This window comes from Entelurus aequoreus, linkage group LG01, assembly GCF_033978785.1.
Source record: "Entelurus aequoreus isolate RoL-2023_Sb linkage group LG01, RoL_Eaeq_v1.1, whole genome shotgun sequence".
NCBI classification, from domain to species: domain Eukaryota; kingdom Metazoa; phylum Chordata; class Actinopteri; order Syngnathiformes; family Syngnathidae; genus Entelurus; species Entelurus aequoreus.
In genome coordinates this window covers 42,586,598-42,658,686 of record NC_084731.1, presented here as the reverse complement: position 1 = coordinate 42,658,686, position 72,089 = coordinate 42,586,598, and the positions used below count along the sequence as shown (strand labels likewise).

At 40.4% G+C, this 72,089-nt stretch overlaps 1 protein-coding gene across 1 annotated transcript; it reads right to left on the bottom strand.

Annotated features, from left to right (window-relative positions):
* Positions 1-24,445: 24,445 nt before the first annotated feature.
* synprb (synaptoporin b) lies at positions 24,446-58,525 on the bottom strand. Its single transcript, XM_062051073.1, has 5 exons — positions 58,502-58,525; positions 57,830-57,954; positions 31,883-32,081; positions 31,396-31,587; positions 24,446-25,333 (listed from the first exon to the last, which is right to left on the bottom strand). Exons 1-5 carry the CDS (start codon positions 58,523-58,525, stop codon positions 24,983-24,985), a joined length of 891 nt encoding a protein of 296 aa, XP_061907057.1. The 3' UTR covers positions 24,446-24,982.
* Positions 58,526-72,089: the final 13,564 nt, after the last annotated feature.

The following is a 72,089-nucleotide window of genomic DNA, read 5'->3' as shown; positions in this document are numbered from 1 at the left end:
TAATGTTTGTTCTGCTAAAGAAAGTATATTATATAGGCGTGTTGCTAATGTTTTATACATGTGTTTATTTATTTTAAACAACACTTTGTTAAAATATTTCAAGGTATTAGTTATTTTCGAGCACATTTGACGATTGATGATAACCGTGATATTTTGGTCACAATAACTGTGATGTGATTTTATTTTTTAACATTTGTAATTCACATAAACTTGTTGCAATGCCTCCATATTTGTTTTGTGTTTTAACATTAGGGAAAGTCTGTATTGTTTATTATCGTTGTTTGGCACAGTTTATTCCCAACACGGTAAGCGTTTTATTGAAGTACATCACAGATTAACACTCGGACACGTCCCAGAAGGAGTATGAAGAAGCGGAGCTAATTTACTGTTTTTGACCAAATTGCAAGATTTTGTGCCATTCCTTCCAGACAGACCCGTGATGAGCTGACATGGGCTACATTCCATATGTTAATGTGCATGGTGTGGTCCATCATCCTGTGTAGTAATCTGGCCCATAATATTTCGGGGTAGATGTAAAAATGACAGAAAATAATTAAGAACCACCGCACTACAATAGGAAAATTCAATAAGACATATAGGAATGCTGAATAAATTTAAAATGTATTTTAATTCATATATCGAGAGAGTAAAGGGAGTACGGGGGTTGGGGGAAATCCAACAGTTATGTTTATTGTGCAGAAAATATATATATATTTTTTTAAGGAGTAGCTGCAGCCCCATCTGTATTATGTTCTCTGAAGAGGCTTACTGCGCCAACCCCATGATCTATACTCTTTTGAACTCCCCTGGAAGTTGAGACATTTCAGTCCTCGACTCCCTCTAAATTCTTAACTCTGAAGGCCCTGATTCAATGAGTTTAAATACACTAACACCTTGCTCTCCGTCGCTAACACTTAACGGTGGCATATTTTGCTCATGTTTAATTTCTCATTTAAAGCCGCTAAATATGTTTGGACCGTGAACCAACCTAAATCAAGATGACTAATAGCCGCTCCACAGGCAACAGAGGTGCCCCATCCCCAGACCCACACTGTTGTCATGGGACGGACAATGAACTTTTTGTTTAAGTTTTATGGACTTCTGTGACCCATGATGTCTTTAACAGAATCTGTAAACAAATGTAACCCCCTTTTTTTCCCCCAGTAACACACTAATGACATCCTACGGTATTTACACATTAAAACAGGATTTTTAGATAGCAGGTCGGTAGGGGAGTTTTTTTTATCGATCCGTCTATTAATTAATAGAAAAAACACACCGTCTAGCCTACTGTAACTTTTAGGGAAAATTGTTGACGTAAACAAAGATTTTTTTTTTTTTAATGACCGTCATTATGGTCATTCTCCCCTGGGATACTTTCCCCAGGGGAGCTTCACTATATATTACTTATATTAAAAAGAAAAAAGTTTTTAAAAAACCCGGTGGAATCAGATGCACATGAATCAGGTAATAGATACGTTGAAGAAAGAACCAAACCAAACAAAAAGACAAAGTATGACGAGTTGAGTTACATATACACACATTTTAAAAAAGGTATTAATTGGAGGAGTGGTGTTGGATTTTTTTTATTTTTATAAATCAAATGAATCAATTGCAGCCCTTGAGTTTTTAATTATGTTTGTGTTAGAACAATACACAAGACTGCGGCTATGTGGTAACAGCGGTCAATATAATCAACAGTCTGCCTGTTCTACCCGGTAGAAGTAGTAAGTACACAGGAGCTAACATAGGCAAAAAGATGAAGAATGAAAAGAAAAAAAAGGAGTTGTCGTCAGCAGAAAACAAAACAATTGACGGTAACCAGAATGAAAAGACCCGGAAGTACGACAAAGCATACATAGCCTTTTGGATTTACCATAAGTAAGTAGGAAATGAGGAAAGGCGGGTGTGTGTTTTATACCATCTACTACACTTTGTATCATCCTATCTCTTTGAGATGCCTTTTTCTTCCGTTGCTGCAATACAAACAGTACAGATCTAATCTTAATACAGAGGACGATACAACAGCGTTTGGTTCAGGAGAGAACACACAGAAGCTAATACGAAAATTAAGAGAAGAAATACCGTTAGTTTGACAAAAACAGACTATCCTTAATCCTCGGTAAAACTAAAATAATCTTATTTGGTAACAGTATAAGGAAAGTAAAACACAAATACAAATAGACGGAATAGACGTTGAAAGAGGAAATTAAATAAAATTGTAGGCGTAATGATTGATGATAAAATGAACCGGAAATCTCATATACAAATATACAACATAAGGTGGCGAGACATACATCCATTATGAGTAAAGCAAAATATGTATTGGACCAGAAATTACTTTATATTCTTTACTGCTCCCTAGTCTTACCATATCTGAGTTGTTGGGCAGAAATATGGGGAAATAACTATAAAAGTATGCTTTAGTTATTAACCGTGTTACAAAAAAGATTAATTAGAATAACACATAATGTTGGATTTAGAGAAAACTTAAACCCATTATTTACTGAATCAAAAATATTGATATTTTTTGACATATTACATTTGTAAACAGCTAAAAGTATGCACAAAGCAAACTATAATTTGCTACCCAAGATTGTACAACAATTATTCTCAACAAAAAAAGGAGAAATAAAACTTCTAAGAAAAATTTAACTTTAAACCTTTGTATGCACATACAACACTTAAAACTTTTAGCATATCGGTATGTGAAATTTAATTATGGAATGGATTAAGCAAATAATTTAAACAATGTACTAATATGATCCAATTTTTTTAAATAAATTAAAAAAATACAAATAAACATTTAAAACTTTTTAAACTCTGTGTTTACAAAGTACATAGAAGAATAACCATGATAAACATTCTGAATTTATTGATAATCTTATTTATCTCACCATATGAAATGTAACTTATAGAGTATATTGTGAATACATTGAGAACAGGAAGTGAACAAAAATGTTAGCAATTGCTATGTAATGGAAAAGGGGTAGGGTTATATAAGCTCTGCTTCTTTCTACTCCTTTTGGAGCATGTTGTAAAGGGAAACTAAAAATTGTGAAGTGTCATGTTGTAATTGTATGCATGTTCAAAATAAACTCTAACCATAAACATAACAAGAGTTAGGAGTTTCAATATCAAGTTTGAAGCCCAGATTTAAAAGCATGTGCAGTGCAAAAAAAAGGTTTACTGCAGACTGAACTAAATACAAGAAAAATCATTATTTTGATGGCAAATTGCATTCATAATGAATGTGTTTATACAAATAAATATGTTCCTATAAATTAAACACTGTTAAAAAAGTTTGAAATAATGAAATTGTAATTTGGGTTTTATTAAAAAATGCTCAAACTAATGCAGTGTCTGATTGAAATGTTCATGGGTCAAGCTTTTTAAAACTGTATTTTGGAAAAAATAAATGTTCAGGGAAAGTAAATGCAAAGATGCACATTTATTATACAGGCTAAGCTACGATATAGGCTATATTAGTGCAAATTTTGCATTAAACAAAATAAAAAATAAAAATTACAACTCTTCCGATAGTCTGATTGGTCGAGAATTTTTATAGGACTCCTCCCCCTTTAAAAACAACCCGCAATTTTTTGACCAATCCACATTGGTTTTCCTTTTTTTTTTGTTTCCTTTAAAAACAAACCGACCCTGCAATTTTTGACTAAGCCACATCGTTTCCCTTGTTGAACGCACGGATTTCTCAAACAAAAAAATGCCAAACAAGACCATTAGACGCGTAAAGACCTCTTTTATACCGCAGGACGAATTTAAACCATCCGTAAACACGGCTGATAAACTTTCCGTGAACATGACTGATGAAGCAACCTTGAGAGGGATTTTTAACCCTCCTGAGATGACGGAGGATGTAAACGACAAAAAAACGCCTTCAATCCCGCCGTGTCGCTTTAGCAGATGCTTCGGCAGACAACTATACGGAGGAGGAAAAGGAAAATTGTCTCGTCAACAAAACTCCGTCATCGACCTAGCCACCATCCCCGTTACTCTTGGACCCCACATTGTACATCAAAGATGAAACCGATGGGGGTCTGTGGTTGTTTTTTGCCAGCACGGTGAAAACGGCCGTGTTTCATCTCCTCAGCCAGGCCATCTACAAGTTCATGCAGAGCGAATGCTACGGTTGCCGGGTAGACAATCAGAGCCAGAGACAACACCCATGTCTGGAACCCTATGAACAGGACTTTCTGCTGTACAACTACGCCAAAATCATCAAGAGTCTGCGCACGCCTAAATTCATTCAGGCCATTCAACACTTGCTGATGCTTCGTTGCATCAAGGCTGAAGATTCAAAGGTCGAAACCTATGCAGAGTCTTTGTTGTCTCAACTGGAATCTGAAAACGATATCTGGGGGGCCATAGACGACGTGTACAACGAGATGGTAGGAAATGATGAAACGATTTTGGGATATTTGGATATGGTGACAGAGTGTTGGAAGAATTTAAAAAAAAGATGGGTAATTATTGGAGAAAACTTGTAAACTTTGTCGAGAACCACGCTGTTATTTACCCGCTGACGGACGTGATAGAAGCGTTCATTCTAAAACGAGAGTAACCTCAAAAACTACAAATCATTCTTGATTATGTCCGCTCTAAGCCTACCTGGGAAACCATTGTCTCTCATGCTTTTGATTTTGACATTTTTGAAATAATTTTGTCGGAATGGTCTAAAGAAAAGTCTTTTCAACCTTCACCTTATCATGTGTTTATTTTATATGCTCTGTTTGTTGATATTACGATGTATCGCCTGCGATGCGACAAACCCGTAAACGTTTTGTTTGAACTACAAAAACTACACGATGTGATTAGATTCACCTACGGTATACCTGTTTTACATCAAACCTTGATTATAGTTTATAGTTTATAGAAAAATGTGTTTTAGATACATGTGTTGTTTTTTTTATGAATAAAAACAAAATGTTTTAAATACACCGTGTTGTTTTTCATAAATAAAAACAAAATGTTTCAGATACACCGTGTTGTTTTTCATAAATAAAAACAAAATGTTTTAGATACACTGTGTTGTTTTTCATAAATAAAAACAAAATGTTTTAGATATACCGTGTTGTTTTTCATAAATAAAAACAAAAGGTAATGTATAGTATGTAATGCATGATTGTTTAGTTTTACCTAAAAGGGAGCAAAAAATAAATAAAAAAGGTAATTTATTTAAACCCACCCCCAGTTCTCCATTTAGTGATTATTTATATGAGTTTTGCACTTACTTTGTTTAAGGATTATAATACAAATGTTGTATCATAGTGGCATTACCACAGGTGACAATAACTATTACACTCTAACAATAATTTATATCAACAATATGAGAATAATAAATATTTTAACAATGATAATAGACAGCATAGCAACAATGGTAATAGACAACATAGCAATAATGGTAATAGACAACATAGCAGCAATGGTAATAGACAACATAGCAATAATGGTAATAGACAACATAGCAATAATGGTAATAGACAACATAGCAATAATGGTAAGGAAACATGGAGCACATGTTAACATTTTGAGACAGAGTACAACACCGGGTTAAATTAAAGACCCTCATCTCTATATTTAAACCAGACCCCGTGTCTGTGATTTTCAATACACAAAAAAAAAGTGTAAATGATTCAGTAAGTTGTGCACTTCTTTAAACATAACACAGTAGCATTAAAATTGTTTATTTTTTTTAAAAACAGCTATGTTTTTATTTTGTATTTTGTTTAATGCAAAATTTGCACTAATATAGCCTATATCGTAGCTTAGCCTGTATAATAAATGTGCATCTTTGCATTTACTTTCCCTGAACATTTAATTTTTCCAAAAGACAATTTTAAAAAGCTTGACCCATGAACATTTCAATCAGACACTGCATTAGTTTGAGCATTTTTTAATAAAACCCAAATTACAATTTAATTAATTCAAACTTTTTTAACAGTGTTTAATTTATAGGAACATATTTATTTGTATAAACACATTCATTATGAATGCAATTTGCCATCAAAATAATGATTTTGCTTGTATTTAGTTCAGTCTGCAGTGAACCTTTTTGCACTGCACATGCTTTTAAATCTGGGCTTCAAACTTGATATTGAAACTCCTAACTCTTGCTATGTTTATGGTTAGAGTTTATTTTGAACATGCATACAATTACAACATGATACTTCACAATTTTTAGTTTCCCTTTACAACATGCTCCAAAAGGAGTAGAAAGAAGCAGAGCTTATATAACCCTACCCCTTTTCCAATACATAGCAATTGCTAACATTTTTGTTCACTTCCTGTTCTCAATGTATTCACAATATACTCTATAAGTTACATTTCATATGGTGAGATAAATAAGATTATCAATAAATTCAGAATGTTTATCATGGTTATTCTTCTATGTACTTTGTAAACACAGAGTTTAAAAAGTTTTAAATTTGTATCTGTATTTTTTTTATTTATTAAAAACAATTGGATCATATTAGTACATTGTTTAAATTATTTGCTTAATCCATTCCATAATTAAATTTCACATACCGATATGCTAAAAGTTTTAAGTGTTGTATGTGCATACAAAGGTTTAAAGTTACATTTTTCTTAGAAGTTTTATTTCTCCTTTTTTTTTGTTGAGAATAATTGTTGTACGATCTTGGGTAGCAAATTATAGTTTGCTTTGTGCATACTTTTAGCTGTTTACAAATTTAATATGTCAAAAAATATCAATATTTTTGATTCAGTAAATAATGGGTTTGAGTGTTCTCTAAATCCAACATTATGTATTATTCTAATTAATCTTTTTTGTAACACGGTTAATAACTAAAGCATACTTTTATAGTTATTTCCCCATATTTCTGCCCAACAACTCAGATATGGTAAGACTAGGGAGCAGTAAAGAATATAAAGTAATTTCTGGTCCAATACATATTTTGCAATATTCATAACGGATGTATGTCTCGCCACCTTATGTTGTATATTTTTATATGAGATTTTCGGTTCATTTTATCATCAATCATTACGCCTACAATTTTATTTCATTTCCTCTTTCAACGTCAATTCCGTCTATTTGTATTTGTGTTTTACTTTCCTTATACTGTTACCAAATAAGATTATTTTAGTTTTACCGAGGTTTAAGGATAGTCTGTTTTTTGTCAAACTAACGGTATTTCTTCTCTTAATTTTTGTATTAGCTTCTGTGTGTTCTCTCCTGAACCAAACGCTGTTGTATCGTCCTCTGTATTAAGATTAGATCTGTACTGTTTTTATTGCAGCAATGGTAGAAAAAGGCATCTCATAGAGATAGGATGATACAAAGTGTAGTAGATGGTATAAAACACACACCCGCCTTTCCTCACTTCCTACTTACTTATGGTAAATCCAAATCCAATTCCGGGTCTTTTCATTCTGGTTATCGTCAATTGTTTTGTTTTCTGCTGACGACAACTCCTTTTTTTTCTTTTCATTCTTCATCTTTTTGCCTATGTTAGCTCCTGTGTACTTACTACTTCTACCGGGTAGAACAGGCAGACTGTTGATTATATTGACCGTTGTTACCACATAGCCGCAGTCTTGTGTATTGTTCTAACACAAACATAATTAAAAACTCAAGGGCTGCAACGATTCGTCGATTAAATTGATTCATTAGATTTAAAAATAAAATAAAATCCAACACCATTCCTCCAATTAATACCTTTTTTAAAATGTGTGTATGTGTAATTGTTGAATACATTGTAACTCAATTCGTCGTACTTTGTCTTTTTGTTTGGTTTGGTTCTTTCATCAACGTATCTATCACCTGATTCATGTGCATCTGGTTCCACCGAGTTTTTAAACTTTTTTCTTTTTAATGTAAGTAATATATAGTGAAGCTCCCCTGGGGAAAGTATCCCCGGGGAGAATGACCAGAATGACGGTCATTAAAAAAAAAAAATCTTTGTTTATGTCGACAATTTTCCCTAAAAGTTACATTGAGGCTAGACGGTGTGTTTTTTCTATTAACTAATAGACGGATCAATAAAAAAACTCCCCTCCCGACCTGCTATCTAAAAATCCAGTTTTAATGTGTAAAAACCGTAGGATGTCATTAATGTGTTACCGGGGGGAAAAAAAGGGGTTACATTTGTTCACAGATTCTGTTAAAGACATCATGGGTCACAGAAGTCCAAAAAACTTAAACAGAAAGTTCATTGTCCGTTCCATGACAGCGATGTGCTTCTGGGGAGGGGCACCTCTGTTGTCTGTGGAGCAGCTATGGGGGAGCACATTAGCCCATTAGTCGTCCTGATTTAGGTTGGTCCACGGTCCAAACATATTTAGCGGTTTTAAATGAGAAATTAAACATGAGCAAAATATGCCATCGTTAAGTGTTAGCGACGGAGAGCAAGGTGTTAGTGTATTTAAACTCATTGAATCAGGGCCTTCAGAGTTAAGAATTTAGAAGAAGTCGTGGCCTAAAATGTCTCAACTTCCAGGGGAGTTCAAAAGAGTATAGATCAGGGGTTGGCGCAGTAAGCCTCTTCAGAGAACATAATACAGATGGGGCATCAGCTACTCCTTAAAAAAAAATAAAACATTTCTGCACAATAAACATAACTGTTGGGTTCCCCCAACCCCCGTACTCCATTTGCTCTCTCAACATATGAATTAAAATAAATTCTAAATTTATTCAGCATTCCTTTATGTCTTATTGAATTTTCCTATTGTAGTGCGGTGTTATTTTCTGTCATTTTTACATCTACCCCGAAATATTATGGACCAGATTACTACACAGGATGATGGACCACACCATGCACATTAACATATGGAATGTAGCCCATGTCAGCTCATCACGGGTCTGTCTGGAAGGAATGGCACAAAATCTTGCAATTTGGTCAAAAACAGTAAATTAGCTCCGCTTCTTCATACTCCTTCTCGGACGTGCCCGAGTGTTAATCTGTGATGTACTTCAATAAAACGCTTAGCGTGTTGGGAATAAACAATAATAAGCAATACAGACTTTCCCTAATGTTAAAACACAAAACAAACATAGAGGCATTGCAACAAGTTTATGTGAATTAGAAATGTTAAAAAATAAAATCAAATCACATTTATTGTGACCAAAATATCACGGTTAGCATCAATCGTCAAATGTGCTCGAAAATAACTAATACCTTGAAATATTTTAACAAAGTGTTGTTTAAAATAAAAAAACACATGTATAAAACATTAGCAACACACCTATATAATATACTTTCTTTAGCAGAACAAACATTATAAATATTTTTCTACTATTATATGAGTTTTAAAATATGTTTTTCTTTATATGTTTTAATTTGTAAATGTTTTAGAGCGTTTATTGTTAGAGGCAAAACGCCTGTTGTTTGTAAGACGTTAATGTGTTTTGTATTCCTGATGGATTCCTAAAGCTATGTGCATGTACTGTTGAGTCAAAAAACAAAACAAAACAAAAAAACAACAACTTTTAGTCAAAGTCTGCCGGCTAATTTTGTCTACATTTCTTAACACATCAAGAAAGCTTTGGTGTTGTTTGTATTTATTGCCGCTATTTTGACCATCCTCAAAACATTGATTACTAGTTTTTTTTATCAGCCCTTTTAATTGCTATAAAATGGACAAAACTTTAAGAGTAATTAGTATTCATGTAACAACGTAATGAACAGCACATTTACGGTATGAATAAATATTTCTAAACAAAGTTGCCATCTTTTTTGTTAGTTGGCACTAGGGATGTAACAATAAAGGGTATAATTGATAACCATATTAAAACGGTTAGTATTACCTTTTTAAATGAAAATTATTGATAACTGCCCGGAATGACTGGTTCCAGCACGCAAGCTGAAATGCTAACGTAAAAACAAGAGACATTAACATTTTTGCCCATAAAGAAACAACATACCCCAATCTAAATTTATTGGTTCGTGATGGAAGTGGATGGTTCATTAGTCATGTTCATGGATGGTTCGAGTTTGTCTGTCTGTGCTATAAGGCAGGTCTTTACGCGTCTAATTGTTTGGCATTTTCTTTACCGATCCAAAAAAAAAGCGGGAGATCTGTTATGGATTGGTCTCTGTGTTAAAATCAAAGGGGATTGTTCAAAACTGAAGCGGGGGTGTGTCCTCAAAGGACAATTTTCTTTTCAACGTCAGCATGCTTTTCCAATTCCGGCCGCTTCGAAACAAGTTGTCTATCTCGTCCTTCATTTCCCCCATACGCTCGCGCCGTGCCACGATGGGGACGACCACAACCGGTGTAAACACCCCGCATTCAGAGTTGAAAGTCTCCAGGGAAAAGACGTCGGGCTCGGTCGACGTATTTTTAGGAGCACGGAGACTGGCTCGAAAAAAACCAATGACCCGAGGCCGAAGATTTCGTCTCCCAAGTAGCGCTAAACAAAATTCTTCTCTCGCTCAACTCAGCCGTGGTCGGGTAAGTAGACAAGCTTCCTTTTACGCGTTTATCGACCAGAAGGATCACGCCACAGGAAATCGTCCATCGCCAGACTTAACACGTCCCAATCCACGGTAGATAGCGATGTAACGTTCGCAAAAGGGATTCCGTCTCTTTTCTCTTTCAGCTGAAACAAACAGAGATCCCCCGTCTGGTATCTGAAAATGTATCCAAAAGATCCTTCCATCCCGTGAGCTTCCAAATCCCATTTTTCACGCAAAGACTCGGACGGTGGCATCTGAGTACGATTCAGAAAAATCCTGCTTTTCTGCGGGGCGTCGAGGTAAGTTTTCGACTCGCTATTTTTATAGATGGTCACCGGAGTTTCGCTAATCATGTCTATAATAAATTAATTTCTGTAGCGTACTCACAAAGTCTTTACTCGTCAATCGCATCCGTGTGCACCCCTCCTCCTTTGCATCCCCCAACCACATGCTACTCACACGTCAACAATACACCCATTCATGTTCAAAATTCCTGTCTTAACAACATCCGGTTTTAGCTACTTCCTGTTTTAGCTACTTCCTGTTTTAGCTACTTCCGGTTTTAGCTACTTCCTGATTTAGCTACTTCTGGTTCCGGTCGTAGCCGCTTCCGGTTCCGGTTTTAGCTTCCGGTTCCGGTCTTAACCGTTTCCGGGTGAAATGTGACCTTGAACTTGACCCCTAAGGTAATAAATCATTTAACACCGTGAAATTTGACCTTGAACTTGACCTTGAACTTGACCTTTGACCTTCACGGGTCATAAATCAATTAGTCACGGGTCATAAATCAATTAGTCACGGGTCATAAATCACTCAAAACCGTCACGGGTCATAAATCAATTAATTTTGACATAAGCTTAGGAATTAACTCTCTTACGGACTACAGAGATAGAAAACTTCTCGGTTATCAGAAAGGACAGGAATAAACATGGTGGTGGTGTTTGTATGTATATTCACCAGGATATTAAATACATAACTCGCACCGATCTTAACCACAATAACCTTGAATCTGTGTGGGTAGAAATCAAATTCACAAACGCGAAGCCGGTACTAATAGGGACTGTATACAGACCCCTAATCAGAGTGATTTCTATGGTGCTCTCGAGAAGTGCTTAGCTGGTGTAGACAACGTGGAGAAAATTATAACTGGAGATCTGAACACAGATATTCAAAGCAGAGATGCGCCTGTCTTCAAATCTTACAGCAAGCTTTGTAATCTGCACGGCCTCTCCCAGCTAATTGCACTACCCACAAGGGTGTGTGATTCCACCCAATCAACCATAGATCTCATGCTCACATCAGACCGGCATAACATAAAAAATAGTGGGGTCATGATCTGTGGTCTTAGCGACCACTATCTAACCTTCTGCACCCGCAAAATAACTAAACCCAAAGCCAATGGCCACATAACAGCTCAAACCAGATCCCTTAAAACATAATCCAGTGATAATTTCAACCTTAAATTAGGTGAGTGGGACCGGTCCCCTGTGCTCACGAGCAACCTGGTCGAGTATGCCTGGGATCGCTTCATAACAGCATTCCTAGCGATACTAAATGACATGGCACCCGTGAGAACAGTCAGAATCAAAGCCCGCTCTGAACCATGGATGAATCCAGACCTATTAGCTGCGATTAAAACCAGACTCACCAACATCAACATCAAGGAGGGTGACTCCATCATTACAGACAAAATGGAGGTAGCAAAAAGACTCAACACCATTTTCACCAGCATAACCACAACTCTAGTTAACACACTGGTCGTTTTGGTGTAGAACACATTAAAGCCTCCTACAGAAAGCTAGGAGTAATCAACAACAATTTCAAATTAGAAATGGTCTCAGCTGATGAGGTGCTTAATAAATTGAGCGCGCTCCACCTAAACAAGGCCACCGGCCTTGACAATATTCCCTCCAGATTTCTCAGGGACTCTGCCACCACCATTGCCCCAATCATCACACACATAATTAACCTCTCAATTAAACTAGGTCAAGTACCCAAAGATTTCAAGATAGCAAGAGTGAGTCATACCAAAGGCTATAATGAGACCCATTACCTCCCTGCTTGGCACTCAGCATCAAGGGTTGAAATTGGGGGTTAAATCACCAAAAATGATTCCCGGGCGCGGCACCGCTGCTGCCCACTGCTCCCCACTGCTCCCCTCACCTCCCAGGGGGTGAACAAGGGGATGGGTCAAATGCAGAGGACAAATTTCACCACACCTAGGTGTGTGTGACAATCATTGGTACTTTAACTTTAACTTTAACTTAACTCCCCTTTTTAAAAAAGGAAGCAAATTAGAACCTGCGGTAACTACCAACCTGTTTCTATTCTCAGTTCCATTTAGAAAGTAATGGAAAAAATAGTTTATGAACATGTCGATAGATACCTTGCTACTAAAAAGCTAATGTACAAATTCCAATCCGGCTTCAGAACTAACCACTCCACTGACACATGCCTTCTCTATCTGACCGACCACATCAAACATGAGGTGGACGCGGGCAAATACTGCGGCATGGTCATGCTGGACCTTCAGAAGGCCTTTGACACTGTTAACCACGCTATACTGTTAGATAAACTCAGAGCAATCGGATTTGATAAAACCTCATCGAGCTGGATGCAATCTTACTTGGAGGGGAGGAAACAGGTGGTAGAGGTGAAAGGCACCGTGTCCCCCTCTCAGTAAGCTGTGGAGTCCCCCAAGGCAGTATATTAGGGCCTTTACTGTTCCTAATATACATAAACGACATGTCATCAGCATGCGACTGTGAATTGTTCCTGTTTGCGGATGACTCGGCCCTGCTGGTATCCGGCAAGGACAAATCACAGGTGGAGAAAATCCTCAGTGCTGAACTCCTTAGTATTTGCACCTGGCTCGCTGACAACAAGCTATCCATACACTTGGGTAAAACGGAATCCATCCTATTTGGGTCCCAAATCAATCTAAAAAAAAGTCAGTGAATTCACTATAAAAGTGGGTGACATTGTTATCACCAGGAAAGATGAGGTCACCTACCTAGGTTCCATTCTAGAGGCTAATCTTTCCTGTGATAAAATGGCAACCAAGGTAATCAAAAAGGTCAACCAACGAACGAGATTTCTCTACAGAATCTCCTCTCTGGTCAATAAAAGCACCTTAAGGATTTTAGCGGGAACTCTCGTTCAACCCTTTTTCGATTACGCATGCACCTCCTGGTACCCTAGTACCTCCAAAACCCTCAAATCTAAACTCCAAACATCCCAGAACAAGCTAGTCAGATTACTTCTAGACCTCCACCCCAGATCACACCTCACTCCAACCCACTTCTCCAAAGTGGGCTGGCTCAGGGTGCAGGACAGAGTAAAACAACTTGCACTGAGCCTAGTCTATAAAATCCGCTACACCTCCCTGATACCGAAGTACATGTCAAACTACTTCCTTAACCGCCATAACCACAACACCAGGGGGAGCTCCACTAACCACGTTAAACCCAGATTCCGATCTAACAAAGATCTTAACTCATTCTCCTTCTATGCCACATCAATATGGAATGCATTCCTAACAGGTGTAAAAGAAAGGGCATCTCTATCCTCCTTCAAAACCGCACTAAAACAACAACTCCAGTCAACCTCAACCCTTGACTAACACCCTCCCCCTTCCACATCCCACCTCCTCGGATTGTAAATAACCAAATGTAAATAATCAAATGTATATACTTGTTCTTATGCTTTCTGAACTTACTATGTTCTCTGCTCGCTGTACATATCCTACCAAGTCAGACCTACACTGTTTCAATGTCCATTTCTCTGATGATGCAATTGTTGATGACTGAAGTGCTGATATCAACTAAACCCTCCTCATCCCACCCCCCGGATTGTAAATATTGTACGTAATGTAAATAATTCAATGTATATACTCTGATGATTATCTTGTGTGATGACTGTATTATGATGATAGTATATATCTGATAGTATATATCTGTATCATGACTTAAACAAGTTGAAAAACTTATTTGGGTGTTATCATTTAGTGGTCAATTGTACGGAATATGTACTTCACTGTACAATCTACTAATAAAAGTTTAAATCAATCAATCAAAAAAGGCAGGCCAGTCTAGTACCCGCACTCTTTTACTATGAAGCCACGCTGTTGTAACATGTGGCTTGGCATTGTCTTGCTGAATTAAGCAGGGGCGTCCATGATAACATATGTTGCTCCAAAACCTGTATGTAACTTTCAGCATTAATGGTGCCTTTACAGATGTATAAGTTACCCAGTAGGCCATGTGGTGATATCCTTTACACACAGATGTCGCTTTTTGATGCAGTACTGCCTGAGGGATCGAAGGTCCGTAATATCATTGCTTATGTGCAGTGATTTCTCCAGATTCTCTGAACCTTTTGATGATATCACGGACCGTAGATGGTGAAATCTCAAAATTCCTTGCAAAAGCTCATTGAGAAATGTTGTTCTTAAAGTGTTGGACAATTTGCTCACGCATTTGTTCACAAAGTGGTGACCCTCGCCCCGTCCTTGTTTGTGAATGACTGAGCATTTCATGGAAACTGCTTTTATACCCAATCATGGCACCCACCTGTTCCCAATTAGACTGTTCACCTGTGGGATGTTCCAAGTAAGTGTTTGATGAGCAGCCCTCAACTTTCTCAGTCTTTTTTGCCAATTGTGCCAGCTTTTTTTAACCATGTTGCAGGCATCAAATTCCAAATGAGCTAACATTTGCAAAAAATAACAACGTTTTCCAGTTCGAACATTAAGTAGCTTGTCTTTGCAGTCTATTCAAAAGGATTAGCAAATCATTGTATTCTGTTTTTTATTTAAGATTTACACAACTTGTCAACTTCACTGGTTTTGGGGTTTGTAATATTGCTAACTGAAACGCTAACTAATTTGCTCGATAACTGCTTTCAAAACATATCCTCTTGCTTTCATGTTTGGTGGAGGTAAAAATGTTTTGGATTAATATTAAAGTATTAACATGTCATTAACGTCAACCTCGGCGCGTCATCTTGGAGCAAACAAGACTGCTACCAACCAGCAAATCAGCAGTGTTTGCATTAGCAGACGGCTGCACAAACACCAGAAGATACTTGGTTTATTTTTTTAAATCAAATTACAACCATTGTTTGTTTGTCCAAGCACAGAAAATACAGGCGATTAATAAGAGTACGGGGTATCACTTTGTATTACGTTAATTGTCTAAAATTGGATGAAAGCAGAGCCGCCAGGAGGGATTATCTTGCAGGCCTTGGCCATGGAGATAATCCGGGTAACACAGCATGGTGCACACTTTCATGGCCACACCGAAAGTAGCTTCATTCATTTACCATTCTCTGTTATGCTTGCTGGCTGATGCAACATTAATTTATATGTATATATTTATTTATAACCCCTAATTTGTCTTTTTTGTCCATGGACAAGGAGATGAGGGGATAGATAAACAAAGGCTGCAGTGATGTCATATCTTGTAAAAAGTCACATTGACAATTGTGAAGGTTGGATTAATACATTAACATAATTAAAAAAATGAATGAGTTCCCATTATAAAATAAATCAATCAATCAAATTTTATTTTTGTAGCCCTTAATCACAAGTGTCTCAAAGGGCTGCATAAGCCACAACGAAATCCTCGGCTCAGATCCCACATCAGGGGCAGAAAAAACCCAATGGGATACAATGAGAAACCTTGGAGGGGACCGCAGATGTGGGGACCTCGCCCCACCTGGGCGACCGGTGCAATGGACGTCGAGTGGATCTGGTTAATAGTGTGAGAGTCCAGTCCATAGTGGGGCCAACAGGGGATCATCTTGAGTGGAAACAAGTCAGAGACATCCCCAACTGATGCACAGATGAGTGGTCCACCCCAGGACCCGACTTTGAACAGCTAGCGCTTCATCAGTGGTCACCTAATAACCTCTCTACGCGGGAGAGGGGGGCAGAGCAGCAAAGAAATGGCAGATAAACTGGTCTAAAAGTACCAATGATTGTCACAGACACACTAGGTGTGGCAAAATTATTCTCTGCATTTGACCCATCACCTATGATCACCCCCTGGGAGGTGAGGGGAGCAGTGGGCAGCAGTGGTGGCCGCGCCCGGGAATCATTTTGGTGATTTAACCCCCAATTCCAACCATTGATGCTGAGTGCCAAGCAGGGAGGCAATAAGTCCCATTTTTATAGTCTTTGGTATGACTCGGGTTTGAACTCACAATCTACCGATCTCAGGGCGGACTAAAAGGGGGTCTATTTAAAGGCTAGCATATACAAATGGGTTTTAAGATGGGTGTCCCAATGATTTTTTTTCACTTCTGATACAATACTGATATTGAAGCCTTGAGTATTGGCCAATATTGATAATATTCCAATACGATATGAGCACGAATCCCGGTACATACTTTTATTATTTTTTTAGTGTGGAATGCTAGAAAAAGTTTGATCAAGTGAAATTACTCAAACAGAGAACAATGGTAGGTAAGAACAAGACCAACCTATTTATTATTAACCATCTGAAATGGACTTGCAGTGTGCTGTTTTTAAAGTTGAAGTGAAGTGGTACTTGTTTTTGGCAACACTCAGTGGCCACAGTAATCTATTAAAGAATCTCATGACGCAGTAAATTGAATGACGCAGACACGTTTGTTCCTGGATACTGTCTAATATGCTTTTGCCTTGGAGACTTATAAGTAACATGCAATTATAATCATTTGATACTTGTTTATATTGATAAATGTTCTGTTTTAGACTGCAATATTGTTCAATTAAGGACAGTTATTACATATGTCTAGTTTGTGTGCTATTGTGAGCTGCTAGCTCCTAGTAGCCTACAGCCTACCATGTTTATCTTTCATAAATGACTTGACTAAAATAGAAGAAAAGACCAACTAAGTGTGCTTAGTGAAGGACATTTAGATGTTAACTGCCTGTCAAGGTTTGCACAAGTACACACTGCTTGTAATGGAGATTTTAGATGCAAGCCGATTTGATATATAATCTGATACTGATATTGGATATTGGGAAAGTAAGTACACTTTTTCAAATTAATTATATAATATGTTGCAAAATAGAACTTTATGTAGAACTTTTACTGTTAACCATTTTGTGTAGCGTTTTGCTTTATTTTAGTTTTGGATGTATTTATTTTTTAATAATGAAACATGTAAAATGATTGATTAGGACTTTAAGGACAAAGCAATGCATTACACAAACATGCTATAAATGCTATGTATTTATGTCAAAATATGGCATTTCATGTTTAGTGCACAAGGTTTATAATTTTTTGGGTGTGTTGTTTTCTTTCAGTTATGGACTTCTTTTTTATTCTCCATAAAATATAGGGACACACATTTTTAATTGTTATCAGTGAATTTTAGGACAATTATGTACAAATCAAAGTGCTACAAATGATATGAATTTATGGTGAAATAAAGCATTTCTGTAGTAAAATAAAATAAAGCACATAAAGCTCATTTTCAATCAATCAATCAAAGTTTACTTATACAGCCCTTAATAACAAAATATCTCAAAGGGCTGCATAAGCCACAACGATCCCACATCAGGGCAAGAAAAACCTCAAGGGAACAACGAGAAACCTTGAAAGGGAAAAGGGTGACTTTAAAATGTAAGTTTCGCTGTTTTTATTCATTTAAAACATTTATCACCAGACATGTAAAGCTTGGTGTGATACGTTGGCATCGTTAGAAGTATTAAAATATTCTTTAAATAATTTGGTGCGATTTATTTTTTATTTTCAGAAAAATTCAATATAAATGTGCAGGAATATGAGTTTAAATAAATAATAATATCACCTGTCATTATTCACTATGATTATTAATTATTTGAAGACCCTTTGTCAGCGCGTATTAACCAATCTGTTCCATCAGTATTATCTGCATTACTATGCTGAAAATTCAGTCCACGTTTTCACTGTTACCTTAGTAAGACAACATTAGGCTATGTTCAGTGCTGCAGGGTAAGATGTCCAATTCAGATTTTTTTGGTCATATCTGATCTTTTTATGTTGTCATTCACATTATAAAAAAAATGTGTCCAGACTCCAATGTGAATGCAAACTGACAGACATGGCATCATCATGTCCTGCAGTGTTTACGGAAGTAAACCCGGAAGTAAACATGCTTTAATTGTAGTCGTCTCAGTACTTGTGCATTTGTGACAATTTCAAGGAATCTGTAAAATCAAAGTCAACGAATTGTAAGCAAAAAAAATTAGCAAGTGCAAAAATTCTGAAATCAAAGAGATTGTGCACAGACAACATACACTATATTGCCAAAAGTATTTGGCCACATGCCTTGACTCCCATATGAACTTGAAGTGCCATCCCATTCGTAACCCATAGGGTTCAATATGATGTCGGTCTATTACAGATTCAACTCTTTTGGGAAGGCTGTCCACAAGGTTGTGGAGTGTGTTTATAGGAATTTTCGACCATTATTCCAAAAGCGCATTGGTGAGGTCACACACTGATGTTGGTCGAGAAGGCCTGCCTCTCAGTCTCCGTTCTAATTAATCCCAAAGGTGTTCTATTGGGTTCAGGTCAGGACGCTGTGCAGGCCAGTCAAGTTCATCCACACCAGACTCTGTCATCCATATCTTTATGGACCTTGCTTTGTGCACTGGTGCACTGTCATGTTGGAAGAGGAAGGGGCCCGCTCCAAACTGTTCCCACAAGGTTGGGAGCATGGAATTGTCCAAAATGTTTTGGTATCTTGGAGCGTTCAAAATTCCTTTCACTGGAACTAAGGGGCAAAGCCCAACTCCTGAAAAACAACCCCACACCATAAAACCTCCTCACCAAATTTCACACTCTGCACAATGCAGTCAGAAATGTACCGTTCTCCTGGCGACCTCCAAACCCAGACTCGTCCATCAGATTGCCAGATGGAAAAGCGTGATTCTTCACTGCAGAGAACGTGTCTCCACTGCTCTAGAGTTCAGTGGCGATGTGCTTTACACCACTGCATCCCACGCTTTGCATTGGACTTGGTGATGTATGGCTTAGATACAGCTGCTCGGCCATGGAGACCCATTCCATGAAGCTCTCTGCGTACTGTACGTGGGCTAATTAGAAGGTCACACTTTGCATAAAGTCAGCGACCTCTTTGCATGTGCTTCAGTTTACGTGGCCTACCACTTCGTGGCTGAGTTTCTGTTATTCCCAAACTCTTCCATTTTCTTTGTAATATTTAGGAGCGAGGAAATTTCACGGCTAGATTTATTGCACAGGTGGAAATCACTGAGTTCCTGAGAGCGGCCCATTCTTTCACAAATGTTTGTAGAAACAGTCTCCATGCATAAGTGCTTGATTTTATACACCTGTGGCCGGGCCAAGTGATTAGGACACCTGATTCTGATCATTTGGATGGGTGGCCAAATACTTTTGGCAATATAGTGTATATTTCGGTGCACATCCAGCCCCTGTTTTCCAAGCAATACAGTTTATTTCCACCAGAACCTTTTCTGTTTTCAGGTCAACTCTGTAGTGCTGTGCAAGTTTGTTTACTCTGCTATCATCTATGCAACGTTTCTATGTTTGCAAGTTGCCTGTTAGCTTTTCCATGCAACTGTGACGATCTGTCACTTCACTTCTGGTTGTGTTTCTTTGTTTGGTGTTTGTTTCCTGTCGGCGCTATAATTTTTGTTTCCCTTCCTGCATGTCTCCCTGAGCGCGCGTTTCCCTCACCTGTCCCTGATTGGCAGCCTGGCACACCTGGTTGCAGTTGCCAATCAGGCAGCTATTTATGCCTGCCTCGCCTGTTCCTCGGTGCTCGAGGATTGACTATGTTAGGGACCTTTTGGTGACTGCTCCGCCTATGTTTGAGTATAATAAAGACACTTACCTGCACGTTGTTCTCCTGTTTCCTGCATATTGGGGTCACAACCGTCGCAGCCATGCAAGTTCCTGACAGCAACAGCACTGTCCTTATGTGTTTAGGCCATCTCATGCTTACTAAAGATGACTGGAGCTTTCTGATACTTCGACTTTCAACCATTTGGACGCATTCAGTGTTTGTTTTGTAATTCTCATGCAGTGCCAAAAAGTTGTGAGCGAAAAGATCCTGCAAGTGCAAAAACCCCCCCTGTTCGTCAAATCTAGTGACACCACTGGTGTGACTTGAGCAGTGGCGTGCCGTCAGGGCCAGCAAGGTCTTCTCTGCTGGCCTAACATAACCAGAAATCATGATCATAATTAAAGATAAAAGTAATTTGTAATTAACTTACCCTAAATATCTAAAAGTATTCATATTCTCTCCATTTCATATTATGCTCCTTCCAGTGCTGTTGTTTTTAGGTTAGAGTTTTTATCCAATCAGAATTCAGCTAGTTTATGTTGCCATGCTGTACCAAATCTGCCCGGAGCCTTCAGAATCAACAATGCGGGTGTCCATGCACTGTAAGTGAACGAACACATACAGGTGATAGACAGTTACCATAACCAATCAGATCACGAGTTGTTGTCAGTAAGGCCTTCTCGCTGGCCTTACGCTGTGATTGGATACTCACTTGGGAGTCCCAAGTGAGTATTCAATCACAAGTTGCGAAAACCGGAAGTGGCACCGGAGCCATACGAGCCATAAAAAGCCACAGAAAACTCACCGGTACTCACAAAGAAGGAGAGGAGAGCAACATGTTGATTAGGTGGCAGATATATATTTGCAAAGCCATTTTCAATAAGGATACTTAAGAGAAACTACATCTTGTGAGACGAGGTCGGCCGACACCGGAAGCTATCCCGGCGGTGAAATGTTTTGCCCGCCACTTTCACAGGAATCAACCGACTACGTCGGTACCACTGGCTTATACGGCGTCGAATGGGTGCTACAAATTGTGAGTTGAAATATTTTATTTCTTTATTTTTTCATGTTTCATTTGTTTAATACAATTATTTTAATTTTGACAGTACCGCCTACGATATGTTTTAATTGCTGAAGCGGGTTTATTGAATGTTAAATGCGGCGAAAAATAGACCGTTTTGTACACTGTTGAGTGGTTTCAATGCACAGTAGCGTGCAAGTGTGTTTCTGTATAGTATCTCCAGCTGTGTCCATGTGGTGACATAAGTAGTACATCACAAAAGGCCTAGGTGAGAAACGCACGGCCCGCCACTGAACATGGGTAACCTAAATGTGTGTTAAAATAAAACACTTCAACTATTGTAATGTTGAGCGACCTCCGACGGATCCTTCCTCTTGTTCTCCCGAGAGAGAGCCTCATATCCTGGGTGTGGAGAAAACTTAATGCACAGGTTTTTTTTTCAGTGTGTGGAAATAAAGCCTTACATATTTTTATTTCTATTTTTACACCTACATAGGTTGACTCATGTCTTATTTTATATATTTATTTTTGTATTGTATTGTATTGTTAAGTATTACTTTGACTTGTATACATTCATAAATAATGTGCAGAAACTACCACTGTTGTGACTCATTTCCTGCCTTAATTGAGAATAATACAAACCAGGGGAAAACATTCAGCTACCCCACATGATATTTCATGTATTATTCACATTTACACTTGAAGGTAAAACCATTTACAACAGAGTTTCTAAAATAATCATCAACTGAGTTGCACTCAATGAATCTTTTTTTCAACTCAAGACTTTTGCAAATGGACAAGTCACATCAATTGCAACAACATTAAAAGTGGTCAGTAATGACAGGAAGAATAAATTACACCAAATATTTATTAAACATGTATGCATGTATTAAGTCCATTAAATGACTTCTGTGAGGTTTAAAAAAAAAGTCAAAATATTCATGAATATGCTATGTTCTACAGTCGTGCACTGCAGAAAACATTTATTTATGTCCATTAGAAATATGTGGAGATACAGTATGTTGGGGAAAATGTGTTCCTTCCCAGTATGTTTTGCATATTATGAAACATATTATACAATGATAATGTATGCAGATAGATTTATCTGAACCAGGAGTCATACTTGCTAACCTTCAGACCTCCGAATTCGGGAGATTGGGGGGTGGGCGGGGTGGGCCGGGCCGGGGGGTGGGGTTAAGGGGGAAGGAGTATATTTATAGCTAGAATTCACTGAAATTCAAGTATTTCTTTTTTATATAAATATATATTCAAGTATTTTATATATATATATATATATATATATATATATATATATATATATATATATATATATATATATATATATATATATATATATATATATATATATATATAAAATACTTGAATTTCAGTGTTCATTTATTTACACATATACACAAACATAACATTCCTCTCTACTCATTGTTGTATTTGAAAGTGCAATGCTTTGCAGCCAGTAGCACAGCCTTTGAAGGAGCATAGGGGAAATTTAATTGGCAGGAAAGGAGTGAGTTTAGAGTTGAATTGACCATCCTCGTTCTATTTTCTGTCACAATTTTTTTTGGACATTACTACTTGCCGTAGTTTTGAAGCAATGCATGATGGGAATCCGGATGTTGTGTGTCAGTGTATTAACGTGTCGGCTGGAATAAACACACGCTGAGAAATAGCTCCATGCCTGCCTACTTTATAGGTTATAGATAAACCTATGGATAACATAGACATATATAATAGTCTCCTTCTTGTTGTGTGTGCAGTTGCGCACTGAGCTCCAAAATCCGTAGATGTTATAACGTGACTGGGCCGGCACGCTGTTTATATGGAGGAAAAGTGGACGTGACGACAGGCTGTCCTCACACAGGTCCGGCTGAAAATCGGAAAAAAAAATTTGGCCAGGGGCCGAAGGCTGACTGCATGTAAAGTATCTATATATATATATATATATATATATATATATATATATATATATATATATATATATATATATATACATGTATATATATATATATATATATATATATATATATACATGTATATGTATATATATATATATATATATATATATATAGTCGAGGTTTCTGCGTTTCATCCGTCATACAGTGCTCAATACTGGGGTAGAGCGAAATATACGTTAGGTCAGGAAAAAACACAGAGCTATCCCTTCAAGTTAGCACATGAGGATGCAAGCTTTTTAACTAATTTTGCCCAGATGCAGCTGAGATAGGCTCCAGCGCCCCCCGCGACCCCGAAAGGGATAAGCAGTTGAAAATGGATGGATGGATGTCGGTTTTCAGCTCAAGAGTCAAATTTATTACTTCACACAGGCTAACTGTTAGCATTCTAATGTCAGCATGTTCGGATGCTAACGTTGGGATGCTAGCTTTTCAACTAATTCTGCAAGTATGCAGCTCAGTCAACTACTTGCTGCATGTGGTGTAACTGGTTTTAGGTAAGGAAGGACTACAGTATCGGGGAGTTATGACTTCACGGGACACAACGAAAGTCTATACAACTTCCAGGGTGACAGTGCACGGGGAATGAGCAGACTAGAGCAGGATAACAAACACGCTTGCAATAAAAGCACGTTTAACTACAATTGGACTCACGTACTGTGTTTAATAAAGTGATATATGTCAGAAGTCCTGTAATTAACGAAAGAAGGGTCAGTGTCAGACTACTGTTAGTATGCTAACATTAGGCTGCTAGATTTTTAGCTAATTTTACAGGTTTACACCTCAGAGTCAAATATTGTATTACTTTGCACATGCTAACTGTTAGCATTTTAATGTCAACATGTTAGGATGCTAACATAGGGATGATAGCTTTTTAGCTATTTTTTCAGGTATACACCACACAGTAACATATTGTGTTACTTGATGTATACTGTTAGTATGATAACATTAGGATGCTAGCATTTTAGCTAATTTGGCAGGTTTACACCTCAGAGTCAAATATTTTATTACTTCGCACATGCTAACTGTTAGCGTTCTAATGTCAACATGTTAGGATGCTAACATTGGGATGATAGCCTTTTAGCTATTTTTTTCAGGTGTACACCACACAGTAAAATATTGTGTTTCTTGATGTATACTGTTAGTATGAAAACATTAGGATGCTAGCATTTTAGCTAATTTGGCAGGTTTAGACCTCAGAGTCAAATATCTTATTACTTCGCACATGTTAACTGTTAGCATTCTAATGTCAACATGTTGATTGAAACTTTTATTAGTAGAGTGCACAGTACAGTATATATTCCGTACAATTGACCACTAAATGGTAACCCCCGAATACGTTTTTCAACTTGTTTAAATCGGGGTCCACGTTAATCAATTCATGGTTAGGATGCTAACATTGGGATGATAGATTTTTAGCTATTTTTTTCAGGTATACACCACACAGTAAAATATTGTGTTACTTGATGTATACTGTTAGTATGATAACATTAGGATGCTAGCATTTTAGCTAATTTGGCGAGTTTAAAAATATTTTGTTACTAGTCAAATATTTTGTTACTTGATGCTATCTGGCCAGCATGCTAACTGCTAGCATTTCAGGTGTGAACTGGAATTGCATGTTCTAGTTATAAAATGTTATCTATAAAACAACACCACCCAGGAGAAACATTCAAATAATTTGTCAAAGATAACTCAAGTACTTCAACACCAACTATCCAATGACGTAATAAATACTGTACCACGTCAAATCACTTGTCATTAATGATTATCACGGGGACCTTGGGGCTCCCTTTGTTGGCCGGCTGGCCTAGGTACGTCTGCTGGAGGCCATAACTCGCTTGTGATTGGTTGAAACTGCCTTGTCGGTACATCTGTTGGCCCTTGGACTGATTGAAGCTGTTTTGCCTGGATAGCTGTGCACTGAAACTGTCGTCAAAACTCTGCTCAAAGCTGCTCTCGCTGTAGAGTCGCTGCCGCATTTCCCGTTTGCCAGAGGAGCTCCTGGTGGGGTAACGCTGGCCCATCTTGTACCAGCCCGTCTCTTTGAAGACAAACCAAATGTTTCCTACCCACAGGACGACATTGACGAAACCAAAAACCTAAGAGCCAGAAAAAGAAAAATGTTTCAAAACCTTTTGCAGATTTTCATTCTTTTCAGTATGCATTGTTATATTTAAAGGCCTACTGAAACCCACTACTACCGACCACGCAGTCTGATAGTTTATATATCAATGATGAAATCTTAACATTGCAACACATGCCAATACGGCCGGGTTAACTTATAAAGTGACATTTAAAATTTCCCGGGAAATATCCGGCTGAAACGTCGCGGTATGATGACGTATGCGCGTGACGTAGTCAGTTTAACGGAAGTTATGGTACCCCGTAGAATCCTATACAAAAAGCTCTGTTTTCATTTCATAATTCCACAGTATTCTGGACATCTTTTGCAATTTGTTTAATGAACAATGAAGGCTGCAAAGAAGACAGTTGTAGGTGGGATCGGTGTATTAGCAGCGGACTACAGCAACACAACCAGGAGGACTTTGTTGGAGAGCAGACGCGCTAGCCGGCGACCTCACCTGGACTTCCTACGTCTCCGGGCCGCCAAACGCATCGGGTGAAGTCCTTCGTCCTTCAGCCGATCGCTGGAACGCAGGTAAGCACGGGTGTTGATGAGCAGATGAGGGCTGGCTGGCGTAGGTGGAGAGCTAATGTTTTTAGCATAGCTCTGTGCGGTCCGGTTGCTAAGTTGCTAAGCACGATGTTATCACGTTAGCTCGTAGCTAAAGCGTTTCGCCGATGTATTGTCGTGGAGATAAAAGGCACTGAATGTCCATTTCGCGTTCTCGACTCTCATTTTCAAGAGGATATAGTATCCGAGGTGGTTTAAAATACAAATCCGTGATCCACAATAGAAAAAGGAGAGAGTGTGGAATCCAATGAGCCAGCTTGTACCTAAGTTACGGTCAGAGCGAAAAAAAATATGTATTTCACTGCATTCTAATCCGTCACTCTAACGTTCCTCGTCCACGAATCTTTCATCCTCGCTCAAATTAATGGGGTAATGGTCCGAATCGCTCTAGCTGCGTTGAAAACAATAGGAAAATATGAGGGAGTGAACAACTGACAACGTCACGCTACTTCCGGTAGGGGAAAGGTTTTTTTTTATCAGAGACCAAAAGTTGCGAACTTTATCGACGTTGTTCTATACTAAATCATTTCAGCAAGAAAATGGCAATATCGCAAAATGATCAAGTATGACACAGAATGGATCTGCTATTCCTGTTTAAATTAAAAAAAATCATTTCAGTAGGCCTTTAATACAGAGCTGTGATTTGTTTGCTAATTAGAGTGTTTTGATAATGTATTCATAACTGTAAGTTTTCCATATGTTGTCACGTTACAAGTCACGTGCTTTTGTGAAATACCAACACAAAGCAATACACAGTGGTCGAGTCAAAATGCGTGTGGGCGTATCAATCTAAATATTGATGGCATTGATACGTGTCCACTGGATGTCGCAATAGCAATTATTAGTATCTTTGTAGATGATGCTACATATGTACAAAATGAACCACATGATGTTAGTACATCAGTCGAGGAAAATGATCAAACTGACAAATAACATACTGTAATTTGATTGTGATATACTTTTTTTTGTCTTGATAGATTACAAATTAACACCAATGAGTTGACTGATGAACATTATCACATAATTTATTCAGAGAATATAAATAACGACAAATAAAGACAGAATACTATTAACCGCAACATGTAAGTGTAAAAAAAACAAAAAAAACATTATGATTTGTACAATTTCAGAATGTGCTTGTTCTATTTTTAAACAAAGAAAACAATCTGAAGTTGTCTTTATTTTTAAGTTATCGTGCCGTGATTTTACCAGTCCGGCCCACTTGGGAGTAGATTTTTCTCCATGTGGCCCCCGATCTAAAATTAGTTTGACACCCCTGTATTACATTGTTTTAGCTTTAATTGAGTTATAAAAATATTTTTATTTGCACAACATTGAGATTACAAGAACATATGTAAACAATCCACAAACTAGAAGTTTAGTTTACAGTTATGGTAGCACAATTAGCCCCGAACAGGCTAACATCACCAATAACGTGTTACACGTCTGATTCGCCCAGCGACTCTCTGTCGGAGTATCAGCGCTGGGGTCCCTTGCACCACACTTTTATATTGTCACTCGCTCCTTCGGCGGAGTGCTCGTCTTCCCCGCCCGGACTGTTTACAACGGGGGCGGGAGCGAGCAGGCGGGCGAGCGAGGGAGTCAGGGAGAGAGGGAGGAAGTGCGTGTGCGGGTGTCGTGGAAAAGCGGCAAAATGTTTCTCTGCTTGCATCACGCAAGTGACGTCAATGCATACTTGCCAACCTTGAGACCTCCGAATTCGGGAGAGGGGGGGGGGGGGGGGGGGTTGAGATGGGCGGGGTTGGGGGTAGTGGGGGTGTTTTTATAGCCCGAAAGAGTTAGGGCTGCAAAGGATTCTGGGTATTTGTTCTGTCATCATCATGGCGCCGATGAAGGCTGCTTCGGTGGTCTCGTGCGCTCTGTTTTGTTGGTTTTTGTGCGTAATCTGTGTGTCCGGGTGCTCTTACACCCGCAAAGAGCTACTGAACATCAGATCCATCATCCCTATGGACTTATTACCAGTCATCTTAACGTCAGCTGCGGATTTGGTCTATTCTGTGATCAAAAGAAGGAGACCGCACCGGAGAGGGAACGTGCGGCCGCTCTTGTCCGTCTTCGCGGACGGGGATTACGCACGCCTCTACCAGGCATCTTTCTCTCCAACGTCCGCTCACTTGCCAACAAGATGGATGAGCTAGTGTTGCTGATGAGAAGGAACAAGGACTTTTCCTCATCTTGTGTGTTGTGCTTCATGGAGACATGGCTGAGCGCAAGTGTCCCGGACAGAGCGGTGCAACTGGATGGCTTTCATCTTCTCCGCGCAGACAGAGACGCGTCGCTCTCCGGCAAAAAAAGAGGCGGTGGAGTCTGCTTCTTTGTCAACAACTGCTGGTGTACAGACGTGACAGTGATTTCCAAACACTTCTCCACTTCTCTGGAATATATTTTCATCCACTGTAAGCCCTTTTACTCACCGCGTGAGATTGTTTCATTCATTCTGGTGGCTGTTTAGATCCCGCCCGGCACGGACGTGCGTGACGCTCAGCGCGCGCTTACAGGACAGATCTTTCATGTGGAACGGTCTTTTCCTGACTCTCTTGTTATCGTGCTTGGTGACTTTAACAAAGGAAATTTGAGCCAGGAATTACCAAAGTATAGACAGTTTATTAAATGCCCGACCAGAGAGGAGAACACTTTGGATCACTGCTACACTACATTGAGCAAGGCTTTTCATGCAGTCCCGCGCGCTGCTCTTGGACTATCAGATCACGTGATGGTGCACTTAATCCCTTCATACAGACAGAGACTGAAACTGGCTAAACCTGTTATGAGGACCATTAAGTGTTTCACCGCCGAGTCTGTGGACGAGTTGCGTGCTTGTTGGGAGACGACAGACTGGGAGGCATTTGGAGCGGCCCCGGACAATCTGGACGAGTATACGGACACTGTGACCTCATACATACAGTTCAATGAGGTGCGCATCATTCCAACGCGCACCAGGGTTTGTTATAACAACGACAAGCCCTGGTTCACACCCAAGCTCCGACAGCTGCGCAAGAAGAAGGAGGCTGCGTGGAGAAGCGGGGACCGGAGTACATACAGAGAAGCGAAGTACCACTTCAATAGGGAAGTAGTGAAAGCTAAATCTGTGTACTCTAACCGTCTACAGGAACAGTTCCGCTCCAATGATTCTGCGGCCCTTTGGAGATGTCTAAGGGCCCTTACAAACTATAAGCCCAAAACCCCCCAGGCCCTGAATGACCGGACTCTCGCTCAGGGCCTCAACACACATTACTGTCGTCATGAACGGCCTTCAGCACATCAAAGCCCTGCTCCACCCACCATCACCCTCCCCACCAATGCCAGCACTTCATTAAAGGAGTTAAAGGACTCAAAGGACTCCAAGGACATCACAGGACTCCAAGAACATCATAGGACTGTAAAGGCCCTCTCCATCCGAGAAGAGGATGTACGCCGGCAGTTCTTGAAGCTGAATACGCGGAAGGCCCCCGGGCCGGATGGTGTCTCCCCCTCCACTCTCAGACACTGTGCGGATCAGCTGGCTCCTGTCTTCACTGACATTTTTAACACCTCTCTGGAGCTATGCCGCGTGCCGTCCTGCTTTAAGACCTCCACCATTGTCCCTTCCCCAAGAAAGCACGGATCACAGGACTAAATGACTACAGGCCGGTTGCGCTGACGTCTGTGGTCATGAAGTCCTTTGAGCGCTTGGTCCTGCCCCACCTGAAGGACATCACCGCCCCCTCCTGGACCCACTGCAGTTCGCCTATAGAGCCAACAGGTCTGTGGATGATGCAGTGAACTTGGCCCTCCACTTCATCTTGGAGCATCTGGACTCCCCAGGAACCTACGCTAGGATCCTTTTTGTGGACTTCAGCTCTGCCTTCAACACCATCCTCCCTGGACTGCTACGAGACAAGCTCTACCAGCTCAGCGTGCCCGACTCCCTCTGCAGTTGGATCAATGACTTCCTGACAGACCGAAGACAGCACGTGCGGCTGGGGAAGATTGTGTCGGACAGTCGAACCACAAACACTGGCACTCCTCAGGGCTGTGTACTCTCCCCCTGGCTCTTCTCCCTGTATACAAACTGCTGCACCACCAGTCACTAATCCGTAAAACTGATCAAGTTTGCGGATGACACCACCCTCATCGGGCTCATCTTGAATGGCGATGAGTCCGCCTACAGGAGAGAGGTGGACCGGCTGACGTCCTGGTGCAGCCTCAACAACCTGGAGCTGAACGCCCAGAAAACAGTGGAGATGATCATGGACTTCAGGAGGGTCACAGCCCCACCATCCCCCCTCACCCTGATCGACTCTCCCACCCCTGTCCCCATTGTGGACTCCTTCCGTTTCTTGGGCACCACCATCACCCAAGACCTCAAGTGGGAGCCGACCATCAGCTCCCTCATCAAGAAGGCGCAGCAGAGGATGCACTTCCTGCGGCAGCTGAGGAAACTTAAGGTGCCGACCGAGATGCTGGTGCAGTTTTACTCAGCCATCATAGAGTCCATCCTGACCTCCTCCATCACAGTGTGGTTCCCCGGCGCCGCAGTCCAGGATAAGCATAGACTGCAGCGCATCGTACATGCTGCTGAGAAGGTGATTGGCTGCAGGCTCCCATCCCTCCAGGACTTGTTCTCCTCCAGGACCAGGAGGCGTGTGGGTCGGATCACAGCTGACTCTTCTCACCCTGGACACAAACTATTCTCCCCTCTCCCCTCAGGCAGGAGACTACGGTCCATCCAGACCCACACCTCCCGCCACCTGAACAGTTTTTTCCCCTCGGCCATCAGGCAAATGATCAATAACTCCTCACAGTAGCTCCTTGAATTCCTTGAATTCCTTCTAAGTCTAAAACATGATCTGACAGCTCTTTTTATTACCAAATATGTGTTATGTGTTTTATGTTGCACGATTGCACCAACAAAAAATCCTAGTTTGTGAACCCGTTCTCAAACAATGGCAATAAAACTATTCTGATTCTGATTCTGATTCTGTTGTGTTTATGTTGTGTTTAGGTGTGGAAGTTCTCCCGAAATGTGTTTGTCATTCTTGTTTGGTGTGGGTTCACAGTGTGGCGCATATTAGTAAGAGTGTTAAAAAATAAATAAAGTAAAATATGACCACCCTCAGTGTGACATGTATGGCTGTTCCTCAAGTATGTCTTGCAATAATTTGCGTGAGTCTGCAGAAACCTCATACAACATGTGTCTGGGCCGGCACGCTGTTAGTATGGAGAAAAAGATGATGCGGTGACAGTTTCTAGAGGACACTTAAGGCAGTGCTATCACAGCACGCCCTCGCCACACCACACCATGATTGTTAGATTCCGCACACAACGCGCCATTCATTTAAAACTTGCGCGGGCCGCACTAACATTAAACTTTCATATCAAGGTGGGGGCCGCAAAATAACGCCGCGTGTTTGAGACCCCTGCCCTAGAATATTGGTTTCGTAAGACTGGTGTGTGTAATCCCACCACAGACGCGTTGAGACGGGACCAGAGAGGCTCCTGGGCAGCTGTGCATTTGTTCTCCTGAGCCGAGCAGGCAGAGATGAGCAGCAGCACCTCGGTGGGCTCTGTGGCTGTTTTGATGTCAGTCAAAGCTTTAGCCCAAAAGCAAGTGCTGACCAGCCACACCAGGGAGAAAATCACCGTCACCACAAAGTCCTGAGCACCAATAGGAGAAGGGAACAAATGTATTAGACTTTCTACACAGATACATGAGAGTGTTTCAGTAGTGTGAGAGAAAAACATTTCGGTTGTTTATGTGAGAGTATTCCAGTAGTGTGTATAAGAGTGTTTCAGTAGTGTGTATGAGAGTGTTTCAGTAGTGTGTGTGAGAGAAAAACATTTCAGTTGTCTATGTGGGAGCATTTCAGTATAGTGTTTGAGAGTGTTTCAGTAGTGTGTATGAAAGTGTTTCAGTAGTGTGCATAAGATTGTTTCACAGATTGTTACTAACCACAAATGGGCCTCTGTTGTTCTTCAAGTATTTGTTCTGGTAGAAGACGCAGACCACGGTCGCCATAAGGGAGTAGAGAAACGTGATCACGCCCACTGTGACAAAAAACTGAGCAGCTGAGGAATAGTCGCCATTCAGGAAGAGAATCTCTTGTCTCTTTGTGTCACATAAGGGGGCCTTGAAGTGCACTTGTTGCAACCTGCAGAGGAGGAGCGGGTCAATAAATCAATGTTTGGAAACGTAAAAAAGAATAGATAGTTTGTATTGGCGTGGCACTTTGTCATTTCCAATACCGATAATATATGAGTGTTGGCCGATACAGATATCAATCCAATATGATACCAGCACAAATCATACATATTATTTTGTAGTGTGGAATATTAGAAAAGCTTTGATGAAGTGAAATCAGTCATACAGATTAACAATGATAGGTATGCAAAACAGACTTGCACTGACTTTACATTGAATTGCAATAGTAGTTTGTTTTTAGGGACATCTCACGCTCACAATAATTTATTAAGCTAATGATGCAGTAAATTTAATCAAGCGGGCATGTTTGTTCCTGGATACTTTCTAATACGCTTCTGTCTTGAAGACTTTGTATGTGTAAATAATATACAACTATAGTTATTTGATGCTTGCTTATATTAACCAGTGCACTGTTTTAGACTGCAATATTGTTCAATGAAGGACACTTATTACATATGTCTAGCTTGTGTGCAATTGTGTGCGTAGATGCTAGCTCCTATTAGCCTATAGCCAACCATGTTTACTTTTTGTAAATGACTTCACAATGGTAGGTATGAAAAACCAGCAATCGGAGTGTTGCTGGTTACTGGGGTTCAATTCCCACCTTCTACCTTCCTAGTCACGTCCGGCAAGACACTTCACCCTTTGCCTCTGATGGCTGCTGGTTAGCGCCTTGCATGGCAGCTCCCGCCATCAGTGTGTGAATGTGTGTGTGAATGGGTAAATGTGGAAATACTGTCAAAGCGCTTTGAGTACCTTGAAGGTAGAAAAGCGCTATACAAGTATAACCCATTTATCATTTATTTATTTATCATTAACCGTCTGGAATGGACTTATGGTGTAATTAAAATTGAAGTGGAGTAGTAATTAGTTTTTTGGCGACACCTAGTGGTCATGTGTAAGTAGTACAAACTATAATTGTTTGATACTGTGACCCACTGCGACCCCGAAAGGGACAAGCGGTAGAACAAGGATGGATGGATGGAATCTTTAAAGTGACAAATGTGCTGTTTTAGACTGTAATATTGCTCAAATGAGGATACTTTGCCATCAGGGCCAGCAAGGCCTTCTCTGTTGGCCTAACATAACCAGAAATCATGATCATAATTAAAGATAAAAGTAATTTTTAGTTTACTTTCCCTAAATATCTAAAAGTATTCATATTCTCTTCATGTCATATTATGCTCCTTCCAGCGCTGTTGTTTTTAGTTAATAGACTTTGTATCCAATCAGAATTCTGCTAGCTTATGTTGCCATGCTGTACCAAATCTGCCGGAGGCCTTCAGAATCAACAATGCAGGCGTCCGTGCACTGTAAGTGAAGGGACACAAACATTTGACAGATAGTTGCGATAGCCAATCAGATCACAAGTTGTTGTCAGTAAAGCCTTCTAGCTGGCCCGAGGTAGATATATATTGTGATGTTATGAGCTATGTAACATAAGAACTCCATTACCCAGCATGGCACAGTAGTGAACAGCATGCACGGTAGTCCCGTTTAGGTTATTGATGAGAACGCTGTGGAGTAAACTTTAAGAACTCAGCCAACACTCCTTGTCTGCATCTTTTAAGATTAGACAAGACAACACATATATTTGCAAGGCCATTTTCAAGAAGGATATTTAAAGAGAAATTACATCTTGTGAGACTGCTTACACGGTGTCGAATGGGTTCTACAAATTGTGAGTTCATATATTTTATTTCTTTATTTTTTCACGTTTAATATTTTATTTTTACTATTTTAATTTTGATAGTACCACATAAGATATTAGACTTAGACTTAGACAAACTTTAATGATCCACAAGGGAAATTTTTCAACACAGTAGCTCAGTTACAATGATGGAAAGGACAATGCAGGTATAAATAGACTAATATAGCTATAAAAAAATCTAACATATATACGAATATATACATAATATGTGTACAGAGTAATTTATATACAGATATATTATGTCTATAACATATATACAATATAAACCAATGACCATGTACAATATTACAGTATATACAGTGTATATGACAGCAGCAGCATAAAATAGAGAGTAGGTCCAGCAGGAAATAGAAAATAGACATTATAAACAAAGAGAAGTAGCTAACATGTCAGGTGTCAGATAATAGGCAGATGTCATCTATTGCTGTATGGCGAGTGATTATACAGCTGGATGGAGTGTGGAATGAAGGAGTTCTTGAATCGCACAGTGCGGGAAGGAAGTTGAAGGAGCCTGTTGGAGTATGAACTCCGCTGTCCCTTAATTGTCAGGTGGAGTGGATGGGCAGGATTGTCCATGATGGCCAGCAGTTTGTCCAGTGACCTCCTGTCCCTCACTGACATAAACGCCTCCAATTGCGTGCCAATAGTTTGGCCGGCTTTCCGGATCAGATTATCAATTTCGGTTTGAGTCCCTTTTGCTGGTGCTGCTCCCCCAACAAACCACTGCAAAGTACAGTGCACTGGCCACAACAGACTGATAAAATATCTCCAACAGCTTGCTGCACACATTGAATGACCTAAGCTTCCTCAGGAAAAAGAGTCTGCTCATGCCCTTCTTGTAAACAGCTTTGCAGTTGTCCTTCCAGTCCAGTCTGCTGTTCAAGTGGACTCCCAGGTACTTGTACTGCTCCACTACTGCCACCTCCCGGCCCTGGATCTTGATGGGCTCCACCGGGGTCACTCTCTTCCTGAAGTCGATGACCAGCTCCTTGGTCTTGTCCACATTAAGGACCAGATGGTTCGCCTGAGACCACTCCACAAAGTCAGCGATCAGTGTCCTGTACTCCAATTCCCATCCCTCTCCGATACACCCGACCACAGCAGAGTTGTCAGAGTATTTCCGCAGGTGGCAGGACCTGGAACTATACTGGAAGTCTGAGGTGTACAGGGTGAACAGGAAAGGAGACAGGACGGTCCCCTGTGGAGCACCTACACCACTGACCACAGTATCCGACACGGAGCTCCCCAGTCGCACAAACTGGGGCCTGTCAGACAAGTAATCAGTGATCCAGGAGAAAATGGATGAGCTGACACCCATCCTGAGCAACTTGTCACTCATCAGAATTGGCTGAATGGTGTTAAAGGCACTGGAGAAATCAAAAAACATGATCCTCACAGTGCCCTTCCCACCATCCAGGTGAGAGTGAGCATGATGCAGCAGGTAGATAACAGCATCGTCCACTCCTACATGGGGCTGATATGCAAACTGTAGAGGATCCAGGGAAGGAGCCACCAGTGGCCTCAGCTGATCCAGCACAAGTCTCTCGAGGACCTTCATGACCTGGGACGTCAGGGCTACAGGTCTGAAGTCATTTGAGCTCGATGGGATGGGCTTCTTGGGCACCGGCACTATGCAGGATGTTTTCCATAGCACTGGTATCCGTTCTAGCTTCAGACTCAGGTTGAAGATGGAGTGCAGGATCCCAGTTAGCTAAGCAGCGCAAGTCTTCAGGACCCAGGGGTTGACTCGGTCAGGGCCTGCTGACTTAGCTGGATTGACTTTCTCCAGCTGCCGTCTTACAAGTCCTGGTGTCAGACACACCGGGCTGGCTTTCTCAGTGGGGGTGGAAGTGGGGGAGGGGAGAGGGGGGAAAAAACGGCTGTGGCAGGTAAACGAGAAGGAGAGGGAGGTGGAGGTGTGAGAACAGGAGTAGTGGGGGGAGGGCCAGTAAGGGGTGCGTTGCTAAATCTGTTGAAAAACAAATTCAGCTCGTTGGCTCTATCTGCACCCCCCATCCAGCAGTTTGGCTTTATTGTTTAAGCCTGTGATGGCCTTCATACCCCTCCAAACCTCACAAGTGTTGTTTTGTTGGAGTTTAGCTTCAAGCTTCCTTCTATAGGCATCTTTCCCTTCTTGAAGATTAACTTTGAGCTGCCACTGAATCCTCTTCAACTCGTCCCGATCACCAGATCTGAAGGCTCGCTTCTTTTCATTTAGCAGCACCTTTAGCTGGCTGGTGATCCAGGGCTTGTTATTTGGGTAACAGTGGACAGTTTTTGTCGGGATGATGGAGTCCTCACAGAAATTGATGTTTTAATTGCTGATGTGGGTTTACTGATTTTTAAGTGCACCAGAAAATAACCCGTTTTATACACTGTTTATGTGGTTTAAAGCCCAGTAAATGTGTTTCTGTATAGTATTTCTCCAGCAATGGTCATGTGGTGACATAAATGATGGTATTTTGAGAGGTAATCATTGAAGTCGGACATCACCGAAGGCCTAGGTGGGAAACACACGCCCGCCACTACTTTTCATGTATGACTAACTTGACTGCAGCATGTTTGTTCAAATAAAAATGTTTTATAACCAAATGCAACTAAACAAAACCATGGATTATTATACACTAATTAAAATCCATCCATCCATCCATTTTCTACCGCTTGTCCCTATTAGGGTCGCAGGGTTGCTGGAGCCTATCTCAGCTGCAATGAGGCGGTAGTCAGGGTACACCCTGGACAAGTCGCCACCTTATCACAGGGCCAACTAATTAAAATAACTCCTTTATTAAGTTCAATTAGACGCAATTAAGAAAAAACCCTATCTGTGCAAAATAACACAAATGCAAAAATGCAACAGAAATGTAATTCCAAAAATGTCAACAAAACAACAAATAACTAGTAGAGCGAGGTGGGGGAGGGGCAATGTGTGTCTTGGTGAGCAGGATAGAGAGAGAGACAGAGATCAAATCAAATCAACTTTATTTATAAAGCACATTTAAAATTTACCACAGGGGTAGCCAAAGTGCTGTACAATGGGCAGGTTAAAAGATAATACGAGAACCGAGCAAACACAACACAACACAAACAGAACATGATAAAAAATAAATAAATAAAACATAAAAACAGGTTCACAGCAGGTGTATTATGGGGCGCCATTGCAGGATGGATATCAATCAGTGTTAGAAGCCATGGAATAAAAGTATGTTTTTAAGAGAGATTTATAAACAGGAAGAGAGGAGGCTTGTCTAACACTCAGAGGTAGGTCGTTCCAGAGCTTGGGAGCAGCAGCGGCGAAAGCTCTGTCACCTATAAGCTTCAGCCTTGTGTCAGGGACCGTCAGTAGCAGCTGATCGGCTGATCTTAGGGATCGGGTGGGGCAGTAAGGCTGAAGGAGGTCGGAGAGATATGTTGGCGCGAGGTTGTTTAGACATTTAAAAACAAATAAAAGGAGTTTAAAATTGATTCGGTAACGCACAGGGAGCCAGTGAAGGGATGCTAATATAGGGGTGATGTGCTCACGTCTGCGGGTCTGTGTTAGCAGACGAGCAGCAGAGTTCTGCACGAGCTGCAGGCAAGCGAGGGAGGCCTGGCTAATGCCTACATACAGGGCATTGCAGTAGTCAAGACGAGTCGAGATAAAGGCGTGGATTAATTTCTCGAGATCATATCCTGATAGAAGCGGTTTCACTTCCACTATTTGGCGTACTTGATAAATGCTTTTTTGAACGACGCTGCTGATTTGTTTTTCGAATTTAAAATCTGAGTCGAACTTTACCCCCAGGTTTGTGACACAGTCGCTGTGATACGGGTCAGAGTGCCGAGGTCAACGTTGGGGGAGGGAGAGCGACTTGGACCGAACAACATAACTTCTGTTTTGTCTTCATTTAGGCTCAGGAAGTTAGCTGAAAGCCAGGCTTTGATGTCGTTCAGGCAGTCAATGAGACGTTGAACCGTGTTATTTTGTGCCATGGGAAAATAAATCTGGCAATCATCGGCATAAAAATGAAATGCAATATCGTACTTCCTAAAAATAGAACCAAGGGGGAGAAGGTAAAGCGCAAATAAGATTGGGGCAAGGATTGAGCCCTGGGGAACCCCATGTGGTAAAGGAGCTGTGGAAGACATAAAACGGTCTATTTTTACACAAAAACTCCTGTCGGTTAGGTACGACCGGAACCAGTTGCGGGCGGCGCCCTTAATGCCCACACAGTTCTCAAGACGAGTGATTAAGGTGGCGTGGTCGACGGTGTCGAACGCAGCAGACAGATCTAAAAGCACCAGGACAACATATTTACCAGAATCAGTTGACAGGAGGATATCGTTAAAAACTTTTAGAAGTGCTGACTCTGTGCTGTGGAGGGCTTTAAAACCGGACTGAAACAGCTCAGTGATACCATTATCCTCTAAGAAGGGCAACAACTGACTGTAGACAACCTTCTCTAATATTTTGGAAATGTATGGAAGATTAGAGATAGGTCTAAGGTTAGAGAGGAGAGAGGGGTTGAGGCTTGGTTTTTTAAGTAGCGGTCGTACCACTGCATGTTTAAACTCTACTGGAACTATTCCAGAAGAGAGGCTACTATTGATAATGTTAAGGACACTTGATCCAATAGTAGCAAGTACCTCCTTAAACAGGCGAGGTGGGAGGGCATGTGCAGTAGAACCAGAGGGCTTCATATGACTAACTGTGTCATTTAAAAAAGAAAAAGACAACGGCTCAAACTGATGGAAAACAGAAGAGAAATGCAGAGGAACAGAAGGGTCATATGAAGGCTGAGATAATCTGGCTCTAGTTGACACAATTTTGTCAGTGAAAAAATGGAGACAATTTTCACAGAATTCAAAAGAAGCATCAAAACCAACAGATTTGGGAGCATCAATGACAGTGTTAATAGTTTTGAACAGAACTCGGGGGTTGTTACAGTTAGAAGATATAATCTGAGATAGATATATATTCATCTCTGCCTTTACAGTCATCTGAAAGGAAAACAGGCTTTCTTTAAAAATGGCAAAGGACACATGCAGCCTGTCTTTTTTCCATTTTCTCTCTGCCATCCTACGCTTGCGCCTGGCAGCCCGAGTGACGTCATTCAACTAGGGCTGAGGCGTGGCTTTAGAGCGGCGGCACTTGAAAGGAGCGATCGTGTCCAGTGTTTGTAAACAAATAGAGTTGAACCCAGAAACCAACTCTTCAGTATTCAGACATACATAGGCTGCAGAATTATCATCACAAAGAGTCGAAAAAATTGAGGAGAACAGAGCAGAAGACGAATAATAAAACATGCGAGAGCGTTGAGGCGGAGCGCACAATTTAACCGGACACTGAGTGGGAATATCAAACAGGATCGGCATATGATCAGAGAACACAGCGTCGCAAATGTCCAAATTAAAAACACACAAACCATACGAGAGCACTAAATAGAGTGTATGCCCGCGTTCATGTGTGGAACCACACACAGACTGTACACAGTTAAAAGAGTCAATTACATTCAGGAAGCTCCTGGAAAGCGACTCGTCTGGACAGCAGGTATGAATATTAAAATCACCCACAATAAGGACACGATCATATTTGGGCAGGATTTCAGCCAGAAATTCAGAAAAGTCAGTTATAAAGTCTTTGTGGTACTTGGGTGGTCGATAGACGACGGCACACAGGACAACATCAGAAAGACCTAGTTCAAACATGCACAGTCCGAAGCTTGAAAAGGAGGATTGCAGGCGGATCTGACGGCATTTAAAGTCATTTTTAAAAACGACTGCTAATCCTCCTCCTTTTCGACCGGACGACCGCGGAGAATTAAAGTAGGAACACTCCAGAGGCAGAAGTTCATTAAGAGGGGCGGACTCACCGGCTCTCAGCCATGTTTCCGTCACACAGAGGAAGTCTAGTCCGCGGGAAGTGAAGAAATCCTTCAGGATAAAAGTTTTGTTTGTCAAGGATCTTGCGTTCACAAGACCGAACCTGGCGGGGGCCAGCACGTCCAAGGCCGCAGCTAATCCGGGTGGGGCCCGACACACAGCCCGCAGGTGGCGGGAATCCACCCCGCGCCTCCGGGGGAAGGGACAGCAGGAGCGACGGCGGCAAGCCTCTTCCTCCAAACCACATATGTCAGAGTCAAGGCCCGCGGGCCATATCCGGCCCGCGAGAAGGTTTTTTACGGCCCTTGGGATGATCTTGATTTATTATTAGAACCGGCCCGCAGACCGCAGATCTTTTACACGCACCAAGCGGATGCCGGTCCAAGGTTCCGAAAGGGGGCGAGCGGCCCGCCGGGACGCGCCTGCCGGCCAAAGGGCTGCAGCCCGGCCGTCAGTCACGGAGCCCGCCGTGCCACGCGCGCCAAGGGGGCGGGCCGAAACCCGGCCCCGAGGCCCTGAGACTTCTGCTTTGTTTCCCCAAACCGCGCGTCACCGCCGGGCCCGCACCACCGTCGGGCTGCAGCCCGAGCGTCGGTGGCGGAACCCGTCATGTGCCGCGCGCGCCAAGCGGAGCGGGGGGGTCAAGCGGGCCGAAACCCGCAGGCCACCCCCTCACCACGAGGCCCTGAGACTTCTGCGTTTGACCCCTACGCGCGGCCCGTCGGGACGCGCCCGCCGTCAAGCCACGAGGGCCAGCCGTCGGGTCGCGGAGCCCGCCGTGCCACGCGCGCCAAGGGGCGGGCCGAAACCAGCGGGGGGTTTCGGGCACCCAACTCGCCTCCCTCCCACGGAGGGAGGAGGGGGGTTTAATGTGAACATTACTGTGCAATCACATATTTAGAGTTTTTACTCAATTCAAGTTTAAAAGTTAAAGTTTAATATTTGTTTTCACTGCATGTTACTTCTCCTTAAACAAAGTGTTGTTTTTGATTTATAGATTTTTGCACTTTATTTTATTGTATTTCAATTTAATTATATTTTAAAAATATTTCAGTTGAGTGGATGATAGAAAATTGCTATTATTGTTTTTTTCTTTGAAGTAAATTTAGCCCACTTTTGCTAAAATAGAAAATATAGGCTACTGATGGTGCCTTGAATACCGGTTTCTTTCATTTAATGTTCATGTTATGGGGATTTTTATATAAAGGAAATTTGTCTTTTGTGTCTGTTGAAAATTAAAGATTACTGACAGAGCCATAAGAAAATATTGCTTTATTTATCTGATCATATTGGAATATATTTGTTAGGTTTTCAGTAGGTTCAATTAGGTTCACTAGACTATATGCGTCATTTAAAAATTTTTCAATGAACATTCGAACAGTCCGGCCCTCGGCTTGTAGCTAAATTTTTTATTTGGCCCTCCGTCCATTTGACTTTGACACCCCTGCTCCAAACCAACGATAGGAACAAGCCAGGAACCGATGGGATCCAGCGAGCGTGGGTGCAGGAGGAGACCGGACACCGCACCATTCCTTCTTCGGGAAGCCACGGGAAGCCGGGACAGGAGTGCCATAACTTTCACCAGCCGGAGACGCTTCCGCCGGGGGAGAGGAGCCAGGAGGCTTTCTGGGAAAGGCAGGCAGGAATCCGGCCAGGTGAAAAAGCTGACTGGGATGTCGAAAAACCAACGTCGAAGTTGATCATATCAGTGGGAGAGGGGCAAAGATCCAACAGTGTTTGGCGGTCATACACAAGCAGTGAGCTGACAGAGACGAAAATAGACGCAAACAACACAAAAACGAACAGAGCTGACAGCGAGAGACGGCGGGCCAAAGCACATACTGGAAATATTGGAAAATGGGCGTGTCATCACCAAACTAATTGGAGCGTGCTGTTCAGTAATGAGAGAGAGATCCTTGCACTGAAGGACAAGAAGCATTAAGTCTGAGTGAGTCATTTGTGAATTAACGGACAAGAAACTGCAACAAAAGTATTAATCCCATCTAGGGTTGTACGGTATACCGGTATTAGTATAGTGCCGCGATACTAATGAATCATTTTGGGTACTATACCGCCTCTGAAAAGTACCGGTCCCCCACACGCCCCCCAGCCGCTGTCAGTGTTTTAGCTACTTCTGAATCACTAATCCTCGCCTCCATGACGACAAATAAAGTACGTTTCTTACAAGTATCGTCTCTGCAGGACGAGGAATAGCTAAACATGTTTCACAACACACCGTAGCTCACCTGCGTCAAAATGTAAACAAACGCCATTGGTGGATCTCCACCTGACATCCACTGTAATGATACAAAGTACAGGAGCGATACTACTATGATTACGTCAATATTTGTTGGCATCACAACATCTTCTTTCGTTTCTTTTAAATGTATATTATGTTTATAAACTCAGGAAATATGTCCCTGGACACATGAGGACTTTGAATATGACCAATGTATGATCCTGTAACGACTTGCTATCGGATCGATACCCAAATTTGTGGTATCATCCAAAACTAATGTAAAGCATCCAAACAGAAGAATAAGTGATTTTTAAATTTTAACAGAAGTGTAGATAGAAAATGTTGAAAGAGAAAGTAAGCAGATATTAGCAGTTGTCATGTCTGTTCATGTTTTTGTTTTGGCCATGTGTTTGATTTTTGGACTCTTTTTAGTTCCTGGTTGCACTTCCTTGTTTGGTTTGGTTTCCATGGTCACCCATTAGTTTTCACCTGTCTTGTTACGCACCTGTTTCACGTTTCGAGTCACGCACCTGTTTTCACTGATCACGTCACTATTTAAATCTGTCTGTTTCTGTTGTTCGTCCTGGCGTCCTCACACATTCACACTCCTGCCACTCTGATGATCCTTGCTGCCCTTTTTTCTTGTTTTTTCTCATGCCAAGTAAGTTTTGTTTATTAAGACCACAGTTAGTGTTTTTCTTTCTTTGTTCATAGTTTTTGTGCCCACGTGCATGTCTTTTGTTTCTTAGTCAAGTTTGTATTTCCGCCTTTGTGCGCCCCATTTGTTTGCTTCCTTTTTTTTAGTTTATTAGTGTTAAAAATAAATCATGTCTTGCACGCGCCAATTTTCCATTGCCTTCTGGAGAAACACAACCCGAGAACCTAGTCCTGACAACAGTAAATGAACGAGTAGATTGATCATTCATTTTCTACCACTTGTCCTTAATAATTTTGACAAAATAATAGACTGGAAAATGACACAATAGTTACTGCATATGTCATCAGCTAAATTAGGAGCCTTTGTTTGCTTACTTACTAATAAAAGACAAGTTGTCTTGTATGTCCACTATTTTATTTAAGGACAAACTTGCAATAAGAAACATGTGTTTAATGTACCCTTTTTTGTTAAAATAAAGCCAATAATGCAATTTTTTGTGGTGCCCTTTATTTAGAAAAGTACCAAAAAGTATCGAAATAATTTTAGTACCGGTAGCGGTACCAAAATATTGGTATCGGGACAACACTAATCCATCACACCGTTATCAATCCAATACCAGTACCCACCTTGGTATCGCTCGTAGCGATATCCAGACCAATACGCCCACCCTCATTGTTAACAGGCTGTCCAGCTTTGCACAGGTAAACCCGTTGCATGACCGCTTGTATCCGAGATTTTTGGTGCAAGCTGAAATCATCCGATATTTGTTTTTGTTTAGTTTTTTTGCTGATATTGGACTGATATTGGACATTCCTAGTTAGTAGGTGATATATTGATTTAGTTTTGTGTATGAACCTTGTCTGCTCGAAACAAAGCGGCAGTGATTGTTCCATGCTTGTCCATGATGGTACTCTAAAACATTCCACCAAAGTGCTCATCCAGACAAGGCATTACAGCACTTTTGCCTAAATGAGCTTACCTCATTTATGATGCGGGGTCAGGACATGCGAGAGCCGCAAGCCGCTCTGATTGAAACTGCTTTTTGTTGAAGGATGTTTTTCTGACTGCATCATTAGACCAAAAGGCTTTTGGAGCCAGATTACCCAAGATTCCAACTTTAAGTGGTGCCTTTTGACGCGCCAGAACCTTTCCACTATTGATCTTGTCTAGCGGCGTGTACCCACAATGCCGTGGGGCCACTTGCTCAGCTTCATTCAGCGACAGGGAGCAGAGAACAAATCTTTCCCTTCAAATCCTCACTTATTCCATTTACTCTTTTAGACAATTCTATATTAGAATAATAGCCGTTATGTTCACAACAGCTATTTCTAGCAGACGATATTGGCTAATGATCCCCAATGTTAACAACATACTGCATTATGTATAATGTAGAGCTTTTCCATCTGCCAACAAGTAGTTTTGAGATATGAATAGCTCAACAGTCGACTACAAAGTGTACACATGAGAAATACAATTAACGAATGAATGTTGAATTATGTAAATCATAAAGTTAAAACCGCCTTCCGCCCGAATGCAGCTGAGATAGGCTCCAGCACCCCCCGCGACCCCAAAAGGGACAAGCGGTAGAAAATGGATGGGATGGATAAAGTTAAAGTCCCAACAATAGTCACACACACACTAGGTGTGGTGAAATTATCCTCTGCATTTGACCCATCCCCATGTTCTCCCCCTGGGAGGTGAGGGGATCAGTGAGCAGCATCAGTGTCCGCGCTCGGGAATCATTTGGTGATTTAACCCCCAATTCCAAACCTTGATGCTGAGTGCCAAGCAGGGAGGCAACGGGTCCCATTTTTTTTATCGTCTTTGGTATGACTTGGCCGGGGATTTGAACTCACGACCTTCCAGTCTCTAACCACAAGGCCACTGATCATGTGATGTTCCTTAATGTAACTCGATAATCATGTCTGAAAAGAACAAACCATATAAATTTGCACAATTCAACATGTCCAAAATGGAGTAGGAAGAAGCTAAATTAATGTAATCCTATCTCAGGCTTCTCCATGTCGCAGCACTCTCTGCTAGACTGTTCACTTCCTGTGTTTGACATGTATGGTGGTACCTCGGGTTACGTGTGTCCCAACTTACAAGTGTCTTGATCTGGCAGCTCTGTTGCCGCCTGTCTTCTTTTTGTTGCAGTGCCTGGTTCCTGGGTCACTGGGCAAAACCTCCAGTCCCTTCACTCGGCGCCAATAAATTCCTGATGGTTCACCCTTCCAGTTATGTACATCTCCTCTGCTTTGGTTCCACTCACGCTTCTTGTTTCCTGTGGCTCAGCCCCAACGTTGCTGTGTAATGTTAACTGTTACCTCTCCACACCTTCTGTGTGTGGTTTCTGTTTTTCCACACCTTGAGTGCGCTTTTTTAAATTATTATTATTTATTTTTTTGCTCTGCGTTGGGTTTTTCCAGATAAGAGCTGTCTCTGTTTGCTCCTGCTTGCTTGCTGCTTTATTCGCTTTTAAATCATTCTACGTTTGTATAAGTCTTGGATATAATTTTATTCATTTTCTTTTAAGTGAACCAAGACTTTCCGAATCATTTTTATGCTTTTAATTTATAATTCAATTTAGTATGCTTTTTACAATCCATCTGACGAGTCAGCAACAAAACTCCTCTCAACACGATTGAAGGAGTAACCTAAACAATGGCTTCCTGTGAAAGCTGTTGGATAAATCATCAAGAAATCTGTGTGCGAAAAGCAAGGATTTTTTTCTGTGGAAAGCAAAAAAGGACTTAACGAGACACTCCCAGTGGAATCCAGTGGTAAGAAGTCATCATTGATCTCCTCTAAAGGGTGAAAAAACTGTTACTGACAGCCTGAAGCTAAATGATACATACTGTGTCTTTTCCAAGACTCTATAAAGACACCTGCAATGGACTTGGTGCTAGACCAAAACCAAGTCATAACATTGGTATCCATGGGCGACATGTAATATCACCCAGAATAACGTTAAACACATTTTTGCCACTGTCACAGCCAAATGCGACTGAATATCTCAAACAGAAAGCATCCGATGGAAAGAGCAACTGTGCCACGTGTGCTTCTGCTTGGAGACGGCACCATATCTACATTTGTAGATATGGATTGTTGTTTTCTAAGTGAGCAGATATTCCAATGGCTTGTCTGATCTATTCGTCCATGCTGGCCTTCAAATTAATCAATTTTCGCTTTTCAATGATGTGATCCAACTTACAATTCAGTTCTTTAAATTGCCACAGTCTGTGTTCCCACAGCTTGACCCATGCCTTCCATTGTGACGGGCAGCCTTTGGGCACTTTGAACAGCTGCCATCGTCTTCCAAATTTGACGATACACCAAATCAATGCCCAATCGGTATATGCCCTGAAATCGACGGAAAACACTGAGAGGCACGTAATTCTCCATTTATTCCATGAGTCCCTCATGTACCCAGCAGCGAACTTTCCCTCAGGGCAGCCAGGCTCCCCCGAATCTCTTTTCCTTATCAAGAACGTTTTGTCAATTGAGTCAAGAGTCCAGCTTATCAATTCCAGGTTGAGATGTTTAGATTTCGGAAGGCAGTACAGAAAAAGAGGCTCTTAAAAGTATAGACAAGACTAAGACAAAGAGCCAAGCAGGGAGAAACAGGGAAGGAAGAGGAATGTGACTGCCTTTACCAAGTGCCAAGTGCTGATGATCTGTTGAACTCATTCATATACATTAAGTGTTGTGAATGTTTTGGACATCATTGCTCCTGTCAAGGTTAGAATGGTGAAAAGTAGGGAAAAGGCAACATGGATAAATAAAGACTCGGTCTTGACACAGAAAAGGGAGTGCCGCAGAGCCGAACTACAATCACGCAAATGAAAACTTCAAATTCACTATGAGGTTTACAAAAAAAAGTGAAATGTGTTTACCCGGACTTTGCCTAGAACAAGGGAAAAATATTTTTTCTGAAATCATCACAAACTCTAATGACAATTCTTGTGTCCTATTTGCTACAGTAAACAAACTAACAAACCCTCCAATTTCACTTCCAATAGAACTAATTTCTACATCAATGTGCAATGAGTTTGCAATATTCTTTAAGGATGAAGTTCAAGGCATTAAAATGCCAATAATTCCTGGTAAACAAATAGCTACTCTGCAGCCAACAAGTGAACTAGAGCTGGCACATTTCACTCCTGTCACTGACAAAACAGTTGAAGAAATCATCCACAGTGTGAGTCCATTTTCCTGCTGCCTTGTTGAGTTACCCACTAGATTTCTAAAATCTGTGATGAGCAGTTTGTTACCACTATACGCTCATCTAGTAAACATCTTACTACAGAATGAAACATTTCCAAAGGCCTGAAAGGGGAACTGCACTTTTTTGGGGAATTTTGCTTATCGTTCACAATCATTATGAAAGACATGAGGATGGATGTATTTTTATAATGCATTTTAAATATTAGATAAATGCGATCAAAAGTCTGCTTACAATGAAACCAATGGGAGATGCTCTATTCTGCCTGTAAAGCCCTTAAGAAACATCCAAACACCTCCATTAAGGTTGTATATACATGATGTAAGTATATATGTAATGTAGTAACAAGCACATTTTTAATAATACATCCATGCATTTTCTACCGCTTGTCCCTTTCGGGGTCGCGCGGGGTGCTGTAGCCTAATAACATTTAATTTTTACGTATTTTGATCATTTTAAGCTTAGGCGGCGCATTAATTGAAAAAACGCATCACAACATTATTTTTTTTAACAACATCCGTGATTACTACTCACTGCAGACTTTATGAGAGCCAACAAACGTATTAAAACATAACTTACTGTGCAAGGTCTGCTGTCACTAGGATGCCGACTGCTAGATATTCCTGCTTAGATGAAGAATGACCCATAACCCTCGTGAAGAAAAGGGGGGTGGACCAAAGCATCTTTTTGACATATTAAAATCATATTAAACATATTAAAATCACGAAATGTAAATGGAGTATTGTTGGCAGTTTTTGGATTGTTATTTATTGGATTTTATGGGCGAAATAGAGAACCTCTCAATGGCTCTGCTGTAAGCGGACTTTTATGTACGTTTATTTAAAAGTTAGAATGCATTTTTTTTAAATCCATCCGTCATCATGTATTTCCTAATAATTGTAAACGATAAGCAAACATTTTTAAAAAGTGCAGTTTCCCTTTAAAACTGCTGTCATTAAGCCCCTCTTGAAAAAGAGTAGTCTTGATGCCACAATACTGAACAACTATCGGCCCATATCAAACCTGCCATTTTTGGCCAAAGTCCTAGAAAAGTTGTAAAACAACAGTTTAGTGAATTTTTCCTGTTTAACAATGTGTTTGATGGTTTCCAATCAGACTATAGGCCCCATCACGGCACTCAAACAGCTCTTATCAAGGTGACAAATGATATATGCCTGAACACAGACACAGGAAAATTCTCAGTCTTTGTTTTGCTAGACCTGAGCGCTGCCTTTGACACAGTTGACCATACTATCTCATTACAGAGGTTAGAAAACTGGTTGGGAATATCCGGTTCTGCTCTTAACTGGTTCAAGTCCTATCTCGATCACATGACATACTTGGTTAAAATTGCTAACTGTGTCTCTGACCAAATGGCTATTTCCTGTGGAGTTCTTCAGGGCTCGATTTTTGGACCCCTGTTCTTCAACTTGTCCATGCTGCCACTAGGTCATCTAATACGCAGCTTCAATGTGTCCTACCACAACTACGCAGATGACTCTCGGATTTCGTTTGTATCACTGACATTTCAACATCAATGACATTAATCAAAATAACGGAATAGATCACCAATGCAATGGATAGCAAAAATGTGCTGCTCCAGTGTTTATGTACTTAACAAAAGTATTTGACACAATGAATCATAATATCGTAATACAAAAATTAGAACGTATGGAATCTGAGGGTTGGTCTTGAACTGCATATTAAGCTACTTAACCAACAGGAAGCAATATGTGAAGCTTGCCGAACACCTCAGGGATCAATACTAGGACCAACATTGTTCAATCATTATATAAACGACATTTGTAAAGTTACAAAAGATTAAAAGTTAGTATTATTTGCATATAATACAACTGTGTTTTGTTCAGGAGACAACACACAAAAGCTAATACAAATATCAACAGAAAAAATTAACAAATAAAAAGGATGGTTTGACAAAAACAAACCATCTTTGAATCTCAGTAAAACTAAAATAATACTATTTGGTCACAGTAGAAGGGAAAGTCAAACACAAATACAAATAGACCTAGTAAATATTGAAATGGTAAAAGTAAACCATTTTTTGGATGTAATAATGGATGATAATATGAACTGGAAACCTTATGTAAAAATATACAACATAACGTAACAAGAAACATGTTAATAATATTGCATATTCTCTTCTGCTCTCTCGTGTTACCATATCTGAGTTATTGTGTAGAAATATGGGGAAACAACTACAAATGTGTGCTTCATTCACTAACGATGTCACAAAAAAGATCAATTAGAATAATACATAATGTTGGATATAGAGAACATGCAAACCCTTCATTTATTGAATCAAAACTATAGAAATTCAACAACATGCATAGTGCTTTTGCAAACAGCTGAAATTATGTACAAAGCAAACTATAACCTGCTACCCAAGAATGTACAACAATGATTCTCAACAAAAGAGGAGAAATATAACTTTAAAGGAAAACCTAATTGAAAACATTAGTATGCACTTACAACACTTAAAACCTTTAGAATAGCCCTATGTGGAATTAAATTATGGAATGGATTAAGCAAGGCAATCAAACAAAGCCCCAATATGATTCAGTTTAAGAGACTATCCAAACTACAAATGCTCACAAAGTACAAAGAACAACAATTATGATAAACATCTTGAACCTTTTTTTTTTTTTAAATGAGACAATGATTATTTATGTATTTAATATTTGTTTACTTACTTATGGTATATTTCTTTAGTATTCATGTATTATTCATATATTCACTTTTCTGTTACAAACAGAGATCAAGGAAATGCTAGGATATGACAAAATTTAAATAAGATCATTTCTACTCCTTTTCGGACGTGCTTTAATGAAACAACTGGAAATATGTGATACATTACATTGTATTGTAAGCATGTTCAAAATAAACTGGAACTGAACTAAACTGAACTGGTAGCAGGTGAACGTTGGCCTGTTGATCCACTTTGTCAATGCATCGAACAGATCAGTGTGTGGATGCAAAACAATTTAATTAAGCTAAACTCAGATTAAACAGAAATCATTGTCTTTGGACCACATAAGCAGAGAGAAACTATTATTAGTCACATTGAGACCCTCTCTCTGGAACATAATAATCAGGTTAGAGATCTAGAGGTAATAAAATGACTCAGATTTTAACTTTAACAGCCACATTAAGTCAATAACATCAGCAGCTTTTTACCACCTAAAAACATTGCCGAAACCAGAGGAATAATGTCTAAATCATACTTAGAAGAACTAATCCATGCATTTGTCTGCAGCAGGTTAGACTATTGTAATGGCTTTCCTGCCGGGCTCTCTAAACGAGCTGTAAAGCAGTTGAAGTACATCCAAAATACTGCTGCTCGAGTCTTGACTATTACCAGGAAATACAACCATATTAGTCTAGTGCAGTGGTTCTCAAACTTTTTTTGTCATCCCCCACTTTGGACAAGGGGGAGTTTTCAAGCCCCACCTGCCCCCATCGCCCCAACAGAACGCTAATGCCAAGCTTAACATTTTCAAATTTATCGAACATCAAGTAACATCAAGTTTTATACATTCAAACTCAATAACATAAAATAAAATAAAGTTCAATAATAAATAAAATAACTGTGCAGCTGTGGTATAACTTGCATCAAGTTCAATATCAAATAAAATAACTTGCATCAATTCAATAATAAATAAAACAAAAGTGTTATAACTTGCATCAAGTTCAATAATAAATCAAAAAAAGTGTTATAACTTGCATCAAGTTCAATAATAAATCAAAAAAAGTGTTATAACTTGCATCAAGTTCAATAATAAATAAAAAAAAGTGTTATAACTTGCATCAAGTTCAATAATAAATCAAATAAAAGTGTTATAACTTGCATCAAGTTCAATAATAAATCAAATAACTTGCATCAAGTTCAATAATAAATAAAACAAAAGTGTTATAACTTGCATCAAGTTCAATAATAAATAAAACAAAAGTGTTATAACTTGCATCAAGTTCAATAATAAATCAAAAAAAGTGTTATAACTTGCATCAAGTTCAATAATAAATCAAATAAAAGTGTTATAACTTGCATCAAGTTCAATAATAAATAAAACAAAAGTGTTATAACTTGCATCAAGTTCAATAATAAATAAAAAAAAGTGTTATAACTTGCATCAAGTTCAATAATAAATCAAATAAAAGTGTTATAACTTGCATCAAGTTCAATAATAAATCAAATAACTTGCATCAAGTTCAATAATAAATGAAAATAAAAGTGCCACTTTGCAATCTTTGCCAAAAAAAGGAGGACAGGGCAAGTGAACATGAGTTTTACAGTACTCCAGCATTAGTGGCTGCAATGAGCCTGTTTTGCACTGCACAGCTTTTCAAATCGGGGTTGCAGGCTTGACACTGCCACTGTTAAAACCTCATTGAATTCTGGGCTGAGCTGCCTTGACGCGAGTGTTTCCCGGTGAATGACACATTGTGTCCAATGCGCATTTGGCGCAACCCTCTTTATTAGAGCCTAAAGCCCGTTTCTTGACTTTGCCATGCGCGCCATCAGAGCAAAAGCCCACACAGTTTTCCCATTTAAGGTCGTGTTCTTTGAGGAAACTGTCCATTATCTTGAACAGCTCATCAGCAGTGGCTCTATTTTTTATGTATTTGCAAAACAGCAAATCCTCGCACAGTGACTCGCCATTCACAAAGCTTCCGCTTAGCCCCGCCCCCATTAGTTACTGTTGCTGTCTGTCAAACTTTCGCTCCTACCTAGAAATGTAAAGCATACAGGAAAAATAAGTAATTTACATTTATCTATATAGCGGATTTCACAGACAGAATCACAAAGTGATTTCCAGTGTGTATAGAAAATGAAAGCATAGTAAAAAAAAAAAAATCTAAGTGAAATTTCCTCCCGTTCCTCGCGCCCCACCTGTCATGTCTCTATTCCCCACCAGTGGGGCGCGCCCCACACTTTGAGAAACGCTGGTCTAGTGCTTAGGTCACTGCAGTTGCTTCCTGTTGCTCAGAGAATAGAAAAACAGCTATCCTTGTGTACAAGTCTCTTCATGGTCGTGTGCAAAAGTATATATCTGACATGTTAGAGCTATCTGAACCATCTCGAGCTCTGAGAACATCAGGGAGTGGTCTCCTTCTGATGCCAAGGACCAGGACCAAACATGGTAAAACTGTGTTTCAGTTTCATGCGCTTAAAATCTGGAATAGTCTTCCTGAAGTTGAGAGACAGGCCTTAATGTTGGCAATGTTAAAATATAGCCAGAAAACCTTTTTATTTAATTGTGCACATGACATGTATCTACAGTGTTTTGATTGATTTAAATTTTAATTAATTATGATTGTTTTTATGATGATTGTATTTTCTGAATTTATTTTGAAATATGATCTTGTACATCTTTATTTTTGCCTTCTCTTAATTTTCTGTAAAGCACTTTGAATTGCCTTGTGTACTAATTGTATTCTATGAATAAACTTGCCTTGCCTTGCCTATTTAACGATTTATTTAGCATGTCTAAAAAGTACACGCAAACTGACACACGCTCGGTGCTTGCGCTGCAAAGACAGACAATTGACAGAGAATCCGCCGTCATAAGTGTGTGTGTCAACATATTTGCAATGTCTGCCAGAAATTAAAAAAATATGAAACAAATTGTCTATTCAGCAACATCCTTTTATAATTTTATAACTACATGCTGGGTGAACTATAGGCTGATTAAAATACATTTAATAATACTAACTCAATAATAGCCAGCTAAGAGTACACACAATTGTATTATTTTATTGCATATGCTGTTTAGCATGTGGTATTTGGATTATAGTAAATCAGCCCCCATGTCTTACTTGCTAGCATTAGCTTATCGACAGAATTTCGTTTTTCCAACCATGAGAAGGAAGACACTGAGTGTGAAGGAAAGTCCTGAGAAGAAGAAGTGGATAATATTAATTGACAAAAAGAAAGAAATCATCAAAAACATAACCGAGCGCGTAGCTAGCTAGTGAAGCAAAGCACTGCTTGTCTGCGCCATACTGAAACTAGTCGATAATACCAGCCAAGGACGTTAAAATAATATCTAAACAGCGGACATTTATCCATGAAAACATTGAGAAGCTGCTTGATGGTTTGTTTGACGGCCAAACAGCTCAAAGAATATACTCTCCAAGGTAAATGCTTTACATTATTACATTACTTCATAAAACTACTGTACAGTAGTTGTTTGTACTACGCTCTATTGTATCTGTCAGGTTTGTCACTGACAGTTCAGTTATGTTTTGGTTTTTCCTGTCTTTGTTTCCTGTCTGCGCTCTTATTTTGGTTATTTCCTGATTATCTCCCTGAGTGCTTTGTCCCCTCAGCTGTGGCTGATTGGCACCTGGCCACACCTGGTGTCAATCAGCCAGCTGCTATTTGAACCTGCCTTCCTCTCCAGTCAATGCTGGATTATTGTCACTACTACCTGTCATAATACTTGTTGTTGTAGCTCTGTCTACTTTTGTTCACTCTGCTCATGTCATAGTTCCTTCGTGTCACAGTAAGTGTTTTTTGTTTCTTGTCGACAGTGAGCCTTTGTGCTATTTTAGTTCATAGCCAAGTTTGTTCTCTGCCTTGTGTGCACCTTTTGTTTGTACCCTTTTTTTGTTTTTTTGCTATAGTGTTAAATTAAATCATGTTTTCCTGCTCAATGCCTATCGTCATCTCTGCATTTTGGGGTTCATCACCTACAAACTTTAACATAATAATCCAGCCTGATTTGAACCTCGCAGAGATGTACATGGCGGAGAGGCTTAACAAAGCTTTGGAATTAATGGCTAATTTGAAGAGAAGTTCGGCCGCTTTTCAAGACCTCTCCCACCCACCCCTGTCGTCTGTGGGCCTATCTGGGGATGTCTGGGATCCGTCCCTTGGGGGGGTGGGGGCTATGAGTAGCTGTGCAGCTGGGGAGGCACAGCTACTTCTCGCCCCAGTGGGTCTGCAAGAGACGGCGCCATCATCTCCGAGGGGTCTGCAAGAGACGGCGCCATCATCTCCGAGGGGTCTGCAACAGACGGCGCCATCATCTCAGAGGGGTCTGCAACAGACGGCGCCATCATCCCCGAGGGGTCTGCAACAGACGGCGCCATCTCCGAAGGGTCTGCAACAGACGCCGCCATCTCCGAGGGGTCTGCAACAGACGCCACCATCATCTCCGGTGGGTCTGCAACCTACGGCGCCATCATGCACTCCGGTGGGCCGGCAACTTACGGCACCACCATGCACTCCGGTGGGTCTACAACTTACGGCACCACCATGCACTCCGGTGGGTCTACAACTTACGGCACCACCATGCACTCCGGTGGGTCTACAACCTACGGCACCACCATGCACTCCGGTGGGTCTACAACCTACGGCACCACCATGCACTCTGGTGGGTCTACAACCTGCGCCACCACCATCCTCTCCGGTGGGCCAGCAGAGGGCGTCACCATAGTCTCCGGTGGGTCCTCCCACGCCGGCGGTCGAGCCGCCTCGCCAATTGCGGCGGCGTTCAACTCGTCGTCGCCACCTAAATCTTCCCCGCTGGTTGCGGGGACACTTGGCCTGGTGGCCCACCTCCTTGTCCTCACTCCACCCTCCCGTGACTTTGGACTGTTTTTTGGGGGGGAGGGGGGTTTTCTAAAAACGCCTGGTATCCGTTATGGGAAGGGGGGCTACTGTCAGGTTTGTCACTGACAGTTTTTATGTTTTGGTTTTTCCTGTCTTTGTTTCCTGTCAGTGCTCTTATTTTGGTTATTTCCCGATTATCTCCCTGAGTGCTTTGTCCCCTCAGCTGTGGCTGATTGGCACCTGGCCACACCTGGTGTCAATCATCCAGCTGCTATTTGAACCTGCCTTCCTCTCCAGGCAGTGCTGGATTATTGTCACTACTACCTGTCATAATACTTGTTGTTGTAGCTCTGTCTACTTTTGTTCACTCTGCTCATGTCATAGTTCCTTCGTGTCACAGTAAGTGTTTTTTGTTTCTTGTCGACAGTTAGCTTTTGTGCTATTTTAGTTCATAGCCAAGTTTGTTCTCCGCTAGGTGCGCGCCTTTTGTTTGTTTTTTTGCTAAAGTGTTAAATTAAATCATGTTTTCCTGTTCAATGCCTGCCGTCTCTGCATCTTGGGGTTCGTCACCACCCACACACCCTGACAGTATCGTTTTTTTAATGCTATATTTCTCATCTAAACATTTATTTTTAATTTTTAAAAGGCATGTTAAAAACTGTGCTGTTTTAGGGTACACGGCTTGATTTTAGTTCATTTTAATGGCCAATGCTGATTTAATGGGAATTTTTTTTTTTTTGTTTGTTTGTTTTTTTTTCTCATTTATATTTTTAAAGATGTCCGGTCCAGCTAAATGGGCAAATCATATTGCTGACTCAGATGCCTGTATATGCTGTACAGATTTACTGTACAAAGAAGCGGTGTGGTCTACTTATTCTGTTGCAATATTTGTTTAGCTTTAATATATTTAATATATCCTGTGTTTAGCTCAACCGGACCAGGAGGGGATAACTATCATAGATATTAGATATAGATCGGGGTGTCAAAAGTAAGGCTTATCTGGCCCGTGGGATGAGTTTGCTAAGCATAAAAATGAGGCAACATTTTTGAATGAAAGAAACTGCTGTTGTAAATTTGTCCACTAGATGTCGTGATAGCAATTCTTTGTATCTTTGTAGATGATGCTACATATGTAAAAAACAATAAACCACATGTTAGTGCACCAGTCGAGAAAAATTAGCAAACTACATAACATCCTCTAATTTGGTTTTTATATTATTTTTTTATCTTGACCGATTGAAAATTAACACCCATGAGTTGACTGATGAACATTATCACATCATTTATTCAGAAAGTATAAATAACGACAAATAAAGGTAAAATATTATTAACCGCAACATGTACGTGTAAAAAAACCTTAATGATTTGTACATTTTCAGACTGTGCTTGTTCTATTTTTAAATAAAGAAAACAATCTGAAGTTGTCTTTATTTTTAAGTTATCGTGCCGTGATTTTACCCGTCCGGCCCATTTGAGAGTAGATTTTTCTCCATGTGGCCCCCGATCTGAAATGAATTCGACACCCCTGATATAGATAGATACGAATATGTTGAGTTACGAGCTCGATTATGGAACCAATTGAGTGCATAAGTTGATGTAGTACTTACTGCAGTTGTTCGTAGTACATTATAATGTGTTGTTTTTCATACAATATTTCTGATCTAAAAGTGTAAAGCTTTAGTATGGAGAACACAAATTCAACAATAATTAATTGCTTATTAACATGCAAATTAGTAACATATTGGCTCTTAATTAGTCATTATTAAGTACTTATTAATGCCTTATTCTGCATGGCCTTATTATACAACCAGTAAGCCATTAACTAAGAGTCTTCCCTCAATAACCTCAGAATTATTGCTTATTAGTAACCCTGACCCTCACCCTTATATGTTCCCTTAGTGTCCAAATAACTCTAAATTAAGTATTTGTTACTTTAATAAGCAACTAATTAATGGTGAATATTTTCCCCATTCTAAAGTGTTACCAAAAGTGTGTTTTTCTTTTTAAAAAGCTTAATAAATGTTACAATTCTGCTGTTTGATTAAATCAATTTATATTTGTTTCGATGGGTTTCGCAACACACGTTTTTCGAGGTGTGCGCTTCCTCACAGAACCAATTATATTAATATACTAGGTTACCAATGTTATGATAGTGAAAGAAAATGACAGATGAGAACCTAAAAGAACGTGCCAAGCTCAGCATAATGAAACTGTCTCTTCAAGAGAACACTAAAAATTCTAGACAAAAAGCCTCTTAAGTATCATTATTGTAACATTTTAAGTAAGTATAATATTTTTGATTTAGATAATTATCGGATATTCATGGCTGTTTGCCTCATTTTTATAGTTCTAAATAAACTTGCTCCCCCTCCCTTGATAGATTTTATTAATTAAAAAATAGCAGTCAAGTAAACACCAGAACAGTGACCAGAGGGGACTGCAACGTACAAAGGCGCAGGACTAAATTTGGCCAATTGGTGGGGTCAATCAGAGGCATACAGTCATGGAACAGGCTGCCAGCTCATGTCAGAAACTGAGTTTGAGTTTGAGTTTGAGTTTATTTCGAACATGCAAGCATACAACATAATACATCACAATTTCCAGTTTCTCTTTTCAACATGTTCGAAAAGGAGTAGGAAGAAGCAGAGCTTATTTAATCCTACCCCTTTTCTTTTACATAACAGTTGCTAAAACTTTTGTTCACTTCCTGTTCTCAATTTATTCACAATACACTCCATAAGTAATCCATTCTTCAAATGTTTCTATACTTGACTTAGGTGATCTATATATACAACTGATGAATATGTTTTTGCTTTTTTCCTGACATATTTCAATGGTTATACATTCTAAGATATTATCTATAGCAAATGACATGTTTTTTACCACTTTGTAGTTCAGGTTCTTCATCACGTACACAGCTCCTCCTCCTCCATTTTTGTTGGTTCTGTTGATGTAGTTTAGTTCATATCCTTCCAGATCAAAATCTATTCCTTTTTTATCATCAATCCATGTTTCTGTGACAGACCTGTTACTGTGAGACCTATTTAACATTTAAAAGTGCACTGAAACAGCGGTTGAAAACTAATCAGACATGCACGCACAATTAGATTATTCACATGTTTGTTGTTTGTTTTATTTTTGTATTTTTGTTATTTGTTCATGGTCTGTGCTTATGGTATGCTTGTAATCTGTAAAGTTTTGTGATTTATGTATTTTTTTGTATCATGACCTGTTGAATGTTTACTGTATTAACCTGCCTTTGGACAACGGATGATAATTAGCTATTGTGCTAACTCCGGCATATTTACATTGTTGCTCTATGTTGATGAATATGCATTGTCCTAATTCAAATAAATAAACTAATAAAAATACAAGTGTGAATATCCGTCAGTGGGTCAACATTTTAGAGTGAAATCGTAGCGTAGTTTACCTGAAGGGATAACCAAAATCAATGATGATGCTCTTGTTACTCGGCCGACTCGCTGCACAGTCCACTTTAACCTGGAGGTGCCCAAAGTAGCCTCCACATGTTGCAAACGCACAAATGGCAAAAATCTAAAAAACAGGAAAATGGGAGTCATATTAGGACAAAAACATTCAATTGCATGAGTGATATGAGGACCTTTGGTTTGTGGAGGCAGACACGTGTGAGTGAGTGAGTGAGTGAGTGTGGCTTCTTGCATAATGCATTACCATTAATAAATCACGGGCCCAATTATTAAAGTTTCTAATTCCTTTGAAAACAAACGCTGAATAATTTAAAGGTGGGAAGCGCCGCTCACTGAGCACTGGAGGGTGGCCGCAGCAGTGCATGACTTTCGCATCAAATATTTGAACAACTTTACCTAGGCGGGAGGCGGGGTACACCCCTGGACAAGTCGCCACCTCATGGCAGGGCCAACACAGACACACACTCACATTCTAGGATGGAGGGATGGACGGTTGGGAAAACTCTGCCATCATCACTTGTATGACAACATTGACTTACTTATTTAGGACACGTCAATAAAGCCAAGGAAACTGTAAACTACAGTAGTTCGATCCAAGCATGAAACCTTACCAGTCTAAGTAAATCAATAAAAAAGGAGAGAAAGACACTTACCGGGGAAAATATGACCATACACATTTAAAAATCCCACAGATGCGTGGCCAAAGTCCACACTGTATGTGCAGCGTTTGGCATCAGGACAAAGATGTGGACAAAAAGAGGAGAGCATCCAGCAGAGGGGAGGGGCACTAACTTCCAAACGGAGGAGCCAATGAAATTGTGCACATGTTTTACAGTTTTTTCCATTTGCTTACACACAATTTTACTAACTGTGTGTCTTTTTCAAAAGATATACACACTTTTCCCAAACACCACATTCAATTTTCTTAATTCTTAGATTATTTGCAAAATTACACACTTAGGTCAAAACATAAGCCCATTCATCAAAATAAAGCAAGCATTTGTAAAAATGCAGTTTTATTGTCATTTCATTCACACAGACTTCAAATGATAAGAAACTATTGGAGTGAGTTACCCAGAACATTGATAAATACTAAACATATTTGTAAAAAAAACAACTATTTTACTATAAGAAATCCCATGTTTGGGGCATTTTGCCCGACCTTTTTAGCATATGTGATGAATGATTACTGTAACTTGGCAAAATATATTGGCAAATCCATAGCAATCGCCATTGTTTACTTTGAAGTGGGCCTATACGTAAGGACCTAAAGAGAAAGTAAAAATATCATGTAATCTTTTCAAAAACTGCTCAACAATGATGTTGCAAACTGAAAATATGTATTTTTACCACAGTCAGGTAAAGTAACATATCACAGTAGTCAACAATGACACGCAGTACAAATTTAAATCTGGAGATAAATAAAAATGACAGCACAGAGTATAGGCTACATGTGCAGATTTAGGCAACAGCAACTCTATGAAAGAACATACTCAAAAGTTATTCATTCTAATCATCACCTGCCCGTCTAGCTGGATCAGGCCATAGTATATCTCATCCACATCACATGTGCAAGATGTGAAGGTGTGTGTAAAGCATTGTGTGTAATATTTCGCAAAAACTGTGAAGCAAAGTCTATGCCTAATATTAGGCAAATCTGCACAGTGGTTTTGCTTACTGTGTGTAGACTTTGTTAACTGTGTGATTTATTTATTTAAAATTTAGTGTGTAAGCAATTGGAAAAAACTGTAATTTAAAGATAATATAAATATATTAAAAATAATGAAATAAAATGAATACATTATTTATATGGAATTATGCTGCTCCAATAACGATGTGTCTAAATTAGGGTCCTAAGAATATTTTAATTTTGAGGCCCTCCTCCCCTGGCCCCATTACAAAAAGTATTCCATATTTTTTATTTACGTGATATGAATTTCATACTTTTTTAATCAAACTTAAATGAAACTTTATGCAAAATAAATTGTTAGTGTAAAATAAAAAAATTCACATACTAAATAAATACATTTTAGACCTCCCTAACACGAGCTTGGAAACCAGTACAATTATACAAGACCAGCACTAACACTGTGCACCACAGAGATAGCGAACGCATACAGAATAGGGAAATTGCCATCATCTTTATATCAGTGACGGCGCATGAAGGGGTGAGGAATAAGTTTGCAGTAAAATGTTATGTAGGTTGACATTGACATTTTAAATGTGTCTTCACGCCAGCCATTAGCACGCTAGCTTGCTTCTCCAGTAAATGAGCAGTATCACCCATTTATCAAAGTGCGGTTATTTATGGAAGTATTATTTGCAAATGGAGGTCTCAACCTGTGCGACTATAATCCAATTTACATATCTGAATTTATGTGTAGATGGATAGATAGATAGATAGATAGATAGATAGATAGATAGATAGATAGATAGATAGATAGATAGATAGATAGATAGATAGATAGATAGATAGATAGATAGTACTTTATTGATTCCTTCAGGAGAGTTCCCTCAGGAAAATTAAAATTCCAGCAGCAGTGTACAGAATTTAGATCAAATTTAAAAAAGTAAACAATGGGGGTATAAATGGAAACAAAATAGAAAAATATTACAATAGAATAAAAACAAAAAGCATCAATGTGAACATAAATATAATAGTAAAATAAGAATATAACAAGAGAAACTAGGCATTAGTGACCATGTTATGAAAACGTATTACACTGTTATTGTTTTGCATCCCCGTCATTCTAGTACCCCCCCTCCCTCCCAGAGAGGAGTTGTACAGTCTAATGGCGTGTGGGACAAAGGAGTTTTTTAGTCTATTAGTCCTGCACTTGGGATGAAGCAGTCTAGCACTGAACAGGCTCCTCTGGCTACTGACAACGGTATGCAGAGGGTGACTGGCATCATCCAGGAAGCTCACTAGTTTTTCCACAGTCCTCTTCTCTGCCACCGTCACCAGTGAGTCCAGTTTTAGTCCAATCGTAGAACCGGCCCGCCTGATCAGTTTCTCCAGTCTGGAGCTGTCCTTCTTAGATATACTGCCCCCCCCCCCCCCCCCAGCACACTACGATGTAGTACAGAACACTGGCAACCACAGACTGGTAGTACATCCACAATAGTTTTTTACAGACGTTGAAGGAGTGCAGCCTCCTCAGGAAGTACAGCCTGCTCTGTCCTTTCCTGTACAAGTGGTCCGTGTTAACAGTCCAGTACAGCTTGTTGTCCACCCACACCCCGAGGTACTTGAATGAGTCCACGGTCTGTACCTCGACTCCCTCGATCACAATAGGTTGTGACCTTGGACTCGACCTCCCAAAGTCAATGACCAGCTCCTTGGTCTTTGAAGGGTTGAGCTGCAAGAGGTTCCTGTGGCACCAGACAACAAAGTCCCTCACCAGCCTCCGAAACTCCTCCTCTCTGCCGTCCCTGATGCACCCGACGATGGCTGTGTCATCCGCATACTTCTGGATATGACACAGCTCTGAGTTGTAGCAGAAGTCAGCGGTGTACAGGGTGAAGAGAAGAGGGGCCAGCACCGTTCCCTGCGGTGCTCCGGTGCTGCTGATCACACTGTCAGATGTGATGTCCTTCAGTCTGACGTACTGTGGCCTATCGGTGAGGTAGGCTGAAATCCAGGCAACCAGGCAGGGATCCACTCGCATTCTGTCCAGCTTGTCCTGGAGTAGGCGGGGCTGGATAGTATTAAAGGCACTCGAGAAGTCCAGGAACAGGATCCTCACAGCGCCATTTCCCTTATCCAGGTGTGAGTGGGCTCGGTGAAGCAGGTAAAGGATAGCATTCTCCACACCAACGCCTGCCTTGTACGCAAACTGCAGGCTGTCCTGGGCATGTTGCACCTGTGGTCTGAGGAGGCTGAGAAAGAGCCGCTCCATTGTCTTCATTATATGAGAGGTGAGCGCCACTGGTCTGTAGTCGTTCAGCTCACTGGGGCAGTTCTTTTTGGGAACTGGAACGATGCACGACGTCTTCCAGAGGGTGGGCACTCTCCCCAGCTGCAGGCTGAGGTTGAAGATCCGCTGGAGTGGTTCACCCAGTTCTGCAGCACAGGTCTTCAGGAGTCGGGGGCACACCTTGTCTGGGCCTGCTGCTTTCCTAGGCTGTAGCTTCCTCAGTTGACCTCTGACCTGGTCCGCAGAGATGACTAATGTCTGCGTAGAGGTGGTGGAGGGGGGTGTTGCCATGGCTGGGGGAGAGGTGCGTTGAGGGGAAAGGGGGTGGCTGCGATGGGGAGTGAGGGGTGGAGAGGACACGGGCTGGTTGAACCGGTTGAAGAAGTTATTCATCTCATTGGCCCTCTCTATTGTCCCCCCTACAGCTCTGGTCTTTGCCTTGTGGCCTGTAATGGGTTTCACACCTTCCCAGACCTCCCTCATGTTGTTCTGCTGCAGCTTCTGCTCCAGCTTCTTCCTGTAGCTGTCCTTAGCTTCCCTCACGCGTTGTTTCACCTCCCGCTGTGCTGCTCTCATTGCCTCCCTGTCTCCACTCCTGAAGGCAGCTTTATTCTTGTTGAGGACAGCTTTAACCTCTTGTGTTACCCAGTGTTTGTTATTAGGGTAGCACCGAACAGTCTTAGCAGGGCAGATCACGTCCACACAGAAGTTGAGGTAATCCGTGAGACAGTGAGTCAGCCCATCAATGTCCTCACCCTGTGGAAGCAGCACGTCCCAGTCTGTGGTGTTGTAGCAGTCCCTGAGGGCATCTTCCATTTCAGGGGACCATCTCCTCACAGAGCAAGTGTTAACAGGCTGCCTTTGGACCAGGGGGGTGTATTTTGGCTGCAAATGGACAAGATTGTGGTCAGACTTCCCTAGTGGGGGGAAGGGTGTGACCTTGTATGCATCCTTGACATTAGCATACAGAAGGTCAAATGTCCTGTTGTTTCTCGTGGGACAATCCACAGCCTGGTAAAAAGCAGCTAACGATGAGTCCAAAGTAGCATGATTGAAGTGTGTGAAGTGTGTGTGTGTGTGTGTGTGTGTGTGTGTGTGTGTGTGTGTGTGTGTGTGTGTGTGTGTGTGTGTGTGTGTGTGTGTGTGTGTGTGTGTGTGTGTGTGTGTGTGTGTGGGTTCTTGTATTCCTACCTTTCTTGAAACATCAACAAGGAAACGTACCTTCCAAATGAGGACCAGTGAACAAGTTAGGACATAAATCATGGTCCCAATACAGAAAACCATTGCATCTAATAGAGAATGTCTCATTTGCACCCCTGGTGGTGAAATATATCAAAATGAGGGTGGTCCCAAAAAGGAGGGATTTTTCAAATTGACTGTGTGTCAGTTTTAAAAGTGCTTCCCCTCTGGTCAACATATGAAATAACAAGTGTGTGTAAAAATATGAAGTGCTCCCCCTCTGGCCAACATATGTAATAACAAGTGTGTGTGTGTGTGTGTGTGTGTGTGTGTGTGTGTGTGTGTGTGTGTGTGTGTGTGTGTGTGTGTGTGTGTGTGTGTGTGTGTGTGTGTGTGTGTGTGTGTGTGTGTGTGTGTGAATAGTGCTGAATGTGCGTGTTTTAAGTTGTCTGTCAGTATTATAATAATTTGTCTGTGGGTAAAAAAAAAAAAGCTGTCCGTCCATATTTCTTCGATTGGATGTCTTTTTACATGTGACTTTTTGCTATGTTTCTGCCATTAAAGGGGAGCTTAACTTTTTGGGGGAATTCTGCCTATCATTCACAATCATTATGAAAAACATGACGACAGATGGATATTTTCTTAATGCATTCTAAATATCAAATAAACGTAAATAAAAGCCCTTTAAAGGCCTACTGAAATGATTTTTTTTAATTTAAACGGGAATAGCAGATCCATTCTATGTGTCATACTTGATCATTTCGCGATATTGCCATATTTTTGCTGAAAGGATTTAGTAGAGAAAATCGACGATAAAGTTCGCAACTTTTGCTCACTGATAAAAAAAAGCCTTGCCTGTACCGGAAGTAGCGTGACGTCACAGGAGCTAGTATTCCTCACAATTCCCCATTGTTTACAATGGAGCGAGAGAGATTCGGACCGAGAAAGTGATGATTACCCCATTAATTTGAGCGAGGATGAAAGATTCGTAGATGAGGAACGTTACAGTGAAGGACTTGAGAGACAGTGATGGACGTATCTTTTTTCGCTCTGACCGTAACTTAGGTACAAGCTGGCTCATTGGATTCCACACTCTCCTTTTTTTATTGTGGATCACGGATTTGTATTTTAAACCACCTCGGATACTATATCCTCTTGAAAATGAGAGTCAAGAATGCAAAATGGACATTCAGTGCCTTTTATCTCCACGACAATACATCGGCGAAATGCTTTAGCTACGAGCTAACGTGATAGCATCGTGCTTTAACTGCATATAGAAACAAAAAAATAAAGGATAGAAGGAAGGATAGATAGAAAATCAACAATACTATTAAACCGTGGACATGTAAATACACGGTTAATGCTTTCCAGGCTGGCGAAGGTTAACAATGCTGTGCTAACGACGCCATTGAAGCTAACTTAGCAACTTAGCAACGGGACCTCACAGAGCTATGCTAAAAACATTAGCTCTCCACCTACGCCAGCCAGCCCTCATCTACTCATCAACACCCGTGCTCACCTGCGTTCCAGCGATCGGCAGAAGGACGAAGGACTTCACCCGATGCGTTTGGTGGCCCGGAGACGTAGGAAGTCAAGGTGAGGTCGGCGGCTAGCGCGGCTAGCGCGGCTAGCGCGGCTAGCGCGGCTAGCGCTCCAACAAAGTCCTCCTGGTTGTGTTGCTGTAGTCCGCTGCTAATACACCGATCCCACGTACAACTGTCTTCTTTGCAGCCTTCATTGTTCATTAAACAAAATGCAAAAGATGTCCAAAATACTGTGGAATTATGAAATGAAAACAGAGCTTTTTGTATAGGATTCTACGGGTACCATAACTTCCGTTACTCTGACTTCGTCACGCGCATACGTCATCATACCGCGACGTTTCAGCCGGATATTTCCCGGGAAGTTTTAAAAGTCACTTTATAAGTTAACCCGGCCGTATTGGCATGTGTTGCAATGTTAAGATTTCATCATTGATATATAAACTATCAGACTGCGTGGTCGGTAGTAGTAGGTTTCAGTAGGCCTTTAAAATAGACCCGATGGGAGGTCTTCTATTTCGCCCATAAAATCCAATAAATAACGATTTAAAAAGCGCCAACAATACTCCATTTACATTTTGTGACTTGTATATTAACAAAGTATTAGTGATATTGTCGTTATAAGTGCTAAAACAGTCAATCTATTCATAGTGGCGCTGTGAAGCTTGTGTACAATTTCAACATGATCGACTGGCGAGGTGTTTCCTCACTTCCTTGCTCCCTGGAAGTTTATTGTAGATCATAAACCATGCATCTCACCTGGAAAGTAGATGGCTGAGAATATAATCCGACAAATTGGTACACTTTGACAGTCATTTAGGACCCGTAAATGGCGAGAATGACAGGAAAAGACGCTTTCTTTGCAAGGATTATGAGACATTCTTCATCTAAATGGGAATATATGAACATCCCAGCAGTGGGCATCCTAATGACAGCAGACATTGTACAGTAAATTATATTTTATTATGTTTGTTGGCTCTCATGACGTCTGCAGCGAGTAATAATCAGTGATAAAAGGGAAAAAAAGCCAACATCATGATGCGTTTTTTAAATTAATGCGCCACATATGCTTAAAATGATAAAAATACGTAAATATTAAATGTTATTATAAATGTGCCTGTTACTACATTACATACAGTATATACTTACACCATGTATATAAAACCTCAATGGAGGTGTTTGGATGTTTTTTTAAGGGCGATATGAGAATTGAGCAGCTCCCTTAGGCTCCATTGTAAGCGGACGTTTTATCGCAATTATTTACTAGTTAGAATGCAATAAAAAATATAAAAAATCCATCGTCATGTCTCTTATAATAATTGTGAACGATAGGCAAAATTCCCCAAAAAGTGCAGTTCCCCTTTAAGAGTTGTGTGTCCATATTCAGAGGTGTGCATCTATAAAGCTATCTGTGTCTGAGAGCTGTATAGGTGTATAAATTTTTTTTTTTTTTTCTGTAATCAGATTTGTGTGAAGCAGGAACCCTGATTGGAAATCTCGCGAAAGTTTTTAATATGATAGATAATGACATAAAAATTACCGGGGTTACATTTTACATGTGACTTTTGCTACACTTCTGTCGTGTAAGAGTTGTGTGCCTGTGCAGTGATTCGAAGTTGTAAAAAGAGTCGTTGCTGTAACTTCACCTTGCATTTCCCTATATTCACCACTAGTCGGCGCCTTGCACCCACTCACAGTTGTGTTAGTGTTGGAGGCAAGAACAATTATGATGGACTTTCCATTACTTTCTGTAAATAAAAGTTAATGTTTTAGCAGTAGTTGTCAGAAGTACTTTGTATTTGAATGACACATGGAGGCCAAACTTATTGTGTTTCCCTGGGGGGCGGGGCTTCCTTAGCGATAGTGTGACTACATCAGTGTTTTTCAACCATTAGTGTGTAGTGAAGTATTGTCCGGTGTGCCTGTGGAAATTATGCAATTTTACTGAATTTGTCTAAAAAATATTTTTTGCAAACCAATATTTACAATCCGCAAATAATGTGCCGTTGTTGAGTGTCTGTCCTAGTGTTGTCCTGATACCAATATTTTGGTACCGGTACCGTTTGTTTACATTTTGACGGCGGTGAGCTACGGTGTGTAGTGAAGCATGTATAGCTATTCCTCATCCTGCAGGGATGATACTTGTAAGAAACTTACTTTATTTGTCGCCATGGATGCGAGGATTAGTGATTTTGAAGTAGCTAGAACACTGTCGACTGCGGCTGAACTTTAGCCTCTAGCTAGCTAGCCATGTCCTAAAGCACCTCTTCCTGAGGGTGTTTTAGTGTTATAACTTCAAATTAGCGTTAGTTTTTAAGCCAAAATGCGTCCGTTCTCCCTTTTCTTTCTACACACTGTGTCTGCTTCTAAGTACTCCATGATTGTGTGCTGCCGAACGTGCTCGTCTGCTTGTAAACCAGCAATTACACGACGTGACGACGACGGGGGCACGGGGGGTGGTGGATCGGTATTTTTCAGAGGAAATATAGAACCGAATATGATTCATTAGTATCGCGGTACTATACTAATACCGGTATACCGTACAACCCTAGTCTATGCTGTCTAGAGATTGGCAAAGTAACCATGTAATACACTTCCATATCAGTAGGTGGCAGCAGGTAGCTAATTGCTTTGTAGACCTACTTTGAAACAAGAGAATTAGTAATGCATGGATGGTTACGGTTATGGTTTAAATTCATATCAAACACTTGGGTAAGTTATTTGATGAGAACGACTCTATATTGTCGATATAGGCTATTTAGTTTCATTTTTTATTTTTTTACTGGTGGTGTGCCTTGGGATTTTTTCAATGAAAAAAATGTGCCTTGGCTCAAAAAAGGTTGAAAAACACCGGACTACAAAATGTGCATTGTCATTCGGAAGAAGTTGAGAGTAAATCCGCTGCTCCTCCACATTGAGAGGGAGCCAAATGAGGTGGTTTGGGCATCTGGTCAAGATGCACCCTGACGCCTTCCTGGGAAGGCGATTATGCCACATCCAACTGGTAGGAGGCCACGGGAAATACAGTGGGTCTCACACTTAGGGATGATACTTGAAACCGGTTTTCCCGGTTGTTTGATAAGAAAAGAACCGAGTCCTCGGACTCGAATCCCTTTTTGAGAACCGGTACCCGTTATCGAGACCACTATAGTAAAGGAAAAGAGTTGATTCTTTATTCGAATCCCGTCCCGACCAGAAATGCTCTGTGGGACATCACGTAGCTCAGTCATTAGGCGCAGATAGCGAAAGCAGGAAAACAATGGACGGGAAAAAGCGCTCCAAGGTGTAATAAAGTTCAAAACAAAAGCTATAATCCATTGAATAACTTTACTGAGAGATTTTAGCAGGGTAAAACACATGACCAACACTTTTACGACCAACCGGAAACATAGCAACGCACCTCCTTTACGGCAGCTGTCGCAACGTTCTTAAAACAACCGCAGCACATACATATATGTACAACATATCTCCCTTTTTTAACTTTTGTTTTTCTTTCCTTGTAAACAAAACAAAATCACACTGTAGATGTGTTGTCGGTCTAATTATAAATAATGTAGACGAGGCGTGTTGGCTGAGTTCTTGACGTTTACTTTCACAGCGTGGCAACATGCAACACTTTTCGGGGCTACCGCGCATGCTCGTAACTCCCGTTGCATGCTGGGTAGTGTAGTTGTTATATTCTCTAGCTCATAACATTTTCCCCCTATAAAGAAATAATGTTAACTCAATAAAGTGTATTTCTTTTTTTAGCTTTAACTTTTCATTTATTAGCATTGTAACCACATTTGCAAATAACTTTTCTCTTCATAGAATGTTCTTTCAATAAAGAAATAAAGTGCAAAAATGTCAAAGCATCATAACAAACAGTTATGTCAAATAGCAGCAGAAGTGCACTTTTTGGAGAGCTGTATTATTTTCAGTTTTGTGCCCAAGGGACTGATTTTATTTAACACTATATTATTATTTATACACCTATAGTGATCACAGAGACAGGTTGTTTTTGTGTTACTGTATATATTTGTTTCTCTGAAAAATCCCACTTAATATACTTTGGGTAACAACAGTCAATATTTATTTATTTTATTTTATTTTTTTAGGTGGGTAACAGTCAATATTTATTTATTTATTAGATTTTATTTTTTTGTTATATAATAAAAGTGAGCTTTTGTTAAACCAAATATTGTGTGTTTTTTTCTATATACAACAACCTATCTGGACTCGATAAGAGAATCGATAAGGAATCGGTTCGATAAGAGGATTCGATAATAAGCTCAAACTCGATAATTCCTTATCAAACATCATCCCTACTCACAGTCATCCTATTTCTAAGTAAGCCCTGCCCCCCGATGGAGGAAATGCAATAATTTGGGCCCCTGTATGTCATAACATTACTGATATAACTTATTTTAGTACAACATACTTCTTACAACTACAGCTAAACCATTAACTTTTATTTACATGTGGATGGATGGATGGATGGAAAGTCCATTATAATTGTTCTTGGCTTCAACACCAACATGAGCTGGAGTGGATGCATGGTGCCGATGAGTTACAATTTGGGAAAGGCAAGGTGAAGTTACAGAGACAACTCTTTTTTTAAGTTCAGATCGCTGCACAACGTGTATTGTAACAAACGTCACGTGTAAAAGAACAGCAAGTCAGGGTTTTCTGCTTCACACAAATCTGATTACAGACGTACATCATTTTCTCAGATTGTTTTAGGCCATGTCTACATTAAGCCGAATAACTCCTTAAACAAATAATGATTTAGCCTAAGCCCCGTTTCAGTCACACTAAACCATCGTTTAATGTTCCCCTCCTTGGATAATTTTTTACACGGGTAAGTGCGCCATGTATTTCTTGAATCTCCGGCTCTTAGCTTTGTATGGACTCATCGATCGTTTACAAACTGAGTTTGGAGAGAAGTGTCTTCCACACAGGAAGTGACGTCAGAAAGAATGCACCACAGCCAGCTTCATAACAGACGCTTGTGGAAATCATACATTAATTTAAAAGAAAGAAACGCGCGATTGCAGCTATTTGGGATACAACACATCTCAGGCGGCAACATAGCAATGTTAAGTGACGGTTTTGGATAAGGCCTGGAAGAACGGTAGCCTGGTGGGATATGTTTGTCAACGAGTGTGTTGTGCTACAGGAATAGCAAGAGAACTTTCGAATGTCCAGGTCAGCTGTGATTCTACTTGGCGAAAAACTTTGTTCATTTGTCAAAGGGGGGACAGCGAGAATGCGTGCTCCCGTGGACGAGGGAGTACTACAGAAAACAGCAAATGCATTTGGACTGGCAAAGCAGACTACAAGTTATTGTCCACGATGTATGTAGAGCGATTACTCAATGTCTGGTTTTGTATTCCATAACTATTGTGAAGCCATGGAGTGGTTGTACGACCGCCAATTTCAGCCTACAAGCACAGTGTCTTGACCAGATATCTAGATCCCTAGATTGATTGTTGTTAAATGTTATTTATCACATTGTTTACTTCCACACGTGAATTAAATATATGATTCATGTATGATGGCTAAGGTGTGATTCACTACAATAATCTAACAGCTCCTGATGGTGAGGCAAGCAAGGTTTACTGTAAAATAAATGTGGCAACAGGCTACATTGAAACACAGGGTAAGAATACACTTCGGGTCAGAGGTGACTATGACGCGCACATTTTTTTTCGAGCGTGCGTACTAAGTCACCTTGCGCCGACGGACAAAGGGGGCAGGGGGTCTTAAACGTTTTTTTTTGATTAATTGAAACTTTTATTAGTAGATTGCACAGTACAGTACATATTCCGTACAATTGACCACTAAATGGTAACACCCCAATAAGTTTTTCAACTTGTTTAAGTCGGGGTCCACGTTAATCAATTCATGGTAAAACATTGCAGAGCTAGCGAGGAGTCCATCCTAAAATATTTTGATCAGTAGTCAGACGCGTTATCCAGTGCGCCACTAGCCCTCGGTGGCATTGAATGTGTGTGGACAAGCATAAGGTTAAGTGGGATATAGCCTGCAAAACCTTAGTGTAGAACGGGCCTGAGACACAGATTGCTTTACACATACACACCTCTGAATACGGAGACACACTCTTTAATGGCAGAAACGTAGCAAAAAGTCAGGTGTAAAAAGACAGCCAATCAAGGAATTACAGACAGACAGACTTTTTTTTACCCACAGACAAATCATAATACGGAAATACAACTTAAAACACGCTCATCCGGCTCTGATTATACACTCACACATTGAGATACAAACACACACTTTAATTCATAGACATGTGAATTGGATTACAGATGCACAGATTGAGATACGCATTTGCAAATAACAATTTGGCTACAATAATAATTATATAGTAATCAGTCACTATTTTACCATCATTTTCATCAAAAACAGTGTCACTAACTCTTGGGTGTTTAATCACGGTTTAATGCGGTTTACATGCCTTTTCCCAAGAGAATACTGTTTATTTACCTGCAGAAGTGCAGACTATGAAGAACAATTTCCCTTGTGGATCAATAAAGTTTGTCTAAGTCTAAGAAATAATTTTCTAAAAATTGAAAATAATCAACCTCATCAAAGTGGACTTTTGAAGGTATCTGTTTGACCGTACTTCCTTCTCAAGGAGTAAAAGTACCTAAAAATGGAGGTTCATCATTTCTTCACATCTCGATGATCCACTAATGAAGCATCACGCCATGAAACACAATGTTGGACTTATTTGTGCATCTCTGCAAGTAACGTATTTGATTGACGTTTTTGAGTGCCGTGTACCACGTGAGCGTGACTTCAATAAGGTTAAAGGCCTACTGAAATGATTTTTTTTTATTTAAACGGGAATAGCAGATCCATTCTATGTGTCATACTTGATCATTTCGCGATATTGCCATATTTTTGCTGAAAGGATTTAGTAGAGAAAATCGACGATAAAGTTCGCAACTTTTGCTCGCTGATAAAAAAAAGCCTTGCCTGTACCGGAAGTAGCGTGACGTCACAGGAGCTAGTATTCCTCACAATTCCCCATTGTTTACAATGGAGCGAGAGAGATTCGGACAGAGAAAGTGATGATTACCCCATTAATTTGAGCGAGGATGAAAGATTCGTAGATGAGGAACGTTACAGTGAAGGACTTGAGAGACAGTGATGGACGTATCTTTTTTCGCTCCGACCATAACTTAGGTACAAGCTGGCTCATTGGATTCCACACTCTCCTTTTTTTTATTGTGGATCACAGATTTGTATTTTAAACCACCTCGGATTCTATATCCTCTTGAAAATGAGAGTCGAGAACGCGAAATGGACATTCAGTGTTTATCTCCACGACAATACATCGGCGAAATGCTTTAGCTACGAGCTAACGTGATAGCATCGTGCTTTAACTGCATATAGAAACAAAAAAATAAAGGATAGAAGGAAGGATAGATAGAAAATCAACAATACTATTAAACCGTGGACATGTAAATACACGGTTAATGCTTTCCAGGCTGGCGAAGGTTAACAATGCTGTGCTAACGACGCCATTGAAGCTAACTTAGCAACTTAGCAACGGGACCTCACAGAGCTATGCTAAAAACATTAGCTCTCCACCTACG

What these genes read in the sequence shown, in the direction of transcription:
- synprb (XM_062051073.1), bottom strand. Translation starts at nt 58,525, where the DNA reads ATGTGTATGGTCATATTTTCCCCG. An exon ending in GTATGGTCATATTTTCCCCG is followed by an intron (nt 57,955 to 58,501) that starts GTAAGTGTCTTT and finishes CCTGTTTTTTAG; the next exon opens with ATTTTTGCCATTTGTGCGTT. An exon ending in ACAACAGAGGCCCATTTGTG is followed by an intron (nt 31,588 to 31,882) that starts GTTAGTAACAAT and finishes ATTGGTGCTCAG; the next exon opens with GACTTTGTGGTGACGGTGAT.